The 72,089-nt window shown below is 43.9% G+C and overlaps 1 protein-coding gene across 1 annotated transcript; it reads left to right on the top strand.

Annotated features, from left to right (window-relative positions):
• Positions 1 to 14,468: 14,468 nt before the first annotated feature.
• LOC117506088 (cGMP-dependent protein kinase 1-like) lies at positions 14,469 to 57,883 on the top strand (the record flags this gene model as incomplete). The annotated part of the gene is made up of 5 exons (XM_034165604.1): positions 14,469 to 14,693; positions 46,126 to 46,220; positions 47,998 to 48,064; positions 48,157 to 48,256; positions 57,770 to 57,883. Coding segments are annotated over exons 1-5 (601 nt in total), but the record flags the coding sequence as incomplete, so codon positions are not given.
• Between the last annotated feature and the right edge of the window lie 14,206 nt (positions 57,884 to 72,089).

Genomic DNA, 72,089 nt, shown 5'->3' with positions numbered 1-72,089 from the left:
GCCTGTAATGTTTTGTCTCTGTTTGTGGCTTTTGTCTGTCTTTGACTTTTGCATCTGATATGTTTGCAGATGATGTGAATAAAAGATGTTTTGCTCTTTTCCAGCGGTGGGCACAGTTCCACTAAACTGCTAACCACTAATTAGCAAAGCTAATTTTTTTGTTAGCGGATTAGCTTTTCAGCAACTTCAAAACTATTCAGCGGACCAATTAGCCTCCGCTAAACTTAGTTCCGCTAACTTCTAGTCCGCCAACATCTTTTTGCTGACATAGTTAATAAAGCCAAACGGTCAAAAATGTTTGTAAACCCCGAAAACGTACATGTTGTCAGGGTGGGTCCTGGCTCGGGGCGAGGTTATGGTTCGTACCCTGTCGTCTGCCTCCCCTTATTTGATCCTCTTGGTTGCCCTTTTATGATCATTTTGTATTGTTATCTCTGGTTCTGTTTATTATGTATCTTTGGCATTTTATTATATTGTTGTATTCTTTTTGTTTTTGGTATTGTCTCCTATGATCATTTGTTCAAGTCATTCCATTATCTGTTTTGCTATAGGTTCTGGTTTTGTTTCTGTTCTTTCTTTATTTTCTGGTCATTCCATAGTTTGGTTTCTTATTTTCTGTGATGTTATTAGTTCTATTTCAGCTATGTTCTGTTCTAGTTTGTATTATAATCTGTTCCATCTTATTTCCTGTGTTTGTGATTAGATTTATACTTCTGTCATATTCAGATTTGGTTTTAGTCTTGTTTATAGTCTTTTATTGTTCTTGTGGTATTTTCAGGTCTGTCACTCTGTTTCCTAGTTTGCCCTTTATTTTGCTCACATTTCCTTTTGTTGGTCTGTGGTCACATTATACTTTCACCATTGGTTTTCATTCACTGACTCCTCTTGCTTTTGATCTGCTTCATTTTCACTCTCTCTCTCTTGCTTCTCATCCCGTCTCTTTGCTTCATCAGCCCACACCTCCTTCCACAAAAAAGTAATTTACATTTAACATGCAGTTTCCCAGACATGTGGCAGGAGTCATCAAAAGCGACAGTTTATCAAATTCACGTCAATTCTGTCATTTTTATAAAGTGAAAAATATTACACATATGTTTTACTTTTAAAGTTATGCACTAAATTTTGAAGGTTTGAGCCTTAACACATACAGATGCCAAAAGGCATTACACACAAGTTACTGTAACCTGTGTGTTGGTTTTTACAAATAAATGTGTATTTGTAAATTTTCTTTTTTTTTTTTTGCAAACAAAAAAATGACATATTTACAAATACACATTTATTTGTAAAAACCAACACACCCATTACAGTAACTTGAGTTTGGTTTATACAAATAAATAAACCAACCAACCAGTGATGAGCGGAGGCTCATTTTCCCATAATGCCTTTTGGCATCTGTGTGTCTTCAGGCTCAAACCTTCAAAATGACCGCATTACTATAAAACTAAAACATTTGTGCAATATTTTTCACTTTGCAAAAATGACTGAGTGAACATGGGGGTGCAGGCAGGACCAGACTTGGCAATGGACTTAAATGCAGGGGAGCAAGAAACAGAACGGGATATGAACAAAAAAGAAATTTATTAACACTGAACAAGGAATAAAGTTGTGCTGGAAAGGTGGCCTGCTGAGGTGAGAGTCAGCCCGCTCGTAGCGGTGGAAATCAGGGTGCTGCAGATTTCTGAGCCAGTCTTGAAGAAGAACTGGTAACGGGTTCAGGGACCAGGAGCAGGTGGAATGCACTGCTCCGAGACCAGGAACTAACTAGTGGAAGGAAGACATAGTTGGTGAGTGAATACACTCGTAACACTGAAGCCTTAAAATAGCTGCAGTTCACAGAAAGCTTAACACAGGACTATTCACAGTTTTGGAAATAATGTTCTCTTCTTAGGAAATAAGGTTTACTGTTCAGGAATTGTCCAAAGTTAATAAATTGTCTCCAGAGGTCAAGTGTTGTGTGTTATGATGCAGTTCCAATTTAGCAGGATTTCGACAGCTGGGCTCTTAACAGTTCACTGTCAGAGTTCATGCAGTTCTTAGGAAGAGTTATTGGAATAGTTCTTTATCATAGCACAGTCACAGGCAGGTGAGAACAAAATCCCACTGAGACGAGAAGGAACATAACTGGCGTGCAGAAGAGCAGCACTCTGAGCTGAGAGCCGAGGAGTTCCAAAGTAACGTTGCTGTGCAGGAAGCCAGAGAGCAAGAGCCAGGGTAGCGTGGAAGCCACTCAGGAAAGTGTCTGGAACACCAGGAAAGACAGTTCGCTCTAATACAGAAATTAGAGAGTTGACCAGGTACCTTGAGTGTAGCTGCGGGAAGCTCCGACATCTTAAGTGCTTGGAAGCAGCAGGCCGACACGGTCAAGGTCACAGAGAGGAATCAGGGTCGGTCCTCAGATCATGGATCTCTGGATCATGGGCATCTGTTAAGGCTCCTTGATCGTCAGCTTAGAATCTGGCCACAGGGCAAGAAAACCAACCACGAATCTGGTAAAACTGAACTACCAGCCTGAGATTATAACCTGCTCCTCATCAGCCACTTATGCGCGGCAGCTGAGCGGCCATGATCAGCAGTTATCAATCAATCAATTTCAATCAATTTTATTTATATAGCGCCAAATCACAACAAACAGTTGCCCCAAGGCGCTTTATATTGTAAAGCAAGGCCATACAATAATTACATAAAAACCCCAATGGTCAAAACGACCCCCTGTGAGCAAGCACTTGGCGACAGTGGGAAGGAAAATCTCCCTTTTAACAGGAAGAAACCTCCAGCAGAACCAGGCTCAGGGAGGGGCAGTCTTCTGTTGGGACTGGTTGGGGCTGAGGGAGAGAACCAGGAAAAAGACATGCTGTGGAGGGGAGCAGAGATCAATCACTAATGATTAAATGCACAGTGGTGCATACAGAGCAAAAAGAGAAAGAAACACTCAGTGCATCATGGGAACCCCCCAGCAGTCTAAGTCTATAGCAGCATAACTAAGGGATGGTTCAGGGTCACCTGATCCAGCCCTAACTATAAGCTTTAGCAAAAAGGAAAGTTTTAAGCCTAATCTTAAAAGTAGAGAGGGTGTCTGTCTCCCTGATCTGAATTGGGAGCTGGTTCCACAGGAGAGGAGCCTGAAAGCTGTTATATGTTAGTTATGCGCAGCAGGTGAGAATTAGTTCAGAGTGCGTCATCTAGGGGAAAAACTCAGAACTACACACAGGGTAAAAAAGTTGAAGGAGAGAGAGGCAGGGCAAAGGCTAACCATGACAGTACCCCCTCTCAATGAGTGCTGCCTGGCGATTAAACGGGGCAGGATGGAATCACCCAGAGTCCATGGCAGAGAACACAGGGGCCTTAAGACTCTCCAGGGCCCATGTGGGAGCAGGGTTAATTTGGAGGAAATGTCAGCTGAGGGAAAAAAAAGAAAATTTCAGGGTCCAGGACAACAATCCAACACTACCCAGAGGACATTCACAATCAACTCAGGGGAGTGCCCCCACTACCTTGGAGACAAAGTCCACGGTTACCTGTGGAAAGATGCAAAAGGAAAATAGTACTGTACAGGGGAAATGAAAACATGAGGAAAGCCCCCCCCCCTTAAGAAAATATACTCGACGGCTCCCCTGGAGAGGGGAGGGGAATTTCATTGGAATCCAGGGATAGCTGAATCTCTCCCAGGAATTTCTCCTGAAGGTTGAGAGCCTGCCGGACCGAATCCGTTCCCGCTAAGTCCATATTATTGGCCAGATTCTTATGTTATCGTTAGGGGTCCAGACGGCACCAGACCGGTACTTGGCGATGGACTTAAACACAGGGGAGCAAGAAACAGAACAGCATATGAATGAAAAGAGATTTATTAACACTGAACAAGGAATAAAGTTGTGCTGGTAAGGTGGCCTGCTGAGGTGAGAGTCAGCCCGCTCGTAGTGTTGGAAATCATGGTGCTGCAGGTTTCTGAGCCAGTCTTGAAGTAGAGCTCGTAATGGGTTCAGGGACCAGGAGCAGGTGGAATGCACGGCTCCAAGACCAGGAACTAGGGGAAGGAAGACACAGTTGTTGAGTGAATGCGTTCGTAACACTGAAGCCTTAAAACAGTCACAGTTCACAGAAGGCTTAACATAGGACTGTTCACAGTTCTGGAAATAATGTTCTCTTCTTAAGAAATAAGGTTTACTGTTCAGGAATTGTCCAAAGTTTATAAGTTGTCGTCAGAGGTCAAGTGCTGCGTGTTGTGATGCATTTCCAATTTAGCAAGACTTAGACAGCTGGGCTCTTAACAGTTCACTGTCAGAGTTCATGCAGTTCTTGGAACAGTTCTTTATCATAGCACAGTCACAGACAGGAATGAGTGAGAACGAGATCCCACTGAGACGAGAAGGAACATAACTGGCGTGCAGCAGAGCAGCACTCTGAGCTGAGAGCCAAGGACTTCCAAAGTAACATTGCTGTGCAGGTAGCCAGGGACCAGGAGCCAGGGTAGCGTGGAAGCCACTCAGGAAAGTGTCTGGAACACCAGGAAAGACAGTTCACTCTAATACGGGAATTAGAGAGTTGGCCAGGTACCTTGAGTGTAGCTGCGGGAAGCTCCAATATCTTATGGGCCTTTCACACCAGACATTTTGGAAGCATCAGAGGCGTCACGAATTGGTCTAAAAAGCATTATTTTCAGTGAGACGCATTGCTTTTTAGAGGCGTCAGAAGCGCTGCATCAAAAGCCGAGCTAAACCTACGCTTCTGACAGGAGTGCACATTGCCGCTTATCAACAGGCTGACGCGGTCAAAGTTCAACCCAGTCCAACTTTCGCCGCTCTGAACTGTGACATATCTTCACGCTGTCCAATAGGAATGACGCGTCGGGCCAAAACACGGGAGACGAATGGCAGAAACCACTGTTCTGTACAAAACAGAAACGTGTCACGGGACTGCTCATTTTATAGAGCAGTTTTCTGAAGAAAAATCCTTGCAAATGTTTTTTTTTACCTCAAAATTTCTGATTACTGTAAAAAAAGTTTAGAACACTTGTAATTAAGTAGCAAATAATTAAATAAATGTTTTTTTTAGAAACCTTTCTTCATCTGTAAATTAAAACCACCTGTTATTTCAGATTAGATCATTTCTTGTTTAACATAAGGAACCTTGGACAAAATAGCATGAAAATTTGGACATTTTTAAAAGTCTGCGAGATTATTCATGTCTCATTTCAACCAGAAAAACAGACAGTGTAAATAAATACAAATGTTTATTATACATGCAGCAGGAGATAATTTAAGAATGACTGTGGTGTGATTGTAAAGTAGGATTTCTGTGACATAAACCTCATGAAATATTTTTCTTAACCGAGTCATTTCAACTTCTAATTATGTCAAAATATGTGATTGCCTTTAATGTTGTTACGGAACCTGGGAGAGATCACTTAAAGTGATATTTTTTTCTGGCCATGATAATTTGTGCGCAAATTTTCCTTTAATTGAGCCCTCAAATTAATAAAACGTGCACACGTTTTCCTGGCGGTGATAATTTGTGTGCATGTTTTAATGGCTGTGATCATTTGTGTGCACGTTTTCCTTTAATTGAGCCCTCGAATTAATAAAACATGAGCACGTTTTCCTTTAATTGAGCCCACGAATTAATAAAATGTGCTCTAAAATTAATAAAATGTGCGCACGTTTTCCTGCCGGTGATAATTCGTGTTTTAATGTTTTAATTTGTGCGCGCGTTTTTCTTTAATTGAGCCCTCGAATTAATAAAACGTGCGCACGTTTTCCTTTACTTGTGCCCTTGAATTAATAAAACGTGCGCACGTTTTCCTTTAATTGAGCCCATGAATTAATAAAACGTGCGAACGTTTTCCTTTAAGTGAGCCCACGAATTAATAACCCGGATGATCCTAGGAGCTATGTTGTCGGGGGCTTTGTGCTCCCTGTAGGGTCTCCCAAGGCACACTGGTCCTAGGTGATGGATCAGACTAAGGGAAGTTCAGAACCTCCATGACCAGTACAAAATCAAGGACCGAGATGTCGCCCGGTATGGCGGAGCCGGGGCCCCACCCTGGAGCCAGGCCTGGGGTTGGGGCTCGTGCGTGAGCGCCTGGTGGTCGGGCCTTAGCCCATGGGGCCCGGACAGGCTCAGCCCGAAAGAGTGACGTGGGCCCGCCCTCCTGTGGGCTCACCACCTGCAGAGGGGGCCATGGGGGTTGGGTGCAGAGAGGATTGTGTGGCGGTTGAGGGCGGGTGGCCCGGCGGCCCGGTCCATGCTCACAGCCCCTGGCTGTTGGGACGTGGAATGTCACCTTGCTGGGGGGGAAGGAGCCTGAGCTTGTGCGGGAGGTTGAGAGATACCGACTAGAGATAGTCGGGCTCACCTCCACGCACAGCTTGGGCTCTGGTACCCAACTCCTGGAGAGGGGCTGGACGCTTCATTTTTCTGGCGTTGCCCATGGGGAGAGGCGGAGAGCTGGGGTAACATTGCTTATTGCTTCCCTGCTCAGTCGCCATGTGTTGAAGTTCACTGAAGAACGAGAGGGTCGCATCCCTACGCCTTCGGGTCGGGGACAGGTCTCTCACCGTTGTCTCGGCCTATGGGCCGAGCAGCAGTGCAGAGTACCCGACCTTCCTGGAGTCCCTGGGACGGGTACTAGATAGCGCTCCGACTGAGGATTCCATTGTTCTCCTGGGGGATTTCAACGCCCACGTGGGCGGCGACAGTGAGACCTGGAGGGGGGTGATCGGGAAGCACGGCCTCCCCGATCTGAACCTGAGTGGTGTTCAGTTGTTGGACTTCTGTGCTAGTCACAGTTTGTCCATCACGAACACCATGATCGAGCACAAGGGTGTCCATAAGTGCACGTAGCACCAGGACACCCTGAGCCGGAGGTCGATGATCGACTTTGTAGTTGTATCATCTAACCTTCGGCCACGTGTCTCGGACACTCGAGTGAAGAGAGGTGCAGAGCTGTCGACCGATCACCACCTGGTGGTGAGTTGGATCTGCTGGGAGGGGAGGAAGCCGGTCAGACCTGGCAGGCCCAAACGTATTGTGAGGGTCTACTGGGAATGACTGGTGGAACCCTCTGTCAGCAAGGTCTTAAACTCCCACCTCCGGGAGAGCTTCTCCCAGATCCTGGGGGAGGTTGGAGACATGGAGTCCGAGTGGACCATGTTCTCCACCTCCACTGTCAATGCGCCCGCTCGTAGCTATGGTCACAAGGTCTCTGGTGCCTGTCGCGGCGGCAATCCCCGAACCTGGTGGTGGACACCAGAAGTAAGCTGAAGAACGAGTCCTACTTATCTTTGTTGGTAGGTGGGACCCCAGAGGCAGCTGGCAGGTACCGGCAGGCCAAGCGTGCCGCAGCCTGTGCGGTCGCAGAGGCAAAAACTCGGGTCTGGGAGGAATTCGGGGAGGCCATGGAGGAGGACTATCAGTCGGCCTCGAAGAAGTTCTGGCAAACCGTCCGACGCCTCAGGAGGCGGAAGCAGCTCTCCACCCGCACTGTTTACGGTGTGGGTGGGGAGCTGTTGACCCTGACTGGGGTTGTTGTCGGGCGGTGGAAGGAGTACTTCGAGGATCTCCTCAGTCCCATCGTCACGTCTTCCGAAGAGGAAGCAGAGACTGGGGACTCAGAGGCGGACTCATCCATTACCCAGGCCGAATTCACCGAGGTGGTTAGAAAGCTCCTCGGTGGCAAGGCTCCTGGGGTGGATGAAATCCGTCCTGAGTACCTTAAGTCTCTGGATGTTGTGGGACTGTCTTGGCTGACACGCCTCTGCAACATCGCGTGGCGATCGGGGACAGTGCCTCTGGATTGGCAGACCGGGGTGGTGGTCCCTCTGTTTAAGAAGGGGGACTGGAGGGTGTGTTCCAACTATAGGGGGATCACAGTCCTCAGCCTCCCCGGTAAGGTCTATTCCAGAGTACTGGAGAGGAGAATTCGACCGATGGTCGAACCTCGGATTCAGGAGGAGCAGTGTGGTTTTCGTCCTGGTTGCGGCACACTGGACCAGCTCTACACACTCCATCGGGTGCTCGAGGGTTCATGGGAGTTCGCCCAACCAGTCCACATGTGTTTTGTGGATCTGGAGAAGGCGTTCAACCTTGTCCCTCGGGGCACCCTGTGGGGAGTGCTCCAGGAGTATGGGGTCCGGGGTCCTTTGTTAAGGGCTCTCCGGTCCCTGTACGACCGTAGCAGGAGGTTGGTTCGCATTGCCGGTAGTAAGTCAGACCTGTTTCCAGTGCATGTTGGCCTCCACCAGGGCTGCCCTTTGTCACTGGTTCTGTTCATTATTTTTATGGACAGAATTTCTAGGCGCAGCCAGGGTGTAGAGGGGGTCTGCTTTGGGAACCACAGAATCTCGTCTCTTCTGTTTGCGGACGATGTGGTTCTGTTGGCTTCATCAAATCAGGACCTTCAGCGTGCACTGGGGCGGTTTGCAGCCGAGTGTGAAGCGTCCGGGATGAAAATCAGCAGCTCCAAATCTGAGGCCATGGTTCTTGACCGGAAAAAGGTGCTTTGCCCTCTTCAGGTCGGTGGAGTGTCCTTGCCTCAATTGGAGGAGTTTAAGTATCTTGGGGTCTTGTTCACGAGTGAGGGACGGATAGAGCGTGAGATCGATAGACGGATCGGTGCAGCATCTGCAGTGATGCGGTCGTTGTATCGGACCATCATAGTGAAGAGAGAGCTGAGTAGGGGGGCAAAGCTCTCGATTTACCGATCGATCTGCGTTCCGATCGTCACCTATGGTCATGAGATTTGGCTCATGACCGAAAGAACGAGCTCGCGAGTACAAGCTGGGCGCTCCCTTAGAGATAGGGTGAGGAGCTTGGTCACTCGGGAGGAGCTCGGAGTTGAGCCACTGCTCCTCCATGTTGAAAGGAGTCAGTTGAGGTGGCTCGGGCATCTTTTCCGGATGCCCCCTGGATGCCTCGCTGGGCACGTCCAATTGGGAGGAGGCCCCGGGGAAGACCCAGGACACGCTGGAGGGATTACATATCTCGGCTGGCTTGGGAACGCCTTGGGGTTCCCCCGGAGGAGCTGGGGGAGGTGTGTGTGGATCGGGAGGTCTGGGCGGCTTTGCTTGCGCTGCTGCCCCCGCAACCCGACTCCGGATAAAGCGGAAGAAAATGGATGGTTCTCTCAGATTAATAAAACGTGCACACGTTTTCCTTCAATTGAGCCCTCAAATTAATAAAACGTGCACGTTTTCCGTAAATATAATAATAATAATAATAATAAATATAATAATAATAATATAATATAATATGACCTAAACTGTCATCCTCACGATGGGGAGACGCTTCGACCTCAGCATCCTTTTTAATGTGCTTAAACTCCAGATGATGTCATGCTGGTAGCTGGAGTTCTGTATGTCCTTGTATGCCCAAACCATGATGATACACTCAGACCAGATCCATTTCTAATGGGGAAATGTATCACACTGTCTGCTGGTTTGTTGGCTAATAGCCAACATTTATGTGTCAAGACAATATTGAATAACTGAGTGCACCTTTTACAAATTGTGGCCACGTTTAAGTAGATCGTGCCCTTGTTTTACTCAAAGGATGCTTAAAAGGTGTACACAATATAATAAAACATGCGCACATTCTCTCCACATGCAAAACATTTTGCGGTGACACTTCCAGTATGTTGTGATCAGGACAGTCACTTCTAAAAATATGAATTTGACTAGTGATTGTGAATGTTTTAAAACTGAGCACAATAAGTGGAGAGCTTCTACCTGTGCAAATGTCTTTTGACTTAACTTTGATTTTGCGGACATTTTTAATGATACGTTCATTTATTGTTAAAATAGAAAATGAAGCAGCTTTTTAAAAAATAATAAAATAGTTGCTGTTTAAAGAGCCTTTTATTTAGAAGCAGGTGATGTTCTGCTGGATTCTCGGGACCAGATGAAAGTCTCTTCTGCAGCTTTGACCTCTGGTGGTGGTGTTGAAGACACTATTCTCCTATTTTGAAGAACAGAGATGTCTTCTTCCGACTGGACTTCATGGTGTTCAGCTCATCAATGGACGTTTTTGAAGCGCATCTGTATTTGCACAGAAAATGTTCCTGATTGGGACAAATAACAAATATTTCTTAAAATATAAAGAAACACTAAACAGTTTATATATATATATATATATATATATATATATATATATATATATATATATATATATATATATATATATATATATATATATATAGTGAGGAAATAAGTATTTGAACACCCTGTGATTTTGCAAGTTCTCCCACTTAGAAATCATGGAGGGGTCTGAAATTTTCATCTTAGGTTCATGTCCACTGTGAGAGACATAATCTAAATAAAAAAAAAAAACGGAAATTACAATGTATGATTTTTTTAATAATTTATTTGTATGTTACTGCTGCAAATAAGTATTTGAACACCTGTGAAAATCAATGTTAATATTTGGTACAGTAGCCTTTGTTTGCAATTACAGAGGTCAAACGTTTCCTGTAGTTTTTCATCAGGTTTTCACACACTGCAGCAGGGATTTTGGTCCAGTCCTCCATACAGATCTTCTCCAAATCTTTCAGGTTTGGAGTTTCAGCTCCCTCCAAAGATTTTCTATTGAGTTCAGGTCTGGAGACTGGCCAGGTCACTCCAGGACCTTGAAATGCTTCTTATGGAGCCCCTCCTTAGTTGCCCTGGCTGTGTGTTTGGGGTCATTGTCATGCTGGAAGACCCAGCCACGACCCATCTTCAATGCTCTTACTGAGGGAAGGAGGTTGTTTGCCAAAATCTCGCAATACATAACCCCATCCATCCTCCCTTCAATACAGTGCAGTCGTCCTGACCCCTTTGCAGAAGAGCACCCCCAGAGTATGATGTTTCCACCCCCATGCTTCACGGTTGGGATGGTTTTCTTGGGGTTGTTCTCATCCTCCAAACATGGTAAGTGGAGTCGATTCCAAAAAGCTCTATTCTGGTCTCGTCTGACCACATGACCTTCTCCCATGCCTCCTCTGGATCATCTAGATGGTCACTGGTGAACTTCAAACGGGCCTGGACATGTGCTGGCTTGAGCAGGGGGACCTTGCTGCCCTGCAGGATTTTAAACCATGACAGCATCATGTGTTACTAATGTAATCTTTGTGACTGTGGTCCCAGCTCTCTTCAGGTCATTGACCAGGTCCTCCTGTGTAGTTCTGAGCTTTCTCAGAATCATCCTTACCCCACAAAGTGAGATGTTGCATGGAATCCCAGACTGAGAGAGACTGACAGTCATCTTGTGTTTCTTCCACTTTCTAATAAATAATCATAACAGTTGTTGTCTTCTACCAAGCTGCTTGCCTGTTGTCCTGTAGTCCATCCCAGCCTTGTGCAGGTCTACAGTTTTGTCCCTGGTGTCCTTAGACAGCTCTTTGGTCTTGGCTATGGTGGACAGGTTGGAGTGTGATTGATTGAGTGTGTGAACAGGTGTCTTTTATACAGGTAACAAGTTCAAACAGGTGCAATTAATACAGGTAAATAGTGCAGAATAACAGGGCTTCTTAAAGAAAAATTAACAGGTCTGTGAGAGACAGAATTATAGCTGGTTGGTAGGGGGTCAAATACTTATTTGCAGCAGTAACATACAAATAAATTATTAAAAAAATCATACATTGTGATTTTCAGATTTTTTTTTTTAGATTATGTCTCTCACAGTGGACATGCACCTAAGATGAAAATTTCAGACCCCTCCATGATTTCTAAGTGGGAGAACTTGCAAAACTACAGGGTGTTCAAATACTTATTTTCCTCACTGTGTGTATATATATATATATATATATAAAATGAAAAAAAAAAAAAAACCCGGATAAAACGCCTGAAAAAAAGTTATTTAAAGTCTTTTGTGGTCTCCGAAAAAAAAAGGTATGTGTATATATATGAGTTCTGTTAGAAAACTAGCCGACCTTTTTATTTTTTGCAAAAACTATATGGATTTGAATCACGTGTGATTGCATCAGCCAAGCTTGAACCTTCGTGCGCATGCGTGAGTTTTTTCACGCCTGTTGGTTGCGTCATTCGCCTGTGAGCACGCTTTGAGTGAGCAGTGGTCCACCCACCTCGTCGGATTTTTATTGTGAGGAAAATGTCTGAATGATTTGGAGCTTTGCTGCATCAAATTTTTCCAGAAACTGTGAGAGACCTCCAGGTGGCCACCATTCGGAAGATTCAGACGGCTTTCAGGGACGATTCTATGGGGATGACACAGATTAAGGAGTGTTACAACCGGTTTAAAGACGGCGCACAATGGCGGAGGGCGTGCCGCGTTCCGAGCGGCGATCGACAGGCTGAAACGACAGATCATGTCCAAACTGAACGCTGTGTTGATCCGGGACGTCGTCTGACTACTACAGAAATGGCAGAAGAGGTGGACATACCACTTTGTCGGCACATTCCACTGTTACAGGAGTTTTTGTCATGAAAAGACGTGCGGAGGATTTCGCGCGTTGGGACAGAGCCGCTAATGGCGCGGGACAAAAATCAATGCCATGATGAAGCCTCACAGGACATGTTGTGGCATGTCCAGCTCGTCCACAATTTCTCGGATAGTCACACCACAGAAAGCCATCTGAATCTTACAAATGGTGCAAGAGCTGGGCATGTTAGAACATGTCCTGTGAGACCAACACGGAGGTGCTTTTGTCCCGCGCCATTAGTGGTTCCATGGCGAATTCCTCCGCACGTCTTTCCATGACAAAAACTCCTGTAACAGTGGAATGTGCCGAAAAAGTGGTATGTCCACCTCTTCTGCCATTTCTGTAGTAGTCAGACGACATCCCGGATCAACACAGCATTCAGTTTGGAAATGATCTGGTCATTTCAGCCTGTCAAGCACCGCTCAGAGCGTGGCGCGCCCTCCGCCATTGTGCGCCGTCTTTAAACCGGCTGTACCACTCCTTAATCTGTGTGATCCCCATAGAATCGTCCCTGAAAGCCATCTGAATCTTCCGAATGGTTTCCACCTGGCTGTCTCTCACAGTTTCTGGAAAAATTTGATGCAGCAAAGCTCCAAATCGTTCAGACATTTTCCTCACAATAAAAATCCGACGAGGAGGGTGGACCACTGCTCACTCAAAGCGTGCTCACAGGTGAATGACGCAACCGACAGGCGTGAAAAAACTCACGCATGCGCACGAAGGCTGATGCAAGCGCATGATTCAAATCCATATAGTTTTTGCAAAAAATAAAAAGGTCGGATAGTTTTCTAACAGACCTCGTGTATATATATATAGATATATATATATCTATATATATATAGATATATATATATCTATATATATATAAGCGTCTGACATCACGCGTTGAGGCGTTAGTGTTGGTAGGTGTTGCCTGAAGCTTATAAAGCGCCTGGTGTGAAAGGCCCTTTAGGTGCTTGGAAGCAGAAGGAAGATGTGGTCAAGGTCACAGAGAGGAATCAGGTTGGTCCTCAGATCATGGATCCTGGGTATCTGGAATGTCTCCTGGATGGTCGACATAGAATCTGGCCTCAGGGCAGGAAAACCAACCAAGAATCTGGCCAAACTGAGCTACTAGCCTGAGATTATACGTATAACCCGCTCCTCGTCAGCCGCTCATGTGCGGCAGCTGAGTGACCACGATCAGCGGTGATGCGCAGCAGGTGAGAATCTTTTTTTTCTGGGGGAGAAAACTCAGAACTACACACAGGGTAAAAAGGAAAGGAGGGAGAGGCAGGGCAAAGGCTAACCATGACAAACTGTCTGGAATTAGTTTGGTTTAGAAATCAAAACCTTTGCTTGCTTTGCTTTTCATGTCTTCTGCAACATGTCTGCTGCTGCATGTTGGAAATAAATGACTCTTCCTTACAGCAGCGGGCAGGGCGCTCAAAGACAGAAGATCTGACGCATTGTTTGTGTTGGGTTTGTGACCGCTTTTGTTTTTACTCAGAAGCGTTGGCGGCGCTTAAACTCAAAACTGGCTTGTCAGTAACTGACAGTGTACCGGTGTCGCAGACCAAATGGTCCCCCTAAAAATCAGTCTGCCCTGCCTTCACTGCGTATGCGTCATCAGTCGCGGTTCACAGATTAACACCTCGTTTCTGCTTAAAACTGACTTTAGAATGATTTAGGAGGTTTTTCCTTTAACATCTGATGATTAATGATCACATTTAATGCATTTGATCACTTTGGGTGAAGAGACTCTGTCTCACAGGAGCTGCTGTGGTCACAAATGACGCATGTGCAGTGGAAGAAGGGCGGATCAATTTTTAGGTGGGGGGGGTGCTGTTCGGTCTGCGACACCGGAGTCAATGCTAAGAGTTAGTGGTTAGTCGTTAGCTGTAGCTTCCGCTAAGTTTTTTTTAATAGGTTTAGCGTTATAAAAGTTAACTTTTCAGTTAGCGGAGTAGCGGTTATCAAAGCTAACTTTTTGATTAGCTGTGCCCACCACTGCTCTTTTCTTTGTTTTCATGCTGCTGTCTTTTGACAGCGGGGAGCTGGTGCACGCTGTCAGTGCACAATGACCGCGTGCATGAGCGGCGGCATGCTTGCCGACTTGCAGCGCGCGCTGCAACTAAAGATCCAGGAGCTGATGCAGAGGGACGCCCTGATAGACGAGCTGGAGCTGGAGCTGGACACTAAAGATGAGCTGATCACACAGCTACAGACGGAGCTGGACAGACAGCGCAGTGTGTCACAGGTCGCTGTGGATGAATCCGCGCATTCCACAAATACAGGTGCACCAGTGCAAGTAGTAGACAACCAGAGATCACACAAACCCAGCACCATGTGGACCACTTTAAAGTTTACTGGCTCCTTGATTCCCCTGTAGCACCACCTAGTCGCTCTATTTAATTTATTTTAGAATTCTTTCTAATAGAAATGATCAATGTGTTTTCAGGAAAACACATTTTTTGCTGTATTCTAAAGAGCCCTTCATAACAATTTAGTCTGGTTTGGACATGGAGATTACAGAAGCTAGACACAGTCCAAAAACCCAGAATTTTTTCCTATAGTTTCTTCGTCATCTTTCAGCTGCTCCTGTTAAGTCACCGTAGCTGGTCAACCATCTCTATCTCACCCTGTTCTCTGTCACAACAAATCAAATCAATTTTATTTATATAGCGCCAAATCACAACAAACAGTTGCCCCAAGGCGCTTTATGTTGTAAGGCAAAAGCCATACAATAATTACAGAAAAACAACAACCACCAGCATGTCCTTCCTCAGCACGTCCATTAAACCTCTGGCCGATCCTTGATATAATTCCACCTTGAATGCTTCTGTCATTCCTACTGCGCATCTTACCGCTGTCACACTATCCTTGTACATGTCCTGCACCACACTCACTTACTTCTCTACTACTCCAGACTTCCTTATACAATACCGCAACTTTTCTCTTGGCACTCTGCCATCAGCTTTCTCTAAATCCACAAACACACAGTGTAACTCCTTCTGCCCTTCTTCATACTTCTCCAGCAGTACTCTCAGAGCAAACATTGCATCTGTAGTGCTCTTTCTCAGCATGAAACCATATTGCTGTTCACAGATTTTCACCTGTTTTCTAAGCCTAGCTTCTACTGCTCTTTCCCATAACTTCATGCTGTAGCTGATCAACTTTATGCCTTTGTAGTTACTGCAGCGCTGCACATCACCTTTGTTCTTAAAAATGGTAACCAGGACACTTTGTCTCAACCTCTCAGGCATCCTCTCACTTTCCAAGATTTTATTGAATAATCTGGTTAGAAACTCCACTGTCATCTCTATGAAATATTTCTAGCCTCCACTGGAATGTCATCTGGACCGACTGCCTTTCCACTTTTCATCCTCTTCATAGGCCGTGGGCCAGCATGGTCCCACGTGCACCCCCACACAACCCTATGAATATGGTATCATTAGAAAGTTTAGGATGTTATAGGGTGTGGGGGGTGGGGGTGGGGTGCACGTGGGCCATGCTGGTCCATGGCCTACTTCTACTTCATCCTTACTAATCTCTTGCACTTCCTGATTTACAGTCTCCACATCATCTAGCCTTTTCTCACTCATTTTTTAAATTCATCTCCTCAAAATATTTATTTAATTCTCAACACTCTCCTCCCTTGTCAGGACATCTGCATCTTTTAGTACCCTAACCTGCTGCAGATTGTTTCCTTCTTCTCCTGTCTCGTTTCTCCATCTGTCCCAATTCTTTTTTGCCAACCTGTTTCTCTTTATGCTTTCCCGAACACAGTGGCATAGCAACCTCAGCACAGGCCCCAGTGCAAGAAATATAGACGGCCCCTATGGGCATGTTAGTTATTAAACGTATGCGCACAGTCACACACATGCACGTGCCCACCCACACTATCAGGTCTAAATAGATTTTTACCAACACTGTGTTGGATTTTACAATCAAATAAATGACTTGGGTTATTGTATGAGAATTTTTTTAAGAGTTCAAGAATCTAGATTTAACTTCCAGCTCTGAATCATGTGCACAAGAGTCTACACTAGTGGGGGATATAAGGCTAACATTGTGCGTTTTTTGTATGAAAACATGAAACTTGGCACACTTGTAGAGTGACCCCAGGTGAGCATTTCTGGATGTGGAAACAAGTTGGCAGAGCCCCCTGATGGTGTCTTCATAACTTCATAAGAGCCCCCTGCTGACCAGATATGTAAGCAGTGCTGGTGTCGTTGGTCCATATTGTGATATGAAACCGTCTTGTCCATTGTGTATTATCTGAAAGTGTAAACTTTACAATATTACATAATACATTCCACCGTTACAGGAGTTTTTTTCATGGAAAGAAAAGCGGAGGGACGCGCCACGGAGCCGTTCATCACGCGGGACAAAACCACCTCGGTGTTGGTCTCACAGGACGGCTTAAAGGTGGATTTCAGATGGATTCCGGTTGCTTTTCAGTCGTGTGATTATCCGATTGTGATTGTGCATGAGCTGGACCTGCCCCAACATGTCCTGGAAGGCTTCATCACGGTGTTGCTTTGCGCCATGCAGCTCCACCGCGACGCACGGAATTCCTCCGCACGTCTGTCTCAATGTGCCGAAAAAATGCTGATGTCCACTCTTTTCACAATTCCTGTGCTAGTCAGACGACATACCGGATCAAGACAGCGTCCAGTTTAGAAATGAACGGCACATTCCACTGTTACAGGAGTTTTTGTCATGGTCGCTGTGCTTCCCGTGTGACAGTTGTAGCCCCGTTTCCCCGGATGAAGATAACTACTGCGTCTGTTGTGTCAGCTCCGGTGTTATTTAGTTAAATCACATTTTTGGTTGTGTGTTACACAGAGCTGCGCACAGAAAGGCAGCATGAGTTTGTTTTCTCAGTTACCAAAGGGGGTTTTTCATTTTTAGCACTTTGGCTCCCTCTTTTGGTGACTGAGTCACATTACCGTCAAGCTCTTAAGTTGGAACAGGTGTGTTCCATTTGTTTGAGCTTGACGGTATAAATCACTTATTAGTTTTGTGTGTGTTCATTTTGTGTGGGTGTGTTTTGAGTTGGTTTTTGTGTGGGGTTTTTATTTGTACACTATTTAGTGTCTGGGGTCGTGACCCTGCAGTTCTGTCTGGAAAACAAAAAAGGACCCAAGCAACTTTATGTTAGTCTTAGTCTTTCTTTTTATTTCTTTCAGTTTCACCTCCCAGGGTTTGATGGGACGGTCCCCTGGGGGGTCATGGGGGGGGTAATTGGGTTGTTTTTTCTTTTTTCTTTTTTTTTTGTTTTGTTTTTTGTTATGCCCTCTCTTCTCCTCTGACTCCAGCTGGGTGAGCCGTGGTGTCGGCGTTGCTGGAGTGGTGCAGTTTGGTTATGCTGGGCATTTCCCAGGTAACCTCTGCACCTGGGGGGGGGGGGGGGGGGGGGGGGGGGGGGGGGGGTGTTTTTGTTTGTTGTTTCCCTGTTCCACCTCCGGCTTCAGCACGCCTTTGAGCCGTCTGCCATCGGCGTGGCTGAGGTTTGGGGCAGTGGGATATACCCGCAGCTGGTGGCTGGTTTAGAAGTCGGAGGAGTGGCGCTGTTTTGTGCCGTCTGCCATGACCGCTGTTCCACTCCTCCCGGTTGGCTTCTGGGGTATAGTCACGGTTGGTGACACTGGACGTGCTTCCAGTTTCCACTGCGCCAAGGGGGTGGGGTTGGGGTTGTTTTGTTTGTATGTTTTTTTTTTTCTCCTTTTGTTTTTCCCCCCAGTTTCCGCCCTCAGGGTTTGACTGTGGTGTCCTCTGGGGGGGAAAGGGCTGTGGGTCCATCTAGCCATAGACGGCCGGGGCTGGGTCCGTTGGTCATGAGGGGAGGCGTCTCCTGGGGTTGATGGAATGGTCCTCTGGGAGGCGCTGGGAGTCCCCGTGGGTGACGTTGGATCCCAGAGGGACCTCGGCTGTGGTTATTACTCCTGGAGCTGGCGGGATGTCCTCTGGGGGGTGTTGGTCCCTACATGTCGTTGGGGGGGGGGGGGGGGGGTGTGTGTTAGTGTTTTTATTTGTTAGTTTAAGTTTGGGTTTTTCTTTTCTCCCCTTCCCGGGGTTTGATGGAACGGGCCTCTGGGGAGGGGGGGGTGTTTTGGTTGTTTGTGTTTGTCTTTTTTGTTTTATGACTAATCAGACTGTGAACATGGTTGGACAAAGGCTGACCGCACAGGTTCAAGAACTCCTGGCCACACCTGTGCTAATTGACTGATAGAAACAAGGGCAAAGATGCAGCCAGAGGAGAAGACATCTACCGTTCTGTTAGATGAAGATTCTGTTGGAAGATGAATGCGGATACGGTTTCCAGCCATGGTCCCTGGAGGGGGGTGTTTCTCCTGGGCCAGGTTTGTGTGGTCGCCGGGAGGCTTCCCGTGAGGGTGGGGTACTGTTGTATTGCTGGGGGGCCTGGCTGCCTTTTTGTTTCTGTCTTTTGTTTTTCCTTCCAGGTGGCTTGCATTTGGGACTGAGTGGCTGTGTAGCTGAGTTTATTAGGACCTCACCCTGATCACCTGAGGCTGATCACCTGCGGCTCATCAGGACTCACAGCTGTGGTGCATCTACATGGATTTGTACATGGTGGCATTTAAGACTGGAGTACACAGTGTGTATTTGCCAGAGACTCGACCTTGTGACCAGACGCGTGAGATCGTCGTCTCGGGAGCCATCTCATCATCAGTGGATGCAGAGAACGTCCAGGTTTGATGCATGGTCTGTGAAAGAGGAGAGGGTGAGGTCTCACGCTCGTCAGCACACTTCCTGAGGTACGTTAGATTTTGTGACTAACATTTATACAGTCAGTAAATGTGGTGTCCCTCACACCTTATTATATTGAGCTGTATGTTGGTCGTTTAAATCAGCTTCCGCTGCAGTGAGTTTGTGAACTGGATGTTCTATGCCTGCAGGGTGGGAAGCTGATTAGTAATTAAGCCAGGAAGTGTTTGCTGTTTGTGCACCTTTGAGCGTTCTCTCTGTGTGTTGAGTGTGGACTCACATAATGATTCCTTCTTTCACAGACTCGGTTTGTCGCGGCCACCTGGGGGGTGTCGGCAGGGTCCTTGGGTCCGAACCAGTTCTGGCTCCGGACCGTTAGCGCTGCTGGGAGCGCACCGCAATCCACCACGCCAGACCGCGCACTTTTATATTTTTCACAGCACTGTTATGTTCATTAAACTCTGTTATCCTTTGTACCATGCTCTGCTTATTTTATACTGGGTCCTTCAAACGCTGGTCGGTTCTCCGGGCTGCGTCCGACACATAACAATGTCCACATCTTCAGCCTTTTTGTGAAAGTCAGACGAGGTCCCGGATCAACAAAGCCTTCACGTTGGAAATGATCTGGTTGTTCCAGTGGGGTGTCAGCCTGTCGATGGGGGCTGGGAGCGCGCCGCGCTCTCAGCAGTTGTGGGCGGTCTTTAAACTGTCTGGATCACTCCTTAATCTGTGTAATCCCCATAAAATTGTCCCTGAAAGCCAAATTAATTTTCCGAACGGTGTCCACCTGGAGGTCTCTCACAGTTTCTGGAAAAAAATTGATGCAGCAAAGCTCCAAATCATTCAGACATTTATTTGCAATAAAAAATAGACGAGAGGGGTGGACCACTGCTCACTCAAAGCCTGCTCACAGGCGAATGACGCAACCGACAGGCGTGAAAAAACTCACGCATGCGCACGAAGGTTCAAGCTTGGCTGATGCAATCACACTGATTCAAATCCATATGGTTTTTGAAAAATATAAAAAGGTCGGATACTTACCTCGTATGTTTTTACATCAGCCAAGCTTGAACCTTTGTGCACATGCGTGAGTTTTTCCACGCCTGTCGGTTGCGTCATTCGCCTGTGGGCAGGCTTTGAGTGAGCACTGCTCCACCCCTCTCGTCGTTGTTTCATTGCAAGGAAATGGCGGAATGATTTGGACTTTTTTTCCATCAGAATTTTTTCAGAAACTGTTAGAGACAGGCAGCTGGAAACCATTCGAAAAATGTATCTGGCTTTCGGTGAAAATTTTATGGGCTTCACAGAGAATAAGGAGTGTTACTACAGTTTTAAGGACGGCCCACAATGGCGCACAGTGCACCGCGCTCCGAGCTGCCATAGAGAGGCAGAAACCACCACATCATTTCTAAACGGATGGCTGTGTGGAGCCGGGACCGTCGTGTGCAATTTCTCTGGTTATCACAAGAGCTGGACATCAGCCATTTTCCGGCAGATTTCACTTTTAACAAGAGATTTTGTCATGGAAAGCCACGCTGAGGCTTCGCGCGTCACGACCGATTTGCTGATGAAGCGAGACAAAGGAACACCTCCGTGTCAGAGCGTCAGAGGACATGGCTGATGTCCAGCTCTTGTGATAACCAGAGAAATTGCACACGACGGTCCCGGCTCCACACAGCCATCCGTTTAGAAACCAACAAGTCAGACTTCTTTCCTGATCTCATCTCCCCTGACTTTGATAGAGATGGTGGCCATGGTTGGTTCTCATATTTGAAGAACTCTTCCAGTTTTCCCTCTCGAGATCGGCAGGCAATGTATAGTCTAGAGAATAAGACACAGTCATCCTTCAATGCAGATACCTGATTTTTCTTTTTCGACTGACGTTGACTTTCAGAGAACAGTGACAACTTGTTCTTGTTGATGGGCTGAGTAATTGACTTTGCTTGAGTTGTGATCCGTTCAGCTACAAATGTTTCAAACTGACGTCGTCCTAACTCATACATCTCTGACACTTTCTGCAGCTGACTGGCTTGTGACAACTTTGCTGTCAAGAGTCAACAAATCCTTGCTGTCTTCCAGAAAAGGACTTCCAAGATGCTCAATGACCTTCTTGAGAGCACTTACTTCCTTTACAAAGGAATTCTGCGTGCTAGCTGTCTGCTCATGATGTTTACCATTGCTGGATTTCTCTGATTTGTTCTGAAAGTCACAAATAAGCTGACTGACCGACTGACTGTTAAGTTATATTTATCTATATATGGGATAAGATTGTCTGATATTGAAATATGAATAATTGTACAACTGGTGAAATTTGGTCACTGGGGGGCTTATATGAAATTTCCAACACTTTGATGATAGATAGTTTCTCTGTTGTTCTCTTGAAGTTTGCCAAGTTTCAGAATTTTAGATTAATAAATATAAAAGCTATCCCAATATTAGGATGTGCTTATGATTACGGTTAAGCGGCAAAATATTACTTCCCACAGTCACCACCAGGGGGCTCTGCCAACTTGTTTCCATATCCAGAAATGCTCACCTGGGGTCACTCTACAAGTGTGCCAGGTTTCATGTTTTCATACCAAAAACGCACAAAATGATGTCCACACCAGCCTTACATCTCCCGCTGCCCCCAACAGGCCTCATCATCACATCAGGCAGCAGGGGAGGAGCTGTCAAATTCATGGCGGTGCTGAAATGACTACAAAATAATTTTTCTTGTGAAGTTCAGAGTGCACCCTGACATGATAAAACCAAGAAGAGACAACAATAAAATGAATCCGATCCACCTTATTCCTGAGAGCTGCTGTAGAACTGATTCTGGGTGAAACTTCCTGTGAGACATTGGATGTAGCAGTGAGCCATTGTTCTCTAGTGGATTTCGTTTCCCGGACTGGTTTATTTTAAAGTTTATTGTTTTCCTTTCTAAACGATGATCAGCTCCTGTGTTCTTGCACGGCTCGGGAACATGTTGCACTGATCGCTTTTGTACGAACAACCAGACGAAGTTAAATCTGCGGCTACAACAGCGTTGTTTTGAACATGCAGCCGGACTGAGAGAGTTTCCATTGCAGACCAAGAGATGAGGAGCACAGAAGGATGTGGCTGAAAAAACTCCACTGATAAGTGATGACTGTATTTTTTAGAGATCCAGATATTTGGGGCAGAGCAGAACCTTCTTTCAACAAATTCACCCACTAATGTTGGAAGCAGATGTGAAAAGTAGAAATTCTGCAGGTGTTTCATGTGTCTGTTGTTGGGAAAGTGTAGGAACACGGACCCACAACAGGGGGCGCAAATGAACGGACAATGGAGAAAGTCAAATCACAAAGTTTTACTGTTGTGAATTCACACAACAAACACAACAGATTACAAATACAGCAGTAACCGAATTCCAAAGGTGTCGTGTGGGCAGGCTCGACGATAGGAGACGTCTGTCCGAGTCGAACCGGAACCACCCGATTTCCTCTGCCACCGAACCCCGGGGATACTGGAGCCGCCAAGTCCCGAACCCCAGGTGGCCACTGCCTCCGCTCGTCGGATCCGGTACTGCTGGCCAGGAACAGAAACAGTCAGGTGTGGGTGCGGCTGCACCCAGCAACACACAGGGTGGAAACACCACCTCCACCTCTTGTCAGGAAAATACAGGTGAGTGCAGGAATGTGAGTACTTATCCAAAATACAGTCTCCTGCTGTCTTTTCTCTTTCTGTGTAAAGGCAAGAAGTATTTAATGGTCAAAAGATGATCTGTTTGGCTGGATACGTTACCTCCTTGGTAGAGCGATATCTCGGCAATGAGGTGGAGATGCCGTCCTACTGATATACCTCCCTGTTGATTGATATCAGCTGTCTCGTCTCAGGTGATGGGTGACAGCTGTCACCCTGGCTGCTCCTGTGAGGCGGCAGCGCCCTCTGGTGCCTGGAGCCCGCACTCCAGACAGGGCGCCCTCTGGTGGTGGTGGGCCAGCAGTACCTCCTCTTCAGCGGCCCACACAACATCTGTAAAGACTTTGTCAAATGAAATGTCCACCTGCAGGTGTTGAGTTGGTGTCCAGCTGCAGACAGACACGTCGCTGTCAAACTGGACCTGGAGGGATGTAAAAATCTGTCTTAGAGTTTATTTTATTGAAGGCTCACATGTTTTCTGTCACATTGGTTCATCCATTATAATGAACTAAAGTTACCCACCTGGTGACCTGCTGTTTGTATTCGACTTGATGCTGAAACTTGAACCCAGGCTCAGTGATCAGGGACTTTAAGGCTTCTCTGGACTGTACGTCTGCCTTCTGGTCAATAAGTTGTGTCCTAAGACCTCTTGTAGCAGAACTGGACTGACTTTATTACTGTGCAGGTCCTGATGCTCCTCAGAGCTTTTCAGATCGTTCACTACCTCCCGTCCGGAGCGAGAGTTAAGAAAAGGAGCTAAAAATGCTCCTGTATGTTATCTAAGACCACTTCTTCATGTCGTCCTCTCTGTATTTGTAGACAGCTCGACTGTAATGTTGTCTCCTTTGAGCTGGGACAGCTGCTGTTTACATCTCTAAGACTTGCAGAAAGTAGATTAGTGTGAACAGTTAACATGTAAACAAACACTGGTTCCGGTTCATAGTGGAAGTCTCACTCATAATTCACACAAAGCCTCATGGGGGCTCAGAATACGGTGGACACCAAGACAAGACAGAAGACAGATCTTCTGACCAGGCACCTTCAAAGCTTCTGCACATTTCATCAGTCCATCGTGTCCAGTGTCTTTTTTTTTCATGGTGTTGTGTGTTGGGGGGCAGTACTAAGAAAAAGGACACTCTCGGGCTGAATCGGCTCATGAAGAAGGCGGGCTCAGTGGTTGGACTGTGTCTGGACTCTGTGGAGAAGGTGGTGGAACAGAGGACGCTCTCCATGATCAGGGCGATCCTGTCCAATCAGAGCAACCTCTGTCTGTCTGTCTGTCTGTCTGTCTGTCTGTCTGTCTGTCTGTCTGTCTGTCTGTCTGTCTGTCTGTCTGTCTGTCTGTCTGTCTGTCTGTCTGTCTGTCTGTCTGTCTGTCTGTCTGTCTGTCTGTCTGTCTGTCTGTCTACCTACCTACCTATCTATCTATCTATCTATCTATCTAATCTTCCTTCCTTCCTTCCTTCACACTTGCACAAATTTGATCTTGCCTGCCAGTGAGTAAAAGTAAACCTGTCATAAACACTGCGCATCTGAATTCGAAAGTGAGCTCATGGCGAGATGTTACATCTACAATAAACATAATTTTACAGATACATTATGTAACTCGTAAGAAGGAATGAAAATGCAACTCTTTTACCAATCCATTACAATATATGTATATTATAAATAATTGCCTTTGAGACAAGATTCCAAATACGTTCTCCACCACATAACATGCACAAGACAACCTGCAGCTGTGGATAATTTCTCTGTGATTCTGGGAGTGATGACAGATGGTTTCATCACCCACATTCTGAGAGCTAATGCATCATCGGCTATGAAATGATTATTTTAAATGTGGCATCAAGCAGGACAAATGGGACGCATTGGCATGATGAAGCACGCGGCAGTACAGGGATCAAACAGGGAAGGGGTGTGGCAACTCCCCACAGTCAGATTATTAAGTTCCCTGAAAATATTTGGTTCAGTTGAAGGGCATCTTCAGTTGAAGGGCATCTAGTAGCCTTGATCTGGATGAAATCCTCTACAACATCCAACTCCCCGACTGTTGAGTTTTCAGTGGAGAGAACAGCTCAGCCACTCAGCTGCTCCTGGAACTCCCCGTGGAGCTCCTCAGGTATGTCTGGATCATTTTGAACTTGGAAAACGATCTCTCAGCTGACGCCACCGTCACGGGAAACGTCAGAAACAAGAGGACTCATCAGCGGGCTGCTGGCTGTGCAGGAAAATCCAAAACTGTCTCATTTAGTCATCTTTGCCCTCTTCTCTTTCTTTTCTGTCCTTTCTGTTGTTCTACTGGATTAATGTTTGTAGGAAAACATTTTTCCAAGAGGTCTTTGGTGTCACTAGTTGTCATAAATCGAACTATGTCATTGGTCGACATGATGGCAGCGTGTAGCTTACCCAGCATTCATCACTGCACAGCATCTTATGAAACACCCCAACAGACATTTGGTTATTAGTTTCTTTCTTGTAAATTTAGCCTATTATGCATTAAAAAATATACCATTTTGGAATATACTGCTCTTAACTATTCAACAATTGACAGTGATAGTTTAACCCCCAAAACACCAATCAACTGCAAATTCTGAATGATCCACAAACTGTTAACTGCAAAATGTAAATACTGAAAAAAATCTCACAAAACATTAATATCATTCAGTATGTATATATATATATATATATATATATATATATATATATATACTCTACTCTACTGGTGGTTGGCTCTCACTGCGGTATTGTATAACTTCCTGTTCCGGAGCACAGCGGTGTTTTGCTGTATCTGTTAGCTGTTTAATCTGCGTAGTTAGATTGATCTAGTTAACTAGATAATGATTTGTTTCACTGTGTAATCTTCACTAAAGCACTCCCTCTGTTGAATCACCTCTAAATTATTTACTCATTATTCACTTTGTGTGTTTTTAGGAATCCGCTAGCTTAGCACAGCTACTAGCTCTTAGCCGGTTTAGCATGGCGGCTTCTCCTGTCTCTCCCGCACTTCTCTGCTCTGGGTGTGAAATGTTTAGTTATTCCTCTGCCTCCTTTAGCAGTAATGGTACTTGTAATAAGTGTAGCTTATTCGTAGCTTTGGAGGCCAGGCTGGGCGAATTGGAGACTCAGCTCCGCACCTTGGAAAATCCTACAGCTAGCCAGGCCCCTGTAGTTGGTGCGGACCAAGGTAGCTTAGCCGCCATTAGCTGTCCCCCAGCAGATCCCGAGCAGGCGGGAAAGCAGGCCGGCTGGGTGACTGTGAGGAAGAAGCATAGTCCTAAACACAAGCCCCCTGTACACCACCAACCCGTTCACATCTCTAACCGTTTTTCCCCATTCGACAACACACCCGCCGAGGAACAAACTCTGGTTATTGGCGACTCTGTTTTGAGAAATGTGAAGTTAGCGACACCAGCAACCATAGTCAATTGTCTTCCGGGGGCCAGAGCAGGCAACATTGAAGGAAATTTGAAACTGCTGGCTAAGGCTAAGCGTAAATTTGGTAAGATTGTAATTCACGTCGGCAGAAATGACACCCGGTTACGCCAATCGGAGGTCACTAAAATTAACATTGAATCGGTGTGTAACTTTGCAAAAACAATGTCGGACTCTGTAGTTTTCTCTGGGCCCCTCCCCAATTGGACCGGGAGTGACATGTTTAGCCGCATGTTCTCCCTGAATTGCTGGCTGTCTGAGTGGTGTCCAAAAAATGAGGTGGGCTTCATAGATAATTGGCAAAGCTTCTGGGGAAAACCTGGTCTTGTTAGAAGAGACGGCATCCATCCCACTTTGGATGGAGCAGCTCTCATTTCTAGAAATCTGGCCAATTTTCTTAAATCCTCCAAACCGTGACTATCCAGGGTTGGGACCAGGAAGCAGAGTTGTAGTCTTACACACCTCTCTGCAGCTTCTCTCCCCCTGCCATCCCCTCATTACCCCATCCCCGTAGAGACGGTGCCTGCTCCCAGACCACCAATAACCAGTAAAATTCTATTTAAGCATAAAAATTCAAAAAGAAAAAATAATATAGCACCTTCAACTGCACCACAGACTAAAACAGTTAAATGTGGTCTATTAAACATTAGATCTCTCTCTTCTAAGTCCTTGTTAGTAAATGATATAATAATTGATCAACATATTGATTTATTCTGCCTTACAGAAACCTGGTTACAGCAGGATGAATATGTTAGTTTAAATGAGTCAACACCCCCGAGTCACACTAACTGCCAGAACGCTCGTAGCACGGCCGAGGAGGAGGATTAGCAGCAATCTTCCACTCCAGCTTATTAATTAATCAAAAACTCAGACAGAGCTTTAATTCATTTGAAAGCTTGACTCTTAGTATTGTCCATCCAAATTGGAAGTCCCAAAAACCAGTTTTATTTGTTGTTATCTATCGTCCACCTGGTCGTTACTGTGAGTTTCTCTGTGAATTTTCAGACCTTTTGTCCAGAGGTGTCAAGTAACGAAGTACAAATACTTCATTACTGTAGTCAGGCTCGGACTGATAAGCTGTGATTTTGGGCATTTGCCCGGTGGGCCGCTGCGCGTTTAGACGTGCGTGGGCCGGCCGTCCCATATTTATAGAGATTATGGAAATATACAGTGTTCTCGAACCGCGCGCTGCTGTCAACACGAGGAAAGTCCGTGATCGGTGAAGCTACAGCATTTAATCGGCGCACCTGCAGAACCACTTCCTGAATTTGTGTCAAAATAAAAGTTCTGTAGTGTTTCATACACGGCGCAGTCTTATTCTAGGTTTCACTTTTGTTTCCGTTTGATCACACAACGGAGACTTACATTTGGCGCTATATAAAAAAATTGATTGATTGATTGATTGATCGAGCACAATGATTGACATGACCAACAGCCAATGACAATTGGAGAAGCATATCGGGTGGCCAATCAGATTGCAAGACGAGCAGGTGGCCGCTCCCGCCCCTGTGAATGGACTGGGCTTCTCTCCGCTCTCCTACTGATTACAAGGTTGGAATCGTTTCTTTTATCCTAATTAACTGTGCTTTACTTTTGTTAATCTTTAAATGCAACAGCTACGGACTTCAGCTCCTTAATTTGCTGCTGTGTGAATCCTAGCAGTGGTTACACATTACCTCTCTCTCTCTCTCACACACACACTTTGGAGACACAAAAACTTTTTTCCACTTGTGTGCTGCTTTTGCTTCCATTTTGTCAGACCCGGTGCCAGAAAAAAAAAAATATTAAGGGGGCGATGAGTTTATCATCACCCCCCCTCCCCCCCCAAAAAAGTGCGCACGGGAGGAGACGTGCGCTCCTGTAAAGCTCGTGTATTTACGCTGTAAGAGACTGACTAAGAGTGAAGAGTGATGACAGTATTTTTTTAAATTATTATTTGAACGTATAGACGCTCGATCAAGTGATCTCCTGCATTCCACACAGAGCTGGTGTTCTGTCGAGATGAGGTGCGCCAACTTTTGACACTCTGAGCTGTGACGTACCTTCGCATTGTCCAATAGGAACGACACAGAAGACTCGTGGCAGAAACCACAGATCTCTACAAAACATTAACTGTGACAGGACTGCTCATTTATAGAGCAGTTTTCTGAAGAAAAATCATTGGAAATGTTTTTTTGTTGTTAACTCAAAATTTCTGATTACTGTTAAAAAAAAGTTTAGAACACTTGTAATTAAAATAGGTAAATAAATCAATATGTGGTTCTTTAGAAACCTTTCATCTGTATTAAAACCACCTGTTACTTCAGATGAGATAATTTCTTGTTTAACATAAGGAACCTCAGACATTTATTTTTAGACAAATAAAATAACATGGAAACTTGTATATTTTTTGAAGTCTGGTAGATTATTTATATCTTATTTCAACCAGAAAAATAAACACTAAATAAATACAAATGTTTATTATAAATGCAAAAGGAAATAATTTAACAATGACTGCAGTGTGATTGTAAAGTAGGATTTCTGTGACATAAACCTCATGATGTTTTACATATATAGTCATTTAAACTTGTAATTTCGTCAAAATATGTAATTGACTTTAATGTTATCAGGACGCCCCCTCGTGGCGCCGGGAACACGTTTTGTACTATGATCAAGGTGAAATGACAGTGAAAGTGTGTGTTTAGGTGTATAGTATTTGTTCATTGGGGGTTCGGTATGGACGGGAGGGTGTGCGTGTTTGGGGGTGGATTCGTCGGGCCAATAGTGGGCTGGTCCAGAGGAAAAATGCCAGGGCTGAAATTTGTTCCCAGTCCGACCCTGACTGTAGTTAAGTCAGCCTACTTCTGACTTCTACTCATTACATTTTCACACAAGTATCTGTACTTTCTATTCCTTACAATTTTAAAAGAACAGCCTCGTTACTCTTGGCTTCAGTTTAATGTTTATATATATATTTCACGTCATGTGCGCCTGTAATCAACTTTTCTGCCGCACGGCTTTGCTTTGAACCGTGAACCAATCGAAGCAGTGGTTCGCAGATTGACGACCTATTGCTTTGTTTATTCTTTCTTTCTTTCGCTTAATTTCCCCCCGCTAAAACCCTAAAGAGCATACTTCTGTGAGTATTATTTACCTTTTCTATGTTAAACCGACCTGTTATGGTCTTCTGATGATGAACAGTTGATAGATGTATTTTATAACTTAAAAACGAGAGCGACGCTAATGCGTTAGCATGTCTATGGCATTTTCAATGTTAAAAGTTAGCATTAAGCAATTTCAACTCTCATCACGTTCGGGTGCATTTGTTTTCAAATTGTAATATTTCTTAAATTTATTTTTGTTTATATATTAATAATCTAATGATTATTATATACAATTTTAGAGAAAGAGGCAAAAAGAACTTGAATAGAAACACAACAGAAAATATAAAAGCAACTAACAATGAACATACATAAATAAATAAATAAATACATACATACAGAAGTAAATAAGTGTTTCCTAGTGACTTTTACACTTCCACTTCATCCCTGTCTTATTTAAGTTTAATGACAGTTTGTTTCAGTCAAATCATATTTTCAATGTGTTAATTTCTTCAGTGATTTCCTCCAGAACTTTCTGCCAAACTAGAAAACTGCTGCATCCTAGTAAGAGCAGAATACTACTGGAATTAATTTGAATAAGGAATGTTGGGTTTGTTTGTTTTTTCCTTCACTAAATGGATGCTGCACTCACTGCAGTTTATTGTCTGGAATAGTCCCAGATTGCATTTCAGAGCTTCTAGAATTCAGACATTTTCGTGCAGGTGGTGTTGGGGGGTAATTTTGGGTTTTGGGTCTTGGGCCACATGTAGAACGAATCAGTTTTTAAATTAAGCTTTCAGTTCATACGTGGTCTGTCCATAAATTAACGGTCCTTTTTATTTTTTTTAAAAACTATATGGATTTCATTCATATGTTTTTACGTCAGACATGCTTGAACCCTCGTGCGCATGCGTAGCTTAGAAATGATCCAGTGGTTTGTGCCGCATCGTCGCAGCTCGCAGCGCGGCGCACCGACCGTGCTTAAAGGGGTGCTTAAAGCTGTAGTTAAAGTCCTTATTCTCTGTGAAGCCCGTAAAATTTTCACTGAAAGCCAGATAAATTTTTTGAATGGTTTCTAGGTGCCAGTCTCTAACAGCTTCTGAAAAAATTCTGATGGAAAAAAAGTCCTTTTCATTCCGCCATTTCCAGACAATGAAAATCCGATGAGGGGGCGGGACCACTCCTTCCACAAGGCGTGCTCACAGGCGAATGACGTCACCGACAGGCGTGGAAAAACTCACGCATGCGCACGAGGGTTCAAGCATGTCTGACGTAAAAACGTATGAATGAAATCCATATAGTTTTTGAAAAAAATAAAAAGGTACGAGACTTTATGGACAGACCTCATATAGTGGCATCTACCTTTTTTTTTTTTTTTTAAAGGTTACTTTATACTTTTATACTTTAAGTAGGTTTTGGAGCACATACTTTTTCACTTTTACTTGAGTAAAGAGGTCAAGTTGATACTTCAACTTTTACCAGAGTGTTTTTAAACTGCAGTATCTATACTTCTACTTAAGTAACAAATGTGTGTACTTTTGACACCACTGCTTTTGTCTGACTTAGTGCTTAGCTCAGATAAGATAATTATAGTGGACGATTTTACATCCACATAGATGCTGAGAGTGACAGCCTCAACACTGCATTTAATCTATTATTAGACTCAGTTGACTTTGCTCAAAATGTAAATGAGTCCACCCACCACTTTAACCACACTTTAGATCTTGTTCTGACATATGGCATAGAAATTGAAAACTTAACAGTATTCCCTGAAAACCCCCTTCTGTCTGATCATTTCTTAATAACATTTACATTTACTTTAAAGGACTACCCAGCAGTGGGGAATAAGTTTCATTACAGTAGAAGTCTTTCGGAAAGCGCTGTAACTCGGTTTAAGGATATGATTCCTTCTTTATGTTCTCCAATGCCATATACCAACACAGTGCAGAGTAGCTACCTAAACTCTGTGAGTGAGATAGATTATCTCGTCAATAGTTTTACATCCTCATTGAGCACAACTTTGGATGCTGTAGCTCCTCTGAAAAAGAGAGCCTTAAATCAGAAGTGCCTGACTCCATGGTATAACTCACAAACTCGCAGCTTAAATAGATAACCCGTAAGTTGAAGAGGAAATGGCATCTCACTAATTTAGAAGATCTTCACTTAGCCTGGAAAAAGAGTCTGTTGCTCTATAAAAAAGCCCTCCGTAAAGCTAGGACATCTTACTACTCATCACTAATTGACGAAAATAAGAACAACCCCAGGTTTCTTTTCAGCACTGTAGCCAGACTGACAAAGAGTCAGAGCTCTATTGAGCCGAGCATTCCTTTAACTAGTAATGACTTCATGACTTTCTTTGCTAATAAAATTTTAACTATTAGAGAAAAAATTACTCATAACCATCCCAAAGACATATCATTATCTTTGGCTGCTTTCAGTAATGCTGGTATTACTCCAATTGTTCTGTCTGAGTTATTTTCATTAGTCACTTCCTCCAAACCATCAACATGTCTATTAGACCCCATTCCTACCAGGCTGCTCAAGGAAGCCCTACCATTAATTAATGCTTCGATCTTAAATATGATCAATCTATCTTTATTAGTGGCTATGTACCATAGGCTTTTAAGGTGGCAGTAATTAAACCATTACTTAAAAAGCCATCACTTGACCCAGCTATCTTAGCTAATTATAGGCCAATCTCCAACCTTCCTTTTCTTTCAAAAATTCTTGAAAGGGTAGTTGTAAAACAGCTAACTGATCATCTGCAGAGGAATGGTCTATTTGAAGAGTTTCAGTCAGGTTTTAGAATTCATCATAGTACAGAAACAGCATTAGTGAAGGTTACAAATGATCTTCTTATGGCCTCAGACAGTGGACTCATCTCTGTGCTTGTTCTGTTAGACCTCAGTGCTGCTTTTGATACTATTGACCATAAAATTTATTACAGAGATTAGAGGATACCATAGGTATTAAAGGCACTGCGTTGCGGTGGTTTGAATCATATTTATCTAATAGATTACAATTTGTTCATGTAAATTGGGAATCTTCTTCACAGACTAAGGTTAATTATGGAGTTCCACAAGGTTCTGTGCTAGGACCAATTTTATTCACTTTATACATGCTTTCCTTAGGCAGTATTATTAGAAAGCATTGCTTAAATTTTCATTGTTACGCAGATGATACCCAGCTTTATCTATCCATGAAGCCAGAGGACACACACCAATTAGTTAAACTGCAGGAATGTCTTACAGACATAAAGACATGGATGACCTCTAATTTCCTGCTTTTAAATTCATATAAAACTGAAGTTATTATACTTGGCCCCACAAATCTTAGAAACATGGTGTCTAACCAGATCCTTACTCTGGATGGCATTACCCCAACCTCTAGTAATACTGTGAGAAATCCTTAAACCTAGTTACAGCGCTTTCTGAAAGACTTCGAGTGTAATGAAACTTATTCCCCACTGCTGGGTAGTCCATCAGAGTAAATGTAAATGTTATTAAGAAATGATCAGACAGAAGGGAGTTTTCAGGGAATACTGTTAAGTCTTCTATTTCCATACCATAAGTCAGAACAAGATCTAAGATATGATTAAAGTGGTGGGTGGACTCATTTACTTTTTGAGCAAAGCCAATAGAGTCTAATAATAGATTAAATGCAGTGTTGAGGCTGTCATTCTCAGCATCTGTGTGGATGTTAAAATCGCCCACTATAATTATCTTATCTGAGCTAAGCACTACGTCAGACAAAAGGTCTGAAAATTCACAGAGAAACTCACAGTAACGACCAGGTGGACGATAGATAATAACAAATAAAACTGGTTTTTGGGACTTCCAATTTGGATGGACAAGACTAAGAGTCAAGCTTTCAAATGAATTAAAGCTCTGTCTGGGTTTTTGATTCATTAATAAGCTGGAATGGAAGATTGCTGCTAATCCTCCGCCTCGGCCCGTGCTACGAGCATTCTGACAGTTAGTGTGACTCGGGGGTGTTGACTCATTTAAAGTAACATATTCATCCTGCTGTAACCAGGTTTCTGTAAGGCAGAATAAATCAATATGTTGATCAATTATTATATCATTTACCAACAGGGACTTAGAAGAGAGAGACCTAATGTTTAATAGACCACATTTAACTGTTTTAGTCTGTGGTGCAGTTGAAGGTGCTATATTATTTTTTCTTTTTGAATTTTTATGCTTAAATAGATTTTTGCTGGTTATTGGTGGTCTGGGAGCAGACACCGTCTCTACGGGGATGGGGTAATGAGGGGATGGCAGGGGGAGAGAAGCTGCAGAGAGGTGTGTAAGACTACAACTCTGCTTCCTGGTCCCAACCCTGGATAGTCACGGTTTGGAGGATTTAAGAAAATTGGCCAGATTTCTAGAAATGAGAGCTGCTCCATCCAAAGTGGGATGGATGCTGTCTCTCCTAACAAGACCAGGTTTTCCCCAGAAGCTTTGCCAATTATCTATGAAGCCCACCTCATTTTTTGGACACCACTCAGACAGCCAGCAATTCAAGGAGAACATGCGGCTAAACATGTCACTCCCGGTCCGATTGGGGAGGGGCCCAGAGAAAACTACAGAGTCCGACATTGTTTTTGCAAAGTTACACACCGATTTAATGTTAATTTTAGTGACCTCCGATTGGCGTAACCGGGTGTCATTACTGCCGACGTGAATTACAATCTTACCAAATTTACGCTTAGCCTTAGCCAGCAGTTTCATATTTCCTTCAATGTCGCCTGCTCTGGCCCCCGGAAGACAATTGACTATGGTTGCTGGTGTCGCTAACTTCACATTTCTCAAAACAGAGTCGGCAATAACCAGAGTTTGATCCTCGGCGGGTGTGTCGTCGAGTGGGGAAAAACGGTTAGAAATGTGAACGGGTTGGCGGTGTACACGGGGCTTCTGTTTAGGACTACGCTTCCTCCTCACAGTCACCCAGTCGGCCTGCTTTCCCGGCTGCTCGGGATCTGCCAGAGGGTAACTAACGGCGGCTAAGCTACCTTGGTCCGCACCGACTACAGGGGCCTGGCTAGCTGTAGAATTTTCCACGGTGCGGAGCCAAGTCTCCAATTCGCCCAGCCTGGCCTCCAAAGCTATGAATAAGCTACACTTATTACAAGTACCGTTACTGCTAAAGGAGGCCGAGGAATAACTAAACATTTCACACCCAGAGCAGAAAAGTGCGGGAGAGACAGGAGAAGCCGCCATGCTAAATCGGCTAAGAGCTAGTAGCTACGCTAAGCTAGCGGATTCCTAAAAACACGCAAAGTGAATAATGTGTCAATAATTTAGAGGTGATTCAGCAGAAGGAGTGCTTTAGTTAAGGCACGTAAAGATTACACTGGGAAACAAATCGTAATCTAGATAACTAGATCAATCTAACTGCTCAGATTAAACAGCTAACAGATACAGAAAAACACCGCTGTGCTCCGGAACAGGAAGTGATACAATACCGCAGTGAGATCCAACCACCAGTGATTAGAAAGGTCTTGTCTCAGAGTGATGCTGAAAAACTAATTCATGCATTTATTTCCTCTAGGCTGGACTATTCTAATTCATTATTATCAGGTTGTCCTAAAAGTTCCCTGAAAAGCCTTCAGTTAATTCAAAATGCTGCAGCTAGAGTACTGACAGGGACTAGAAGGAGAGAGCATATTTCACCCATATTGGCCTCTCTTCATTGGCTTCCTGTTAATTCTAGAATAGAATTTAAAATTCTTCTTCTTACTTATAAGGTTTTGAATAATCAGGTCCCATCTTATCTTAGGGACCTCTTAGTACCATATCACCCCAATAGAGCGCTTCGCTCTCAGACTGCAGGCTTACTTGTAGTTCCTAGGGTTTTTAAGAGTAGAATGGGAGGCAGAGCCTTCAGCTTTCAGGCTCCTCTCCTGTGGAACCAGCTCCCAATTTGGATCAGGGAGACAGACACCCTGTCTACTTTTAAGATTAGGCTTAAAACTTTCCTTTTTGCTAAAGCTTATAGTTAGGGCTATTGGCACTAACCCTAACCCTAACCCTTCTGTAACACTAACCCTAACCCTTGTGCTCAATGGATTTTCTTTTCATTTACAAATGCTGTTATTTATAGTTAGACATCAACCTGTCCAGGGACTACAGGTGGAAATTAATATTTTTGCTATAACCTGGCACAATGCATCTTTACTGTTTTTTTAGGTCAATGTATTATTGTGCATTGTCCCTGAGAAATAAAATCATACCATACCATACCATACTGCCCCTCACAAAGTACAAACTCAAACTATTCTGTACTTTTAAATTTATTCAAAATCACAGTGGAATAAAAAATCAGGCCTGGGTCCTGGAGAACTTCTCTCACGGATGAGATCCGCTCATTCAGAACCCGGAACAATGAACACAAACAGTTTTTATAAAACTCAACATAGGCGTGACAAAGGCGGGCCTTTTGTAAAATCCTTTCCTTATTGGTCCCTGTGGGCATTCGAGGGAGGTCCAACCCCCTTCCCAAGACCCACGCAATAACGGGACATGTATGATATGTAATGTAATCTGACTCTCTTTGTCCTAAGTGGTAAAAACTGGTTAAATCCAGTTCCACATGCACAGTCCAACAGAAAACAAAGGGAAGTAAGAATAAGAAATAAGAGTAATAAGAATACAATCCGAAGTAAAATAACTACTTTAATACCAAAACATGTTAGGAAAACAAATAAAGAAAACAATAATTAAACACTCAAATATATCTAACAACAAATATATCTAACGACTTCCCCTCTTGACATGAACTGTCATGTCAGTCCATCTTCCCGGTGCCTCCAAGACCTCAGAGTCGTATCCCGGATGTCAGCCCTAAACATCCAGACAGACTTCAAACAGCCCCCCCCCCCCCCCCCCCCCCCCCCCCCAGGCACTGTTGTCAGCCTGTTTCAAGCTGAAAACCTCCACATTTCAGGCTCTATTGATCCAGGACGTCGTGAGAGAACAGAGAAGTTTCAGAAGAAGTCAGTTTCAGCATTTTATCCGGATATTCCACTGTTAAAGGAGATTTTTTTAATGAAAGACATGCGGACGGGTCCGCGCGTCGGGACGCAGCCGGCACGGTGCAGCGGCACAGGAAAAACACCTCCGTGTTGTTAACTATTTGTAAAATCCATGCGGCTTTTGATGGCTTTCAGTGGAGTGAGTATCTGAGAAATTGTTTTAACAGCTGGGCATGTTCCAACTTGTCCTTAAGGCTTCCAACAGAGGTGTTTTTCCTGTGGCGGAGCGTCGCGGCGGCGGTGAGCCGACGCTGCAATTGGTCTAAAAGTTATTGGACAAAAATTTATCGGAAGATAATTAGTCTGATAATGGTTTTTAAAGTTATCTAAAAAGATAATCCGATAATGAAAACATTATCTTTGATAATTATCTGTTATCGGATTATCGGAACTGTGCCCACCACTGTCAGGAGGTGGTAATGAGATGTTAAACGCAGTTCGTTATTCCATGTATACCAAACAATGCAGGACGCACGATTAACCTGAAACTCTGTGTGATCAAAAAATTCTCGCACGAATGAAAAATCAGTTGAAAAAGGGTCAAAACTCGCACTGGCACCAGTAGTTCATGGCAGTGTTCTATTTATTTTGACACCAGTTATATCAGATGGTTGTCTAAAATGGCATATTTTACAAAAGCACGTTTATCTGTAAACACCAACACACGACACACCTCACATTAACATGTTGGTTTACATAGAATGAATCAACCAATCAGTGTTACCGTTGGCACATTTTACCCAGAATGCCATCTGTCTGTGTTTCTTACAAAACTTCAGAATTAGTGCATTATTCAACATTAAAAGATATATGTTATATCTTAACTTTGCACAAATGACAGAATTGACGTTAATGGAGTTATTCTATCAGTATTCATTTTATTTATACACCAAACCGTAACTCAGCACTGCTTTATTTTCCAAGACCTCGGCCTGACGGCAGCACTGTGGTTGAGTAAAGAGTTGAGCTTTGTGGCTTCTCTCAGTTGCTTTTGTGCTGTAAGCCGTGCAGTAAACTGGAGTTCCCAGCAGGGGGCAGGATGCACAAAGACAGAATTGCTGACTCATTGTTTGGGTCTGTTGTTGCTTTTGATACTTCCAAAAGTGATCATGGTGTTAAAACTCAAAATCAGCTTGTTAGTAGTTGTAATTGTACCGGAGACAATACTGGAATTTATCGGTTATCTGTAACTTCTGATACATTTTTGGGTATTTTTGATTATCTTTATGATATTATGGAAGTGAATTTTTTGATTATCTGTGCCCACCACTGGTCCTGCACAAACTACGCACTGATCTCTAGCTACCATATGTGCAGCATTCCAAATCCATCTAATCCACAAATTCCAAGAACTGAAACCAGTTTCCCAATTTAACACCAAATCCTCAGTTAAATTCCCCACTTGTTCCATAACATCCATAAACCAAGAATACACTACAGGATTTCCACCTAACTGTCTTTGCTGCAGATTTATTTTTACTGTAAAATAAACCATAGGATTTTTACCTGACATATCTACTCCTAAAATTAATGAAATTCCAATATGTTGACTGTACAGTCCGAGGAGAGCAAAAAAAAAAAAAGCTCAAACTTTAACTTTTCCCATTTCACCTGAATGGGTGTTGAGATGGGTCGCCGTTGTTCTTTTCCCGAGAAACCCACCACAGGTACAGTAATCATAGGTGGTCTCAGTGACTCTTTCAGTGTTGAATACCTAGCTCCAGTGTCAACCAACATACGGTGGACCTTGCCCTTAATTTCCAGTTGTACAATTGGTTCTAAAAATTCCTCTTCAGAGCTACCTGTGTGGGGATCTGGGCACCCCTATGGCATCTGAGGTGCACCTGGGGCTTGATGCCAAGTAGACTATAGCTGGGGTACTCCATAACCATTCTGATTATCTTGGCCCGATATTTGAGGTAAAGGAGGTGGAGGAGCATACCGGCAGTATCCATACACCGGTACCTGTCCTGTCACCCCCTTTAATGAACAGGTACATGCCAAATGTCCCAGTAATCCACAAAGGAAACATCCTCCATTATTCTCTTGCTGTCCTCCCATCCGAGCAGCACAGCAGCTTAGTGGTTAGCACTGTTGCCTCACAGCAAGAAGGTCATGGATGCAATTCCCGCCTGTGGCCTTTCTGTGTGGAGTTTGCATTTTTTCCCTGTGTTTCCATGGGTTTCCTCTGGGTGCTCCGGTTTCCTTCCACATCCAAAGACATGCAGGTTGGGTGGATTGGAATTTTTAAATTGTCCGTAGGTGTGCGAGTGGGTGTGAATGTGTTTGTCTGTTTGTGGCCCTGTGACAGACTGGCGTCCTGTCCTGGGTGAACCCCGCCTTGTGCTCTATGACTGCTGGGATAGGCTCTAGCCCGCCGTGACCCTTAATTGGACTAAGCGGTTGAAGATGGGTGAGAGAGGTGTGGCAGAGTCAGACCTTATTTCGCAAAATCGTTTACTTATTGGTCCCTGTGGGCATTCGAGGGAGGTCCAACCCCCTGCCCAAGACTCACACAATAAAGGGACATGTATGATTTACAGTGGTTGGCACAGCGAACCAAAAAGTTAGCTTCGATAACAGCTAATCCACTAACTGAAAAGGTATCTTTCATAAAGCTAAACCGATAAACCACCCAAAAATTTATCAGAAGCTACAGCTAACTGATAACGGTACACTCTCAGCTACTAACAAGCCGATTTTGAGTTTTAACACCACGATCACAAACTCAAACAATGAGTCACCACTTCTGTCTTTGTGTGCTCTGCCCACTGCTGGAAACTCCAGTTTGTTACAACTGAGAAATGTTAAGCTCAATTCTAACACAGCAAATAGAGCCTGACCACCAGGTTGCCACAGAAAAAGAAAGAGAAAAGTTATGATTCCTTAACAACATATAGCAGTCCCCCAAGTGAGGCTGAAGTCTTGGAAAATAAAGCAGTTTTTACTTATGGTTTGATTTATAAATCAAATCAATCCGGATAGAATAACTCAATGAATGACAATTCTGTCATTTGTACAAAGTTAAAATATAACACATATCTTTTAATTTTAAATAATGTACTAATTCTGAAGTTTTGTCACAAACACACACAGATGCCAAAGGTATTATGAGTAAAATGAGCCTCCACTAACACTGATTGGTTGACTCATTCATTCTATATAAAAACCAACATGTTAATGTGACGTGTGTGTTGGCGTTTACATATAAATGTGCTTTTGTAAAACATGCCATTTTATTCATATGTAAAAAAAGAAGCCTTTGCAAAACCCAAAAGTCAAGTTGTGATTAGACAACCGTCTGATATAAACGGGGTCAAACTGCATAGAACACTGTCATCTACTGGTGCCCAGACGCTCAGACCCTAACCCATAATCCTTTGTGTGCCAGAAAGAAAACACGACGACAATTGTAAATGAACATTATACAACCAAAATGTACATTTTTACGCTTTTCATCAGCTGCAGCAAGAGACTGCAACAACTCTCTAGCATGCAAAGGATTATAGGATATCTCAATACTTAGGGTGAATACTGCCATGAATACTACTGGCCAGTAGATGGCAGTAGAGACCGTGAAAACTTGCCAAAAAAAACATTCCAAATAAATAATCGGTGTCTGCTATGTTAAATCTGCGTGGAATTTAAAAAACACAAACTGAATTTCAGACATCTTATATATATATATATATATATATATATATATATATATATATATATATATATATATATTACTCTGGAACAAAGACGACAAACTGTTGTAAAGAACAATAAGCATGACATTAAAGAGCAAACAGGAAGCAATTGCAGCTTACAGTGATTCCAACTGAAAATAATGGAGAAGCAACTAAATAACTTGTCCGAAATTAGTTTGGTTAACATTTTAACCGTAAGTTAAAACTGTATGCCTCTGGATGACTTGGGTGATATTGCCGGCAAGTTAGTATGATGTCAAAAGAAATTTTTCTTTTCTTCTCATTTTCTTCTGTGACCAGTTCTCCTCTGACTGCAGAAGATAGAACTGTACATTTGCTACAAAACATTTAACAGGTAAGCACTAAAATCTTTGTCGGACTTCACAAATGTTTGTAACTGTTAAAGATTTATTCACTATGCCTGCAAAAATATGTCAGCGATGAATTTATCGGAAGATAATTGGTCCACTGATGGTTTTCAGTTATTAGAAAAGCTAATCTGATAATAAAAACATTAGCTTCGATAATTAGCAGATTAGTGGAACTGTGCACACCACTGATTATTTATAATGTAATCTGACTCTCTTTGTCCTAAGTTGTAAAAACTGGTTAAATCCAGTTCCACATGCGCATTCCATCAGAGAACAAAGGGAAGTAAGAATAAGAAATAAGAGTGAAAACAAAGAATACAATCCTAAGTAAAAAGCTACTTTAATACCAAAACAAGTTCAGAGAACAAATAAAGAAATTAATTGAACACACAAATATATCTAACAACAAATATATCTAACAAACTTTACTCAACTTTACCAGCAAAAAATAAAAAAAAGTTCGCGACTGAAAGTTAGCGGAACTAAATTTAGCAGAAGCTAATTGGTCCATTGATGGTTTTCAAAGTTAGCTGAAAAGCTAATCTGCTAATGAAAAAGTTAGTTTCGCTAATTAGCAGTTAGCAGATTAGCATAACTGCCCACCGGTGCTGAATAGGTTTAAAAGAGATCAGTTGCTCTAAGCGTGCCACTGTTCTGCCCTAAGCGTGCCACTGTGTTGCCCAAAGCGTGCCACTGTGCTGCCCTAAGTGCATTAATGTGCTGCCCTAAGCGTGCCAATGTGCTCCCCTAAGCGTGCCACTGTTCTGCCCTAAGCGTGCCAGTGTGCTGCCCAAAGTGTGCCAGTGTGCTGCCCTAAGCGTGCCACTGTTCTGCCCTAAGTGTGCCACTGTGCTGCCCTAAACATATTAATGTGCTGCCCTAAGCTTGCCACTGTTCTGCCCTAAGCGTGCCACTGTTCTGCCCTAAGCGTGCCACTGTGCTGCCCTAAGCATGCCACTGTTCTGCCCTAAGCGTGCCACTGTGCTGCCCTAAGCGTGCCACTGTTCTGCCCTAAGCTTGCCACTGTTCTGCCCTAAGCGTGCTAATGTGCTGCCCTAAGCGTGCTAATGTGCTGCCCTAAGTGTGCCACTGTGCTGCCCTAAGCGTGCCAATGTGCTGCCCTAAGTGTGCCACTGTTCTGCCCTAAACGTGCCAATGTGCTGCCCTAAGTGTGCCACTGTTCTGCCCTAAGCATGCCAATGTGCTGCCCTAAGTGTGCCACTGTTCTGCCCTAAGCATGCCAATGTGCTGCCCTAAGTGTGCCACTGTTCTGCCCTAAGCGTGACACTGTTCTGCCCTATGCTGACACTGTGCTGCCCTAAGCGTGCTAATGTGCTGCCCTAAGCGCTGCATGACACTGTGCTGCCCGAAGTGCGTATTCTGGGTGTGACTGTGATATGAGACAGAGCTCTGGGGAAAAAAAACAATGATGATGCATCAGTGACAACTGACAGACAGAGTGCGTTTCTGTGTTCCTGTTCCGGCTGGAACAATCCGATGGTATCATTCCATTTGGTCATTTTAGCAGTCAGAGGACTGTTACGGACCCATTACAGCCGCCCTACACTTTGTGCCACCACCTTCCTGTTCCTGCAGCTGACGGTACCTGCTGAGGTACCGGGGGCCAGAGCAGGCGACCGGGGGCCAGAGCAGGCGACATTGAAGGAAATTTGAAACTGCTGGTTAAGGCTAAGCGTAAATTTGGTAAGATTGTAATTCACGTCGGCAGTAATGACACCCGGTTACGCCAATCGGAGGTCACTAAAATTAACATTAAATCGGTGTGTAACTTTGCAAAAACAATGTCGGACTCTGTAGTTTTCTCTGGGCCCCTCCCCAATCAGACCGGGAGTGACATGTTTAGCCGCATGTTCTCCTTGAATTGCTGGCTGTCTGAGTGGTGTCCAAAAAATGAGGTGGGCTTCATAGATAATTGGCAAAGCTTCTGGGGAAAACCTGGTCTTGTTAGGAGAGACGGCATCCATCCCACTTTGGATGGAGCAGCTCTCATTTCTAGAAATCTGGCTAATTTTCTTAAATCCTCCAAACCGTGACTATCCAGGGTTGGGACCAGGAAGCAGAGTTGTAGTCTTACACACCTCTCTGCAGCTTCTCTCCCCCTGCCATCCCCTCATTACCCCATCCCTGTAGGGACGGTGCCTGCTCCCAGACTACCAATAACCAGCAAAAATCTATTTAAGCATAAAAATTCAAAAAGAAAAAATAATATAGCACCTTCAACTGCACCACAGACTAAAACAGTTAAATGTGGTCTATTAAACATTAGGTCTCTCTCTTCTAAGTCCCTGTTGGTAAATGATATAATAATTGATCAACATATTGATTTATTCTGCCTAACAGAAACCTGGTTACAGCAGGATGAATATGTTAGTTTAAATGAGTCAACACCCCCGAGTCACACTAACTGTCAGAATGCTCGTAGCACGGGCCGGGGCGGTGGATTAGCAGCAATCTTCCATTCCAGCTTATTAATTAATCAAAAACCCAGACAGAGCTTTAATTCATTTGAAAGCTTGTCTCTTACTCTTGTCCATCCAAATTGGAAGTCCCAAAAACCAGTTTTATTTGTTATTATCTATCGTCCACCTGGTCGTTACTGTGAGTTTCTCTGTGAATTTTCAGACCTTTTGTCTGACTTAGTGCTTAGCTCAGATAAGATAATTATAGTGGGCGATTTTAACATCCACACAGATGCTGAGAATGACAGCCTCAACACTGCATTTAATCTATTATTAGACTCTATTGGCTTTGCTCAAAAAGTAAATGAGTCCACCCACCACTTTAATCATATCTTAGATCTTGTTCTGACTTATGGTATGGAAATAGAAGACTTAACAGTATTCCCTGAAAACTCCCTTCTGTCTGATCATTTTTTAATAACATTTACATTTACTCTGATGGACTACCCAGCAGTAGGGAATAAGTTTCATTACACTAGAAGTCTTTCAGAAAGCGCTGTAACTAGGTTTAAGGATATGATTCCTTCTTTATGTTCTCTAATGCCATATAACAACACAGTGCAGAGTAGCTACCTAAACTCTGTAAGGGAGATAGAGTATCTCGTCAATAGTTTTACATCCTCATTGAAGACAGCTTTGGATGCTGTAGCTCCTCTGAAAAAGAGAGCTTTAAATCAGAAGTGTCTGACTCCATGGTATAACTCTCAAACTCGTAGCTTAAAGCAGATAACCCGTAAGTTGGAGAGGAAATGGCGTCTCACTAATTTAGAAGATCTTCACTTAGCCTGGAAAAAGAGTCTGTTGCTCTATAAAAAAAGCCCTCCGTAAAGCTAGGACATCTTTCTACTCATCACTAATTGAAGAAAATAAGAACAACCCCAGGTTTCTTTTCAGCACTGTAGCCAGGCTGACAAAGAGTCAGAGCTCTATTGAGCTGAGTATTCCATTAACTTTAACTAGTAATGAGTTCATGACTTTCTTTGCTAACAAAATTTTAACTATTAGAGAAAAAATTACTCATAACCATCCCAAAGACGTATCGTTATCTTTGGCTGCTTTCAGTGATGCCGGTATTTGGTTAGACTCTTTCTCTCCGATTGTTCTGTCTGAGTTATTTTCATTAGTTACTTCATCCAAACCATCAACATGTTTATTAGACCCCATTCCTACCAGGCTGCTCAAGGAAGCCCTACCATTATTTAATGCTTCGATCTTAAATATGATCAATCTATCTTTGTTAGTTGGCTATGTACCACAGGCTTTTAAGGTGGCAGTAATTAAACCATTACTTAAAAAGCCATCACTTGACCCAGCTATCTTAGCTAATTATAGGCCAATCTCCAACCTTCCTTTTCTCTCAAAAATTCTTGAAAGGGTAGTTGTAAAACAGCTAACTGATCATCTGCAGAGGAATGGTCTATTTGAAGAGTTTCAGTCAGGTTTTAGAATTCATCATAGTACAGAAACAGCATTAGTGAAGGTTACAAATGATCTTCTTATGGCCTCGGACAGTGGACTCATCTCTGTGCTTGTTCTGTTAGACCTCAGTGCTGCTTTTGATACTGTTGACCATAAAATTTTATTACAGAGATTAGAGCATGCCATAGGTATTAAAGGCACTGCGCTGCGGTGGTTTGAATCATATTTGTCTAATAGATTACAATTTGTTCATGTAAATGGGGAATCTTCTTCACAGACTAAAGTTAATTATGGAGTTCCACAAGGTTCTGTGCTAGGACCAATTTTATTCACTTTATATATGCTTCCCTTAGGCAGTATTATTAGACGGTATTGCTTAAATTTTCATTGTTACGCAGATGATACCCAGCTTTATCTATCCATGAAGCCAGACGACACACACCAATTAGCTAAACTGCAGGATTGTCTTACAGACATAAAGACATGGATGACCTCTAATTTCCTGCTTTTAAACTCAGATAAAACTGAAGTTATTGTACTTGGCCCCACAAATCTTAGAAACATGGTGTCTAACCAGATCCTTACTGTGGATGGCATTACCCTGACCTCTAGTAATACTGTGAGAAATCTTGGAGTCATTTTTGATCAGGATATGTCATTCAAAGCGCATATTAAACAAATATGTAGGACTGCTTTTTTGCATTTACGCAATATCTCTAAAATCAGAAAGGTCTTGTCTCAGAGTGATGCTGAAAAACTAATTCATGCATTTATTTCCTCTAGGCTGGACTATTGTAATTCATTATTATCAGGTTGTCCTAAAAGTTCCCTAAAAAGCCTTCAGTTAATTCAAAATGCTGCAGCTAGAGTGCTGACGGGGACTAGAAGGAGAGAGCATATCTCACCCATGTTGGCCTCTCTTCATTGGCTTCCTGTTAATTCTAGAATAGAATTTAAAATTCTTCTTCTTACTTATAAGGTTTTGAATAATCAGGTCCCATCTTATCTTAGGGACCTCGTAGTACCATATCACCCCAATAGAGCGCTTCGCTCTCAGACTGCAGGCTTACTTGTAGTTCCTAGGGTTTGTAAGAGTAGAATGGGAGGCAGAGCCTTCAGCTTTCAGGCTCCTCTCCTGTGGAACCAGCTCCCAATTCAGATCAGGGAGACAGACACCCTCTCTACTTTTAAGATTAGGCTTAAAACTTTCCTTTTTGCTAAAGCTTATAGTTAGGGCTGGATCAGGTGACCCTGAACCATCCCTTAGTTATGCTGCTATAGACGTAGACTGCTGGGGGGTTCCCATGATGCACTGTTTCTTTCTCTTTTTGCTCTGTATGCACCACTCTGCATTTAATCATTAGTGATCGATCTCTGCTCCCCTCCACAGCATGTCTTTTTCCTGGTTCTCTCCCTCAGCCCCAACCAGTCCCAGCAGAAGACTGCCCCTCCCTGAGCCTGGTTCTGCTGGAGGTTTCTTCCTGTTAAAAGGGAGTTTTTCCTTCCCACTGTAGCCAAGTGCTTGCTCACAGGGGGTCGTTTTGACCGTTGGGGTTTTACATCATTATTGTATGGCCTTGCCTTACAATATAAAGCGCCTTGGGGCAACTGTTTGTTGTGATTTGGCGCTATATAAAAAAAAAATTGAATTGAATTGAATTGAGGGCGCTGCTCCGGTGTCCTCAGTCTGGTCCATCCAGCTTTACCCTCAATTCTATGTTTATTGAGTGCCGCGTGGTATGGTGGTTTTATTTCTTTGGATCTGACTTATTTGTTCACTATCACCACTTTGAATATGTCTTTGTGCTGCAGCACCAGATGAGCCTCAGCGCACCAAGCGGCAGGCCATCTCAGCAGAGCCCTCGGGGCTGGACCCGTCCCAGCTCACCGATGTCAATCTGACCAGCTACAGCAAGACCAAAGAGTAAGTCAAGGATGTCAGGTTCTCTCCCGGCCTGGGGTTGATGTTTGGGTTTTTCCCTGTTCCATGTCCAGGTCTTCTCTGATGATTTGTATGTTTTATTTTTCACACGGTTGCACTTTAGTCATTTAAATCTTAGTTTGGTTCTAGTTATTTCTTTTCTTTATGTTTTGGTATCATCTGGTTTTGGTTTCTCATTATCTGGTTATGTTCCTGTTGTCAGTGGTCCTGTTTTCTGTTAGGGTTGATCTTTTGTTATTTATTGCATTAATGGTTTTCTCATTATTTTGTGGAGGAGTTTAAGTATCTCGGGGTCTTATTTACGAGTGAGGGACGGATGGAGCGTGAGATCGATAGATGGATCGGTGCAGTGTCTGCAGTGATGCGGTCGCTGTATCGGACCGTCGTGGTGAAGAGAGAGCTGAGTAGCGGAGCAAAGCTCTCGATTTACCGATCGATCTACGTTCCGATCCTCACCTATGGTCATGAGATTTGGCTCATGACCGAAAGAACGAGATCGCGGGTACAAGCGGCCGAGATGAGTTTCCTCCGCAGGGTGGCTGAGCGCTCCCTTAGAGATAGGGTGAGGAGCTCGGTCACTCGGGAGGAGCTCGGAGTCGAGCCGCTGCTCCTCCACGTCGAAAGGAGTCAGTTGAGGTGGCTCGGGCATCTTTTCCGGATGCCCCCTGGACGCCTCGCTGGAGAGGTGTTCCGGGCATGTCCCATTGGGAGGAGGCCCCCGGGAAGACCCAGGACACACTGGAAGGATTACATCTCTCGGCTGGCTTGGGAACGCCTTGGGGTTCCCCCGGAGGAGCTGGGGAGGTGTGTGTGGATCGGGAGGTCTGGGCGGCTTTGCTTGAGCTGCTGCCCCCGCGACCCGACTCCGGATAAAGTGGAAGAAAATGGATGGATGGATGGATGGATGGTTTTCTCATTATCATTTATTTCCTGTTTAACCTTTAGTTTGATTTACTATTTTCTTATCATCCTTTTGCTGCTACTTTAATACTTCAACCATGTTGAGTTCTGTTATAGTTTTTGTTAGCCTTTTCTATTTTATTGTCGGAGTTTGTTATTGCATGTTTACTTCAGTCATGTTCAGTCCTGTTCTAGTTTTGGTTATAATATTTTATTGTTCTTGTTCTCTTTCTAGGTCTGTCACACGGTTTCCTAGTTTTCCCCTTTATTTTGGACACGTGTCCTTTTGTTGGTCTTTGGACACATTATATTTTCACCATTGGTTTTCTGTCACTTACTCCTCTTGCTTTGCACCACTTTGTTTTTCACTCACTCATCCTCTTGACTCTCTTCACTTTTCTTTGCTTCACCAGACCACACTTCCTTCCAGAACCTTCACTAACACCTGCCACTTCTTACACTGATTACATCACCTGTTATTTAAGCCCCTCCCTTCCCTCACTCCAGTGCCAGTTCATTGTGATCTTGTTATCCACATTCCAGCCTTTGTTTCTTGTCCACTTGCCTCTCAGTATTTTTTGACCTCGCTTTGTATTTTTGGATGTCGTCTTTGTCTTAGGCCTTGTACTTTGTCATGCTGTGTTTTGACCTCTGCTCGCCTGGACCATGCCTCTCTGACTGCCATACTGTGTACCGAATCCCTGCTACACCTTAAGATAAAGTCTTTTATTATTCCGACATCTGTGTTCTGGAGTCCTGTATTTTGTGTCCAGCCACATTTCACCTGCATCCTGACAAAGGACACTGTACCCAAGCACACACACAGCATGACCTCCATCAACTCTGAGTTCATGTGCAGGTCCAAGGAGCTGATCCAGAGGGCTCTCATGGACAATGACTTCATGAAACATCTGGAACATGGACAGGTAAAGACCACACCACGGTACTGCTTCATCATTTATGTTCAGTCTTTCCAGATGGAGTGGTCTCTGCTAAGTTTGCATTCTAATGTGTGCAGATTCTCACCATCATGGACTGTATGCATTCTACAAGCCTGGCAAAAGGCTGCTGTGTCATCCAGGAGGGAGATGAGGGCTCCACTGTCTACATTCTGGAGGGTAAGTCTCTGCCACCAGGTGAGTCAACATGAATCCAACTCAAAAAGAACGTATATTATTATTTGCTCAGTGTATTTGGGAAGAATTAGCCTCATCTCACCACAAGAAGGCCGTGGGGTCGAACCCACCGTGCCCAGGTTGCTTGCCTACATGGGTTAATTTGGCCGCTCCACTTTCTTTCCACCATTCACACATGCACAGCAGGTTCATTCTTCCTGATGATCTGGAGTTCGATCAGTGAAGGGCATCCAACATTTTTAAATCTGTGTGTGGATCCAAACCAGGTCCTGGCCCTGAGTGAAGAGCAGCAGCTGAAAAAACCTGCTCTGGACAGGCGTCTGTTAGTCCTCAGAATAGTGATGTCTTCACCACAGCCCCGAACATGTGGCAAGTGTGGAATTGTTGTATCCATCAGACTATGGAAGCACCTTGGTTCCGGGATAGCAAACATCTAGGCAGATATTTAGTACATCCTCACAGCAGCCAAGTGAAACATGGTCATATGCTTGGTCTTTTCCATTCCCTGGGGTCTTCAACGCCGGGGCACCTGGATCATGAGCAGAGAAATTCACCAAAACATTGTAGTACATGTTTCCTCATACTCCATACCTCACCTGATTCTCCTTGAGTAGCCATTTGTTGGACAGTTTGGACTCCATCTTCCTCCTGCCCAAATCAAGTTTTATTGCTAGTTTTCATTCATAGTAGTTTTAAATTTAATGTCCAGAGCCCATGTTTTGTAAACATAATGTACGTGGTGTGGTCTGTCTCAGAGCGGACGCGTTCATTGTCACCTGTCAGTAAAAAACATTTGCACCTCACGTCACTAAAAATTGGGTCTAAAGTCCAGCACTATATGTTTCTTTATTTAGAGAGTGCAACACTCAGGTCCACCTTCACCACTTTGAATAACAGTGGTGAAGGTGTTGTGAACAAGTGCCCACCACTTGTTCATAACAGTGGTGGGCACAGTTCCGCTAATCCACTAACTATCGAAGAATCGATAATGTTCGATTATGTTTTCATTATCGGATTAGCTTTTCAGATAACTTTAAAAACCATTATCGTACTAATTATTTTCCAGTAAGTTGTGGTCAGATAATTTTTGGACCACTAACGTATAAAGCTGAATAACTACAAACTTTTATAAAATTTAAAATCAGTTAAGCACCTACTTGTTAAAATGTTTTGGAGCAGATGTGTAGTTCTACCCTCTATAAACAGAAGAAACCGTTCTATCCTCTGCAGACAAAGAAGAACTTGTCACAAAAAAAACCCTCATTTCTTTTGATCCCATACTGATACATTGGCAATATCACCCAAGTCATCCAGAGGCATACAGGTTTAACTTATGGTTAAAATTTTAACCAAACTAATTTCAGACAAGTTATTTAAATTAACGTCACGTTTGAGGTTTATAAGTGAATATATCACATATATGTTTTAGATTTAAAGTAATGCGCTTATTTTGAAGGTTTTAGTGTGGAGATGCTGTGCCCAGCAGCAGTGCATTATGGGTATCTCAGTACATTCACGACAGAAGAAATGCATTTGAGACGCTCTGATCAGGCTCCACACGGACAACAGCATTAAACTCTTTGTATATTGTGCCTAAAACTCTCGTGAATATATTCTCTGAGTTTATAGATGTTGTTATTGTGTTTGTGTTTGCATTTATTAAATTCCATTCATCTTAAACGTAGCAGACACAGATTATCTGGAGTTCTGTTTTGGCAAGTTTTCGTGGTCTCTACTGCCATCTACTGGCCAGTAGTGTTCATGGCAGTATTCGCCCTAAAGCTGGGCAGACACTGTACAATATTTTCAGTCACTGTACTCAGCTACAGCTTAAACTGTACGACAGAACTGCACAGTGTAAAAGTTCAGAGCGCCCGATTTATGTTCTCACACACATTTTATGTTCAAAAACCACACTTCGAACTCGTGTTTCCAGAAGCAAAACGTAAACAGAAGCTTTCTTTTTCAAACTTTATTTACATTTCTTATTTTTACAAATACTCTCGATGGGAGACATCAAAGTTAAAAAAAATTACGAGTTTACATGAGTTGAAGAAAGGGAGGAAAAGAAACAGAAGCTGCTCTCCCAAAGAGATGATCACAGTTTATGCTCTCTCTGGTGTTTGCACATGCACAGTGCGAGAGGTTGGACGCTTGTGGCTCTTCAGCAGCAGGATACCCTCATGACGGCCAACCAGAATATCAAACAGGTTTGATTTTCATCTGACCATACAATCGTTGATCAGGAGGTGGTCGTGAGATGTTAAAGGCAGCTCGTTACTCCATGTATACTAAACGATGCAGGACGCACGATTAACCTGAAACGATCCAAAAAATTCTTGCACGAGTGAAAAATCAGCTGAAAACGGGCCAAACTCAGTGTAAACCCAGCTTAAGTACTGAACGTCTGGCACCAGTAGATCATGAGTGTTCTATTTATTTTGACACCGGTTATATCAGACGGTTATCTAATTACAACTTGGCTTGTTTTTTGTTTTGTTTTGTTTTTTTAAATGCCTTTTTTTTTTACAATTAAAAAAATGGCATATTTTACAAAAGCACATTTATCTGTAAACACCAACACACGACACACGTCACATTAACGTGTTGGTTTACATAGAATGAATCAACCAATCAGTGTTAACGGAGGCACATTTTACCCAGAATGCCATCTGTCTGTGTTTGTTACAAAACTTCAGAATTAGTGCATTATTCAACATTAAAAGATATATGTTATATTTTACCTTTGTACAAATGACAGAATTGACATTAATGGAGTTATTCTATTGGTATTAATTTTATTAATAAATCAAACCATAAGTCAGCACTGCTTTATTTTCCAAGACCTCGGCCTCACAGCAATGCTGTTATTGAGTAGAGAATTGAGCTTCTCTGCTCCTTTCAACGGCTTTGCTGCTGGAAGCCATGTAATAAACAGGAGCCTCCAGCAGGGGGCAGGGTGCTCAAAGACAGAAGTGCTGACTCGTTCCGGTCTGTTGTCACTTTTGATGTTACCAGAAGCGATTGTGGCGTTAAAACTCAAAATCAGCTTGTTAGTAGTTGCAAGTGTACCACAGACAATACTGGAAGCTATCGGTTATCTGTAGCTTCCGATAAATTTTTGGGTGGTTTATTGGTTTAGCTTTATAAAAGATAACTTTTCACTTAGCTGATTATCTGTTATCGAAGCTAATTTTTTGGTTAGCTGTGCTCACCACTGGTTTGCAACACACGTACACTCTAGTTGCCTGCGTGTGTGTTTGCCAGTAAATGTTCAATGGTGCATTAGTGTGAAGGTATATTATGGACACTGTAAGAAAATAACTGAGCAGGAGGGAGGAGACAAATAAGTTACGCTCTCTCTCTCACACAAACACACATCTAACATTAGCAGCTGTGATGTGAGGTGGTGGTGTTGTCAGTGAGGAACTAACACCGCACTCCTTGTCTCTGAGACATCAGGTGACTTAACATATGCAACAAAAGTGAATTGAAGCAAGCATTAAAATACATCATAAAAATAAACAGAAATGAACACACACAAATTTTAACTTTACTGCTTCGCCTTGAGGAGCTTCAGTGGCTGCCAAACTCTGCACACTCTGCCAACAGTCCTTTCACTTACAACTGCTCTGCAGGGAGGTTAACATTAGGACTTTACAGCAGGCCACAGAGCAGGTGATTAGAGAACCTGCAGGGCTTACGACTAATGTGGGAATGGAATCCATTAGCTTTGTGGGAAAATTAGTGGAGAAAGTCCATTATGGTGATAGTGCAGTTTATGTGGCAGGGAGAGAAATTTGTCAGGTTGAAACTGTGGCCTGTTTCCACAGACATGTCCATAAAGAGCATAGAGGGAGATGTTTTGCAAACTTAATACCCATGACTACACTGGATGACATTAAAATTGAGGATGCCCCACTGACTATTCCTGCAACATCAAATATTTTGTGTCTGCTACCTACAACCCATGTGGAACTGCTAAACGTAATTTTAGGCATCTTATATATGCTACTCTAGAACCACCCCCAAATCTCAATTGTCCAATTGTCAATCCCACTGAGTTCCTTAGTCTGGGTCTCACTAACATAAGGTCACTGTCCTCAAAATCACTGTTGATAAATGATCTAATTATGAAACACCACTAGATATGATTGGTTTATGTGAAACCTAGCTTAAACCTACTGCTGTCCTCGCCTTAAATGAGGCGATGATTTACTGCTGATGAATTATAGCTTAGGTGTCTTTTTTTCTGGCTGACTGATTAGGCTCATTTCTCTCTGTCCGAGGTGTGGATGACTTCACATAGGATTGCATGATTGATGGATCCCAACCGCAAGGGGCTGGATTGATCATGAGATAGGCCTGACGCAGGTGCTGCATGCTAGTCTACATTTGTGACCCTGTCACGGGAACAGGCCCACAGACGGCGTGAGGAATACCGGATGACCCCTGCCTGTGGTGCTGATACCTGGTGCTGATGTGGGTCTGCTTGAGGTTTCTTCCTCAGTATCATCAGAGGGAGTTTTTCCTTACGACTGCTGCCTGTGTGCTTAGACTTTACTTCTGTGAAGCGCCTTGAGGCAGCTTTATGATTTGGCGCTATATAAATGAAATAAATTAAACTGCACACTGCAATGTCTGTCTGATGGATTCAAACTATAACACACCCGTGCCCAATGAACACAGTAAATCTGATACCTTTGTGGCCGTTGTCTGGTTTGTGCTCTGTTTTTTTATTCTCTCTGTAGCAAATACACTTTGTCACATAAAAAAAAAAAAAAAATTGATTCCACTGTGATTCCATTCTGTGCGCCTGGCACTGACACCTGGGTGGAACTCTTCCCTTAGCTCTGGTGCAGGAACCTTGACACTGGGTGGATTAGTGGTTGACAGTGTTACCGAGAGAAGATTTTCCATCTCTCTCAGAGCAGTTTGAGAACCACTGCTCTCGGCCATCACCTCCTTCATCTCTGTGCTATGGAGATTGGAGGTAGAGTGTTTACCTTCTTCCCAGTGAATCCTGGCATTTGTTGGGAAAGTGTTCTGGCGTCTACTCTAATCAATGCATGCATGCACTGGTCCAGGGTAAGGTTTTGGAGTCCAGCAACTTGGGTGCCTCAATGAGGTACATTTCAGTTGGACTTTACAGGTGGTTCTATTGTTGTGGCACGAGAGGGCGCTGCCGCCACGGACACAGCCGGGGGTGACAGCTGTCACTCATTATCTCTTGACAGCTGTCACCCATCTACACTACATCATCTCACTCCATAAAACCCGGACGTCATCTCCACCTCATTGCCGAGATATCATCGACCTGTGAAGGTAATAATCTCAGCCGTATAACTAACTGTGTTTAGTAAACTCATTTTTGCAGCTGTTTTTCCTGTGGAGTGCATTATCTGGAGATTGGCGTGACCGGCGGAGGTGGCTTATGTAATTAACTTGCTTCGTGGTGAGGCACGCGCTTGGGCTACAGCGCTTTGGGAGCAAAATTCACAGCTCCTTACCACTTATACTGGGTTTGTGAGGGAGTTCAGAACAGTGTTTGATCACCCTAACAAAGGAGAGACTGCTTCAACAGTGCTGCTGTCACTGAGACAGGGGCGCCGGAGCGCAGCCGAATATGCAATCGACTTCCGCATCGCGGCTGCGAGGTCCGGCTGGAATAACGTTGCGCTCCGCGCCGCCTTCATAAACGGACTGTCGTCGGTCCTGAAGGAGCACCTGGTAGCGAAGGAAGAACCGCGGGATTTAGATGGGCTTGTTGTTCTCGTTATACGGTTAGACAATCGGTTGGAGGAACGCCGTCGGGAGCTAGACGAAGGACGTGGCCGGGCACGCGCCGTCCCTCTCCCTTCCGGGTCTGAAAAGGTTCCGCCCTCCCCACACTCCACAGCCTCAACGCTCCGTGTGGCTACAGCTCCCCCTGCTGATGTTGCTAGGGAAACGCACTGGGCCAAAATGAGAACAGTGTTTTCTCTGCAGCTCAAAAGAGCACATACAGAAAAACTGCCCCAAACGGCCAAATCGACAACACTCGCCCTTAGAGACTGGCCTAAGGGGGGGTCATAACATTCACGTGGGACACACACATATTGCCACACGACTCCCAGTTACAATCCTGAGCGGGGATTTAACCCTTCAAGCCCCAGCACTGGTGGACACGGGGTCGGAAGGGAATCTTCTAGACAGCAGATGGGCTAGGGAGGTAGTGCTCCCTCTGGTGGCGCTCCCTTCGCCATTGCAGGTGCGGGCACTAGATGGCACCCTTCTCCCTTTAATCATGCACAAGACACAACCAGTAACTCTGGTGGTGTCTGGAAATCATCGGGAGGAGATCGAGTTTTTTGTGACTCCTTCTACCTCCCGCGTGGTTTTGGGCTTCCAGTGGATGCTGAAGCACAATCCCCGGATTGATTGGCCGTCTGGGGTGGTGGTTCAGTGGAGTGAAACCTGCCATCGGCTGTGTTTAGGATCCTCGGTTCCTCCCGGTTTACAGGCTAAGGAGGAGGTCAAAGTCCCTCCCAATCTGACAGTGGTGCCGGTTGAGTACCACGATCTTGCTGACGTTTTCAGCAAGGATCTGGCACTCACCCTTCCCCCACACCGTCCGTACGATTGTGCCATTGATTTGATTCCAGGCGTGGAGTTTCCGTCCAGCAGGCTGTACAACCTCTCATGACCTCAGCGCGAATCAATGAAGACCTACATCCGGGACTCATTAGCTGCTGGGCTGATCCAGAATTCCACCTCCCTGATGGATGTAGGTTTCTTTTTTGTGGGCAAGAAAGATGGCGGACTCCGTCCATGCATTGATTACAGGGGGCTGAATGAGGTTACGGTTCGCAACCGATACCCGTTGCCGTTGTTAGATTCCGTGTTCACCCCCCTGCATGGAGCCAAAATCTTTACAAAGTTGGATCTTAGGAATGCGCATCACCTGGTTCGGGTCCGGAAGGGAGACGAGTGGAAGACGGCATTTAACACCCCATTAGGTCATTTTGAGTACCTGGTCATGCCGTTCTGCCTCACTAATGTCCCCGCGACGTTCCAAGCTTTGGTTAATGACGTCTTGCGGGACTTCCTGCACCGATTCGTCTTCGTATATCTGGACGATATACTCATCTTTTCTCCGGACCCTGAGACTCATGTCCAGCATGTACGTCAGGTCCTGCAGCGGTTGTTGGAGAACCAGCTGTTTGTGAAGGGTGAGAAGTGCGAGTTCCACCGCGCTTTTTTGTCCTTCCTGGGGTTTATCATCTTCTTCATCTCCGTCGCCCCTGATCCGGCCAAGGTTGCGGCGGTGAGAGATTGGCCCCAACCAACAAGCCGTAGGAAGCTGCAATAGTTCCTCGGCTTTGCAAATTTCTACAGGAGGTTCATTAAGGGCTACAGTCAGGTAGTTAGCCCCCTGACAGCCCTGACCTCTCCAAAAGTCCACCTGGTCGCATCGGTGCAAAGCTGCGTTCAAGGAGTTGAAACGACGGTTCTCTGCTGCACCAGTTCTGGTGCAGCCCGACCCTAGCCGCCAGTTTGTAGTTGAAGTGGATGCCTCTGACTCAGGGATAGGAACCGTGCTATCCCAGAGCGGAGAGACCGATAAGGTTCTTCACCCGTGTGCCTACTTTCTTCGCAGGTTGACCCCGGCTGAACGGAACTATGACGTCGGCAACCGAGAACTCCTTGCGGTGAAAGAGGCTCTTGAGGAGTGGAGACACCTGTTGGAGGGAGCGTCTGTGCCGTTCACGGTTTTCACTGACCATCGGAACCTGGAGTATATCAGGACCGCCAAGCGGCTGAACCCCAGGCAAGCCCGCTGGTCACTGTTCTTCGGACGTTTTGACTTCCGGATCACCTATCGCCCCGGGACCAAGAACCAGAGATCGGATGCCTTGTCCGGGGTACACGAAGACGAAGTCAAAACTGTGCTGTCGGATCCACAGGAGCCCATCATTCCGGAGTCCACTATCGTGGCCACCCTCACCTGGGACGTGGAGAAGACCGTCCGGGAGGCCCTGACACGGAGTCCGGACCCGTGGACAGGTCCGAAGGACAGATTGTACGTCCCACTTTCGGAAGTGCCGTCGGGTGTGGCGCACTGCCCGTTCTGCCTTGTTGAAGGCCCGGACGAGGGCTAAGGCCCATGCAGACCGCCGGCGGTCCCCGGCCCCTGCATACCAGGCCGGGCAGGAGGTGTGGTTGTCGACGAAGGACATCTCCCTCCAAGTGGACTCCCCTAAGCTGATGGACAGGTTCATCGGACCATTCAAGATCCTCAAGATCCTCAGCCCTGCCGCAGTGAAGCTCCAACTCCCAGCTTCACTGCGGATCCACACGGTTTTTCATGTGTCGAGAATCAAACCTCACCACACCTCACTCCTCTGTGCTCCCGGTCCGGCGCCGCCTCCTGCCTGGATCATTGACGGGGAGCCGGCCTGGACAGTGCGCCGGCTCCTGGACATCCGTCGAATGGGCCGGGGGTTCCAATATTTTGTGGACTGGGAGGGGTATGGACCCGAAGAACGCTCCTGGGTGAAGAGGAGCTTCATCCTGGATCCGGCCCTCCTGGCCGATTTCTACCGCCGACACCCCGATAAACCTGGTTGGGCACCGGGAGGCGCCCGTTGATGGGGGGGTCCAACATCTATGATCAGTTTGGAATCAATAGATTCACTAATTGCAACAGCGGAGATGCTGAGAGAGGAGATGGAGGGTCTGGGTTTGTGATGGTCCTGGATCAGGTTCTGTTTATCTGTTTATGATGAAAGGGTGGAACTTGTTGAGAGTGACATTCATGTTTGTGGGACCTCAGTGTTTCAGACTGACAGATTCCTGGGAAGGACTTTTGGAGTCATGAGGTATTTGACGATGCTGATATCTTTCCAGGATAATTAAAGTTGATGTCTTTTAGTTCTTCAAGTGTTACAGTGTGGTTGTGGATTCTGGATGCTAACCAGTGAATGAAGGTGATGACTGATGTCTTTGACCCCGTGTCTCTCTGGAACCTCGGTTACCACTAGAATGACTTTGTGTTAAATGAAATATTACTTTGAGAGACACAAATGAGTTTTGCAACTTGGGGTCTGACAGAAATTCACCTACAACGCTGTGATCACGTCGAGTGCCCCTCTGAGCCCGGGGCAACATGCAGGTCGCCGGCTGCTGAAGCCTGGAAAACAAGTTGTCGTCTGGCTGCAGCACAGAGACGGGTTTGTGTGGCTGTCCCTGGGCAGTTGCCAATCAGGATGTAGGGTGGCCCTGTGGTGTAGTGGAAGCTGCAATGTTTGCCACCAGTGAATTCTCTGAGCTGACCTGAGCAGGAGCAAGGATGGAAATGGATGAAGACTCCAGGAGTTCTGATAGACTTCTTGCAGTGTGAATATGCCCTTAAAATAATTTATTTTAAATTAAATCAAATTTAATTTCACCGTGTGTGTTTGTTGATGGTGAGTTCTGTTTGTTTTTTTTTTGTTTGTTTGTTTTGTTTTGCAGAGGGAATGTTGGAGGTGACTAAACAAGGAAAGAAGCTTTGCACCATTGGGCCTGGAAAAGTGTTTGGAGAGCTGGCCATCCTGTACAACTGCACCCGCACAGCCAGTGTGACAGGTAGACGCAGGGACTCTGCTTGCACATGTTCAGTCAGGGAACTTCATAGGACCCAGTGAGCGCTGAACCTCAGAACCAATGGGAGTAGACCACTCTGAGGTACTGCATCAACTTTAGAATGAATCAAATTTATTTAATATGTTAACAAAACAATGGACTCAGAGCACAAACCTCTGCATGGACACTAACGGACATCCATTGCTATCACAAGCAACGGCTCGTATCTGATCCCCATTTGTCCCTGTTCGTGTCTGATCCCCATCTATCCCGGTTCATGCCTGATCCCGTCTGTCTTGGCTCGTATCTGGTCCCCATCTCTCCTAGCTTGTTTCTGGTCCCCATCTGTCGCATCTGATCCCCATCTGTCCCGGGTCGTGTCTGATCCCCGTCTGTCCTGGCTCGTGTCTGATCCCCGTCTATCCCGGCTCATGTCTGATCCCCGTCTATCCCGGCTCATGTCTGATCCCCATCTGTCCCGGCTCGTGTCTGATCCCTGTCTGTCCCTGTTCATTTCTGGTCCCCGTCTGTCCAGGTTCGTGTTTGATCTCCATCTATCCTGGGTCATGTCTGATCCCCGTCTGTCCCGGGTTGCATCTGATCCCCGTCTGTGCTGCTTTTAATTTGTTACTCCTGCTTCTTGTTGTTTTCTTGTTCTTACGTCCTATTTTATTTTGACATTGCCTTTTAGTGTTGGTTTTGGTAGCTTGCTTCCTGTGTCTGTCCTCAGCTATTCCTCATTCATTTACTTACTCTCGAGTGTGTTGAAATGTCAAGCACATGAGCACACAGACTGAAGCTCTAAACAGTGAGACAGACACAGGAAGCATGTTTCAAAAAGTTTTACTGTACCACAGACACCAGCAGGGAGACAAAACAGGAACTGAAGTTTGCATTACAATAACAATGACTGCAGCAAGAGTGCACTGCTGAAACGGAACTGAAATCACAGCAATACAGTTACTGCAATACAGTTCCAATACAGTTCCAGGTTCAGGTGGCAGAGAGCGCGTCGCGATCTAAACTCTAAATCTCCTCTAGAAAATTAAGAAAGTTCCCAGTAAGTACCAGCAGTCTTTAAGATGAAGAGAAAATGTCATTTTCAGGAGTGATAAAGAACAGGTGGAGTGTTTCCTGAGGAGGAAGACTGTTTAATGAGGTCGATGGGCAACAGGAAAACAGCACAGCCAGTGAACGAGAAGCCGTAACACAAAAAGAGAAAACGTAACATTACAGGTCAGTGACGGGTTGGTCCCCCAGAACCATAGCAGGACCACTCCCTCTATAGGATGACACCAGGAATTCCAGAGAAGTACATATGGGCTGTCCCAATAAAAGTCCTGGATCAGAGATTTGTCTAAAATATTTGATTCCTGTGATCGTCTCAGCCACAGCCCCACCCCATCCATCACAAGCTGCAGGGTGTGACCCCCGTGTAGGGGAGTGTGACTCCTGGGTATTTTGACCCCCTGCCTGTTTATCTGGATTATTCACTGTCTGATTCCTTCGTGGACACTGTTGCCTTGCCACCTGCCTTTCCTGTGTATTTTGATAATCAGCATGATGACCTGGATGTTTTGCTCCTCCCCTCACTCGAGCCCGTGCCTGTCCTACGTCAGCCAATAAAGACTCCTGAGTTGTTCTCTGCATTAGCGTCTCCAGTTTGCTGAAATTCTCACAGTACAATCTGGACCTGACAGATCCTGCAGAGAACAACCTGCTCTGTGCTGCTTTGATTTTTCAAGCCAGAAAACTATATGAACACAAAAAACGTTTGAGTGGACTGAACCAGACGATCCAGGAATTCTGGTGTCATGAGAGAACCATGATGGACCACAGGCTGAGCTGGAGTCATTCCAGTCTGCAGAGATGGTTGTTCTCTGCAGACTGGAATGATTCCAGCTCTGCTCACCACAGCAGAGATTCTCACCCCAGTGTCTGTTAAGGAGGGTCTTTGAGGCCCTGGACAACAAGCAGCACATTGTTTGCTATCAGATGAGGCCATCGGCGGGTCCTTGATTATACCATCTGGTTCCTGACCCTGGCCATCAACAGCAGGTGGAACACAACCACTTTTCCTTATACGACGGACTAATAGACAATGTAAAGGACCAGCTTGTACACCACACCGTCACATCACCGCAGGCTCCTGAATCATTGTCCACCCCTGAGCATGGAAGTTGGGCGCTCTACGCTTAGACTGGAGGAGTGACGATGGCCGTTCAGGATGGGCCTTTGCTTCTACTGTCGGGTGTTTTGCTTCCTGTATTTTTACAGCCCTGACTATCAAAAGTCAGTTTGTTTTATATTAATCAGCTCACCTATTCTTTACAGAGAACGGTTCTTATTCATATACAGGCTTTGGGTGGAGAGACGCCTTCTGTCTCTGCGATCTTCCCATCTGCACCGGTCTATATTGACATTTACGGAATAACCCTGTTGTGTCTAATTATTTGCGGACGTTAATGGTGGATTTTATGGCTGCAAAGTGAGTTTTACCCGCGATGTGTTAGCGGACACAAGGGGGTTATTCCCATTCTAATCCAATTAAATCATTGGCAGGGTTTATTTTTCTGTAAGTAATTCGGTCGGTGAAGCTTACCATGGCAACGGCGTCGTCTTCGTTCCACCAGTTTCTCTCGCTCTCCTCTTCTTCTTCTTCTTCTTCATGTTTAATCGCGGTTGGCAACCTCTTGCACTCAGCTGCCAGCGCCATTATTGACATCTGCGTAGCAACACACGCGGTCAGGGCACGGAGTAATACATTCAGTGGTGGGCACAGTTCCGATAATCTGATAACCGATAATTATCGAAGATAAAGTTTTCATTATCGGATTATCTTTTGAGATAACTTTGGAAACCATTATTGGACTAATTACCTTCTGATAATTTTTAAACCGTTAATGTGGTAAACAAAGCAGATGTGTAGTTCTCTCCTCTGCAAACAGAGGAGAACTGCTTCTAGAAGAAACCGCTCTATCCTCTGCAGGCAAAGGAGAACTGGTCACAAAAAAAACCTAATTTCTTTTAACCCCATACTGATACGCGGCCAATATCGCCTAAGTCATCCAGAGGCATACATTTTTAACTTATGCTTCAAATTTTAACCAAACTAATTTCGGACAAGTTATTTAAATTAATGTCACGTCTGAGGTTTTATAAAGTGAAAATATCAGATATATGTTTTAGTTTTAAAGTAATGTGCTAATTGTTAAGGTTTAAGTGTGGACATGCTGTGTCCAGGTGCATTATGGGTAGGATAGGGTAGTCTCAGTATGTTCACGACATGAGAAATACATTTCAGACACTCTGATCAGGCTCCATGGACAACAGCATTAAACTCTAGTGCCTAAAACTCATGAATATATCTCTGGGTTTATAGACTTTGTTATTGCGTTTGCGTTTATTAAATTCCATGCATCTTAAATGTAGCAAGTAGCAACACAGATTATCTGGAATTTTGTTTTGGCAAGTTTTCAAGGTCTCTACTGCCATCTACTGCCCAGTCGTGTTCATGGCAGTATTCAAACTAAAGCTGGGCAGACGCTATGATATTTTGAATCACTGTATTCACTTCCAGCTCAAACTGTAACACAGAACCGCACGATGTAAAAGTTCAGAGGCACGATTTATGTTCTCACACACATTGTACGTTCAAAAACCACACGTTGGACTCATGTTTCCAGAAGCAAAACGTAAACAGAAGCTTTTTTTCAAACTTAATTTATAAAAACTCTCGATGGGTGACATCAAAGTTAAAAAAAAACAACAAAAAAAAAAACATTACAAGAAAGGTCTGCGGGGTTTGCACAGTGCGAGAGGTTGGATGCTTGTAGCTCTTCAGCAGCGGGATACCCTCACGACGGCCGACCAGAATAATATCAAACAGGTTTGATTTTCATCTGACCATATGATCGTCAATCAGGAGGTGGTCGTGAGATGTTACACACAGCTCATTACTCTATGTACAGTAGTGTTTAGAATAATAGTAGTGTGTGACTAAAAATATTAATCCAGGTTTTGAGTATATTTCTTATTGTTACATGGGAAACAAGGTACCAGTAGATTCAGTAGATTCTTACAAATCCAACAAGACCAAGCATTCATGATATGCACACTCTTAAGGCTATGAAATTGGGCTATTAGTAAAAAAAAGTAGAAAAGGGGGTGTTCACTATAATAGCATCTACTGTTGACGCTACAAACTCTAAACTATTATGTTCAAACTGCTTTTTCAGCAATTCTGTGAATCACTAAACTAGTATTTAGTTGTATAACCACAGTTTTTCATGATTTCTTCACATCTGTGAGGCATTTATTTTGTTGGTTTGGAACCAAGATTTTGCTGGTTTACTAGTGTGCTTGGGGTCATTGTCTTGTTGAAACACCCATTTCAAGGGCATGTCCTCTTCAGCATAAGGCAACATGACCTCTTCAAGTATTTTGACATATCCAAACTAATCCATGATACCTGGTATGTGATATATAGGCCCAACACCATAGTAGGAGAAACATGCCCATATCATGATGCTTGCACCACCATGCTTCACTGTCTTCACTGTGAACTGTGGCTTGAATTCAGAATTTGGGGGTCGTCTCAGAAACTGTCTGCGGCCCTTGGACCCAAAAAGAACAATTTTACTCTCATCAATCCACAAAATATTCCTCCATTTCTCTTTAGGCCAGTTGATGTGTTCTTTGGCAAATTGTAACCTCTTCTGCACGTCTTTTATTTAACAGAGGGACTTTGCGGGGGATTCTTGCAAATAAATTAGCTTCACACAGGCGTCTTCTAACTGTCACAGCACTTACAGGTAACTCCAGACTGTCTTTGATCATCCTGGAGCTGATCAATGGGTGAGCCTTTGCCATTCTGGTTATTCTTCTATCCATTTTGATGGTTGTTTTCCGTTTTCTTCCACACGTCTCTGGTTTTTTTGTCCATTTTAAAGCATTGGAGATCATTGTAGATGAACAGCCTATAATGTTTTGCACCTGCGTATAAGTTTTCCCCTCTGCAATCAACATTTTAATCAAACTACGCTGTTCTTCTGAACAATGTCTTGAATGTCCCATTTTCCTCAGGCTTTCAGAGAGAAAAGCATGTTCAACAGGTGCTGGCTTCATCCTTAAATAGGGGACACCTGATTCACACCTGTTTGTTCCACAAAATTGACGAACTCACTGACTGAATGCCACACTACTATTATTGTGAACACCCCCTTTTCTACTTTTTTTTTACTAATAGCCCAATTTCATAGCCTTAAGAGTGTGCATATCATGAATGCTTGGTCTTGTTGGATTTGTGAGAATCTACTGAATCTACTGGTACCTTGTTTCCCATGTAACAATAAGAAATATACTCAAAACCTGGATTAATCCTTTTAGTCACATAGCACTACTATTATTCTGAACACTACTGTATACTAAATGATTCAGGACACGCGATTAACCTGAAACTTGGTGCGATCCAAAAAATTCTTGCATGAATGAAAAATCAGCTGAAAAAGGGCCAAAACCTGCACAGTGTAAACCCAGCTTAAGTACTGAACGTCTGGCACCAGTAGATCATGGCAGTGTTCTATTTATTTTGACACTGGTTATATCAGACGGTTATCTAATTACAGCTTGGCTTGTTTTTTTTTTGTTTGTTTTTTTGAAAATGCCTTTTTTTACAAATAAAAAATGTCATATTTTACAAAAGCACATTTATCTGTAAACACCAACACACGACACACCTCACATTAACGTGTTGCTTACCAATCAGTGTTAACGGAGGCACATTTTTCCCAGAATGCCATCTGTCTGTGTTTGTTACAAACTTCAGAATTTTAGTGCATTATTCAACATTAAAACATATATGTTATATTTTAACTTTGCACAAATGACAGTTTGTTTTCATTTTATTTATACACCAAACCATAACTCAGCACTGCTTTATTTTCCAAGACCAGGGCCTGAGGGCAGCATTGTGATTGAGTAGAGAGTTGAGCTTTGTGGCTCCTCTCAGTTGCTTCTGTGCTGGAAGCCATGTAGTAGAGGTGGGCGATAATAGGAATTTTGGTATTGATCCAATACCAAGTAAATACAGGCCCAGTATCGCCGATCCAGATACTTTTTCATATTTAAGCTTCATAGAACCAAAGGATCCAAAAGACCTAGGATAGAATTTCGCCAAACATTGTACGTAACAACAAAATACTTTATTATCACAGTTAACATTTTTGTTTAAAAAATATCACTCAACACAACTTAAAACAAAATCTCCTGAGGTAGAGGGCTGACAAACCACAATACAACAAAATTAACACACCACAACAAAATTGGCTGGCACCACTGAGCCACGTGACTGCGCAACAACAAAAGATCACACGACACAGAGCAGCGCACCGCTGCTCTTACAGACAGAGAGTAGACTTTGATGAATGTGTGTGCGGGAGAAAAAAAAGCTTGAGTATCGATCTTTTTACACGAGGATCGTTCAATATCAATACCAGCGTTGGTATCGATATTATCGATACTGGATCGATCCACCCACCTCTACCATGTAGTAAATTGGCACTTTCAGCAGGGGGCAGGATGCTCAAAGACAGACGTGCTGACTTGTTGTTTGGGTCTGTTGTCGCTTTTGATGCTTCCAAAAGCAATCGTGGTGTTAAAACTCAAAATCAGCTTGTTAGTAGTTGCAAGTGTACCAGAGACAATACTGGAATTTATCGGTTATCGATTATCTGGAACTTACGTTACATTTTTGGGTGGTTTATCGGTTTAGCTTTATCAAAGATAACTTTTCAGTTATCTGATTGTCTGTTATCGAAGTTAATTTTTTGGTTATCTGTGCCCACCACTGAATACATTAAATGTGAAACGGTCAAATATTTTGCCAACACGATATTTTATGATCTGAAATCTCACGCGATTAACCAATCAGATTTACGGGAGAAATGTAATTGAATTAGAATAACTTATTCAAAGCGTTGTTGTTACATATGTTGGAAGTTTTTGAGGATAGGAATATTCTTTCTTATCCCGAGAAGTCTTGTCATTCAGGGTCAAAAGATGACCCCTCAGAACCTTCAGACACGTGACTTGGGACCAGCACCAAAGTCTATTTTATTTTACAGCCTTTGATTTTTCTGATTCAGTCCCTTGAAAAAAAATTCAAATAACTTGACAGGAGCCATGATTCTGGTAGCCTTTATTTCATAGCATCAAGCAGGTGAAAAGTTGGAAATTTATTCAGCAAACAGTTTGTCAAAATGAATCAGTTGTTTAAAAGGAATAAAGGAATTAAAAGAAAAGATTACATTATAAATAAGACTTTATTAATTCCTTGAGAAGACTCCCTCAAGGAAACTGAGGTTCCAGCAGCACACAGTCAAAGAAGATTGTTGGAGTTGCGATCTCTGAGTTTTTTTTAACAGGTCAGAAGGACTCGGAGTCTCTGAGTTTTTTTTTTTTTTTTTTTTGAATAGGTCAGAAGGACTTGGAGTCTCTGAGTTTTTTTTTTTTTTTTGAACAGGTCAGAAGGAGTCGGGGTCTCTGAGTTTTGTTTTTTTTTAGCGGTCAGAAGGAGTCGGGGTCTCTGAGTTTTCTTTTTTTGAACAGGTCAGAAGGAGTCGGGGTCTCAGGTTTTTTTTTAGCGGTCAGAAGGAGTCGGGGTCTCTGAGTTTTTTGTTTTTTTTTGAACAGGACAGAAGGAGTCGGGTGTCTCAGTTTTCTTTTTTGAACAGGTCAGAAGAAATCGGGGTCTCTGAGTTTTCTTTTTTTTTGAACAGGTCAGAAGAAGTCGGGGTCTCTGAGTTTTCTTTTTTTTGAATAGGTGAGAAAGAGTTGGGGTCTCTGAGGTTTTTTTTAGCGGTCAGAAGGAGTCGGGGTCTCTGATTTTTGTTTTATTTTTTAAGTGGTCAGAAGTAGTTGGGGTGTCTGAGTTTTCTTTTTTTGAACAAGTCAGAAGGACTCGGGGTCTCTGAGTTTTTTTGAACAGGACAGAAGAAGTCAGGTGTCTCAGTTTTCTTTCTTTTTTATTTTGAACAGGTCAGAAGGACTCAGAGTCTCTGAGTTTTTTCTTGAACAGGACAGAAGGAGTCGGGTGTCTCAGTTTTCTTTTTTTGAACAGGTCAGAAGAAATCGGGGTCTCTGAGTTTTCTTTTTTTTGAACAGGTCAGAAGGAGTCTGGGTCTCTGAGTTTTCTTTTTTTTTGAACAGGTGAGAAAGAGTTGGGGTCTCTGAGTTTTTTTTAGCGGTCAGAAGGAGTCGGGGTCTCTGATTTTTGTTTTATTTTTTAAGTGGTCAGAAGGAGTTGGGGTGTCTGAGTTTTCTTTTTGTTGAACAGGTCAGAAGGAGTCGGGGTCTCTGAGTTTTCTTTTTTGAACAGGTCAGAAGGAGTCGGGTCTCTGAGTTTTCTTTTTTTTTGAACAGGTCAGAAGGAGTCGGGATCTCTGAGTTTTTTTTTAAACCTCTGGGGTCGATGCCGTCGTATATGACGGCTAAGACCAAGCTTTAATAAGTTATAAATAACTTTTTAATGATATGAGATAGAAACTTACTTTTATTTTGCTGAAAGTTAACTCTGCTGACTTTCGAGCCAGCCATTGGCCATCTTTGTACTCCTCATAGAAGCTGTGCGCAATGTGAGTGTCCAATCGGAATTGGTTCACCGTCACATGGTTTTCCAAAATCCAATTGTAGGGCAGATTTACCTCACGTGAAAAGCCAAAGATCATTTTCAGGAGTGATGTGTTACTAGTTGACCCTTTTGAATAGCCCCCTGGGTGCTCCAATGAGTACATACTATTAGTACATACTCAGTGCGCCCTGCGCCATTACACACAGTGATCAGTGAAAGCAGGAGCAGACGGAGAGACTCTGATGACAATCTCACATGCTCAAACAAAGAGTGTGTAACTATCAGGATTGCTCCACTAGTTTGCATGTGAATGTTACTGGATAACTCTGTTGCTTTCTCAGCATAAAGCACTGTTTACCATATCAATGGACAACAAAACGCATAGACCATTTTGTATATATTGTTCAAAATGTGCATTTGTGTTTATTGTTTGAACCTTTTTGTTGTACAGTCTTTCACACAAGACTTCAAATTACCTTTATAAAGTGTCAAAACAGTTGTTTATTATAGTTTGTTGTGTGTTTGGAATGAATGTGTGTGGAAAATTATTTATTGCTTTATTTTTTCCTTGCCTTGTGGGATGGAAGGGAGAGCTGTTAACAGCAATAATAAAACATTTATGCCAGGCGAGTGAACTGTCCAAAAAATGCCCTCGGACCACAGAGGGTTAATCGGTCAGGAGGAGTCAGGGTCTCTGAGGTTTTTTTAATCAGTCAGAAGGAGTCAGGGTCTCTGAGTTTTTTTTAAGCAGTCAGAAGGAGTCAGGGTCTCTGAGTTTTTTTTTAATCGGTCAGAAGGAGTCGGGGTCTCTGAGTTTTTTTTAAGCAGTCAGAAGGAGTCGGGGTCTCTGAGTTTTTTTTAAGCAGTCAGAAGGAGTCGGGGTCTCTGAGTTTTTTTTTTAATCGGTCAGAAGGAGTCGGGGTCTCTGATTTTTTTTTTTAAACGGTCAGAAGGAGTCGGGGTCTCTGAGTTTTTTTTAAGCAGTCAGAAGGAGTCAGGGTCTCTGAGGTTTTTTTTAAGCAATCAGAAGGAGTCGGGGTCTCTGATTTTTTTTTAAACGGTCAGAAGGAGACGGGGTCTGATTTTTTTTTTAAGCAGTCAGAAGGAGTCGGGGTCTCTGAGTTTTTTTTAAGCAGTCAGAAGGAGTCAGGGGTCTCTGAGTTTTTTTTTAAGCGGTCAGAAGGAGTCGGGGTCTCTGAGTTTTTTTTTAAGCAGTCAGAAGGAGTCGAGGGTCTCTGAGTTTTTTTTAAGCAGTCAGAAGGAGTCAGGGTCTCTGAGTTTTTTTTAAGCAGTCAGAAGGAGTCAGGGTCTCTGAGGTTTTTTTTAAGCAGTCAGAAGGAGTCAGGGGTCTCTGAGGTTTTTTTTAAGCAGTCAGAAGGAGTCGGGGTCTCTGAGGTTTTTTTTTAAGCAGTCAGAAGGAGTCGGGGTCTCTGAGGTTTTTTTTAAGCAGTCAGAAGGAGTCGGGGTCTCTGAGTTTTTTTTAAGCAGTCAGAAGGAGTCGGGGTCTCTGAGGTTTTTTTAAGCAGTCAGAAGGAGTCGGGTCTCTGAGTTTTTTTTAAGCAGTCAGAAGGAGTCGGGGTCTCTGAGGTTTTTTTTAAGCAGTCAGAAGGAGTCAGGGTCTCTGAGTTTTTTTTTAAGCAGTCAGAAGGAGTCAGGGTCTCTGAGTTTTTTTTTAAGCAGTCAGAAGGAGTCGGGGTCTCTGAGTTTTTTTTTTAATCGGTCAGAAGGAGTCGGGGTCTCTGAGGTTTTTTTTAAGCAGTCAGAAGGAGTCGGGGTCTCTGAGTTTTTTTTTTAAGCAGTCAGAAGGAGTCGGGGTCTCTGAGTTTTTTTTAAGCAGTCAGAAGGAGTCAGGGTCTCTGAGTTTTTTTTTTAAGCAGTCAGAAGGAGTCGGGGTCTCTGAGTTTTTTTTTTAAGCAGTCAGAAGGAGTCAGGGTCTCTGATGTTTTTTTTAAGCAGTCAGAAGGAGTCGGGGTCTCTGAGGTTTTTTTTAAGCAGTCAGAAGGAGTCAGGGTCTCTGAGGTTTTTTTTAAGCAGTCAGAAGGAGTCAGGGTCTCTGAGTTTTTTTTTAAGCAGTCAGAAGGAGTCAGGGTCTCTGAGTTTTTTTTAAGCAGTCAGAAGGAGTCAGGGTCTCTGAGTTTTTTTTAATCGGTCAGAAGGAGTCGGGGTCTCTGAGTTTTTTTTAAGCAGTCAGAAGGAGTCAGGGTCTCTGAGTTTTTTTTAAGCAGTCAGAAGGAGTCGGGGTCTCTGAGGTTTTTTTTAAGCAGTCAGAAGGAGTCGGGGTCTCTGAGTTTTTTTTAATCGTTCAGAAGGAGTCGGGGTCTCTGAGTTTTTTTTAAGCAGTCAGAAGGAGTCGAGGTCTCTGAGTTTTTTTTAAGCAGTCAGAAGGAGTCAGGGGTCTCTGAGGTTTTTTTTAATCGGTCAGAAGGAGTCGGGGTCTCTGAGTTTTTTTTAAGCGGTCAGAAGGAGTCGGGGTCTCTGAGTTTTTTTAAGCAGTCAGAAGGAGTCGGGTCTCTGAGTTTTTTTAAGCAGTCAGAAGGAGTCGGGGTCTCTGAGTTTTTTTTAAGCAGTCAGAAGGAGTCAGGGGTCTCTGAGTTTTTTTTTTAATCGGTCAGAAGGAGTCGGGGTCTCTGAGTTTTTTTTAAGCAGTCAGAAGGAGTCAGGGTCTCTGAGTTTTTTTTAAGCAGTCAGAAGGAGTCAGGGGTCTCTGAGTTTTTTTTTAAGCAGTCAGAAGGAGTCGGGTCTCTGAGTTTTTTTTTAAGCAGTCAGAAGGAGTCGGGGTCTCTGAGGTTTTTTTTAAGCAGTCAGAAGGAGTCGGGTCTCTGAGTTTTTTTTTAAGCAGTCAGAAGGAGTCGGGGTCTCTGAGTTTTTTTTAAGCAGTCAGAAGGAGTCGGGGTCTCTGAGTTTTTTTTAAGCAGTCAGAAGGAGTCGGGGTCTCTGAGTTTTTTTTAATCGGTCAGAAGGAGTCGGGTCTCTGAGTTTTTTTTTAAGCAGTCAGAAGGAGTCGGGGTCTCTGAGTTTTTTTTTAAGCAGTCAGAAGGAGTCAGGGTCTCTGAGTTTTTTTTTAAGCAGTCAGAAGGAGTCGGGGTCTCTGAGTTTTTTTTTAAGCAGTCAGAAGGAGTCGGGGTCTCTGAGTTTTTTTTAAGCAGTCAGAAGGAGTCGGGGTCTCTGAGTTTTTTTTTAATCGGTCAGAAGGGGTCGGGGTCTCTGAGTTTTTTTTAAGCAGTCAGAAGGAGTCGGGGTCTCTGAGTTTTTTTTTAAGCAGTCAGAAGGAGTCGGGGTCTCTGAGGTTTTTTTTAAGCAGGTCAGAAGGAGTCGAGGTCTCTGAGTTTTTTTTTTAATCGGTCAGAAGGAGTCGGGGTCTGTGAGGTTTTTTTTAATCGGTCAGAAGGAGTCGGGGTCTCTGAGTTTTTTTTTTAACGGGTCAGAAGGAGTCGGGGTCTCTGAGGTTTTTTTTTAAGCAGTCAGAAGGATTCAGGGTCTCTGAGGTTTTTTTTTAAGCAGCAGAAGGAGTCAGGGTCTCTGAGGTTTTTTTTAAGCAGTCAGAAGGAGTCAGGGGTCTCTGAGTTTTTTTTAAGCAGTCAGAAGGAGTCAGGGTCTCTGAGTTTTTTTTGAGCAGTCAGAAGGAGTCAGGGTCTCTGAGTTTTTTTTAAGCAGTCAGAAGGAGTCAGGGTCTCTGAGTTTTTTTTTAAGCAGTCAGAAGGAGTCGGGGTCTCTGAGGTTTTTTTTTAAGCAGTCAGAAGGAGTCAGGGTCTCTGAGTTTTTTTTTAAGCAGTCAGAAGGAGTCAGGGTCTCTGAGTTTTTTTTAAGCAGTCAGAAGGAGTCAGGGGTCTCTGAGTTTTTTTTTAAGCAGTCAGAAGGAGTCGGGGTCTCTGAGTTTTTTTTAAGCAGTCAGAAGGAGTCAGGGTCTCTGAGTTTTTTTTTTAATCGGTCAGAAGGAGTCGGGGTCTCTGAGTTTTTTTTTAAGCAGTCAGAAGGAGTCAGGGTCTCTGAGGTTTTTTTTTAAGCAGTCAGAAGGAGTCAGGGTCTCTGAGGTTTTTTTTAAGCAGTCAGAAGGAGTCAGGGTCTCTGAGTTTTTTTTAAGCAGTCAGAAGGAGTCAGGGGTCTCTGAGTTTTTTTTAAGCAGTCAGAAGGAGTCAGGGTCTCTGAGGTTTTTTTTAAGCAGTCAGAAGGAGTCAGGGTCTCTGAGGTTTTTTTTAAGCAGTCAGAAGGAGTCGGGGTCTCTGAGTTTTTTTTAAGCAGTCAGAAGGAGTCGGGGTCTCTGAGGTTTTTTTTAAGCAGTCAGAAGGAGTCAGGGTCTCTGAGGTTTTTTTTAAGCAGTCAGAAGGAGTCAGGGTCTCTGAGGTTTTTTTTAAGCAGTCAGAAGGAGTCGGGGTCTCTGAGTTTTTTTTAAGCAGTCAGAAGGAGTCAGGGGTCTCTGAGTTTTTTTTAAGCAGTCAGAAGGAGTCGGGGTCTCTGAGGTTTTTTTTAAGCAGTCAGAAGGAGTCAGGGTCTCTGAGGTTTTTTTTTAATCAGTCAGAAGGAGTCGGGGTCTCTGAGGTTTTTTTTAAGCAGTCAGAAGGAGTCAGGGTCTCTGAGTTTTTTTTAAGCAGTCAGAAGGAGTCGGGTCTCTGAGGTTTTTTTTAAGCAGTCAGAAGGAGTCAGGGTCTCTGAGTTTTTTTTTAAGCAGTCAGAAGGAGTCGGGGTCTCTGAGTTTTTTTTAAGCAGTCAGAAGGAGTCAGGGTCTCTGAGTTTTTTTTAAGCAGTCAGAAGGAGTCAGGGGTCTCTGAGGTTTTTTTTAAGCAGTCAGAAGGAGTCAGGGTCTCTGAGGTTTTTTTTTAAGCAGTCAGAAGGAGTCAGGGTCTCTGAGTTTTTTTTTAAGCAGTCAGAAGGAGTCGGGGTCTCTGAGGTTTTTTTTAAGCAGTCAGAAGGAGTCGGGGTCTCTGAGTTTTTTTTAAGCAGGTCAGAAGGAGTCGGGGTCTCTGAGGTTTTTTTTAAGCAGTCAGAAGGAGTCGGGGTCTCTGAGTTTTTTTTAAGCAGTCAGAAGGAGTCGGGTCTCTGAGTTTTTTTTAAGCAGTCAGAAGGAGTCGGGGTCTCTGAGTTTTTTTTTAAGCAGTCAGAAGGAGTCGGGGTCTCTGAGTTTTTTTTAAGCGGTCAAAAGGAGTCAGGGTCTCTGATGTTTTTTTTTAAGCAGTCAGAAGGAGTCGGGGTCTCTGAGTTTTTTTTAAGCAGTCAGAAGGAGTCTGGGTCTCTGAGGTTTTTTTAAGCAGCCAAAAGGAGTCAAGGTCTCTGATGTTTTTTTTTTAATCGGTCAGGAGTCGGGGTCTCTGAGGTTTTTTTTAAGCAGTCAGAAGGAGTCAGGGTCTCTGAGGTTTTTTTAAGCAGTCAGAAGGAGTCGGGGGTCTCTGAGGTTTTTTTTAATCGGTCAGAAGGAGTCAGGGTCTCTGAGTTTTTTTTTTTAATCGGTCAGAAGGAGTCAGGGTCTCTGAGTTTTTTTTTAAACGGTCAGGAGGAGTCAGGGTCTCTGAGGTTTTTTTTAACGGTCAGGAGGAGTCAGGGTCTCTGAGGTTTTTTTTTAATCGGTCACAAGGAGTCGGGGTCTCT

This window comes from Thalassophryne amazonica, unplaced genomic scaffold, assembly GCF_902500255.1.
Source record: "Thalassophryne amazonica unplaced genomic scaffold, fThaAma1.1, whole genome shotgun sequence".
In the NCBI taxonomy this organism is placed as follows: domain Eukaryota; kingdom Metazoa; phylum Chordata; class Actinopteri; order Batrachoidiformes; family Batrachoididae; genus Thalassophryne; species Thalassophryne amazonica.
The sequence above is the reverse complement of the archived record's forward strand: the minus strand, read 5'-3'. Positions and strand labels throughout refer to the sequence as shown.